At 31.9% G+C, this 72,089-nt stretch overlaps 2 protein-coding genes across 2 annotated transcripts; both read left to right on the top strand.

Moving 5' to 3' along the window:
* The first annotated feature begins 37,153 nt into the window (after positions 1-37,153).
* On the top strand, positions 37,154-43,873 carry LOC120090440 (translocase of chloroplast 159, chloroplastic). Its single transcript, XM_039048106.2, has 2 exons — positions 37,154-41,998; positions 43,634-43,873. Exon 1 carries the CDS (start codon positions 37,406-37,408, stop codon positions 41,996-41,998), a length of 4,593 nt encoding a protein of 1,530 aa, XP_038904034.2. The 5' UTR covers positions 37,154-37,405; the 3' UTR covers positions 43,634-43,873.
* A 1,381-nt stretch (positions 43,874-45,254) lies between these two features.
* LOC120091559 (2-oxoglutarate (2OG) and Fe(II)-dependent oxygenase superfamily protein) lies at positions 45,255-48,593 on the top strand. Its single transcript, XM_039049651.2, has 4 exons — positions 45,255-45,697; positions 45,935-45,966; positions 46,800-47,006; positions 47,749-48,593. Exons 1-4 carry the CDS (start codon positions 45,475-45,477, stop codon positions 48,067-48,069), a joined length of 783 nt encoding a protein of 260 aa, XP_038905579.1. The 5' UTR covers positions 45,255-45,474; the 3' UTR covers positions 48,070-48,593.
* Positions 48,594-72,089: the final 23,496 nt, after the last annotated feature.

The following is a 72,089-nucleotide window of genomic DNA, read 5'->3' as shown; positions in this document are numbered from 1 at the left end:
CGTAATTTCAATTTCTGTATTAGACTCATATGTTGCTCGAACAAGATTAGCACTTCATAGGCAAGCAACAACTTCTAATGCAAACAAACTTGAAAATGAAGATCAGATAGTCAATGAACCCCCATTTGACATAACAATTCTGCTAAAAAGAACAAGAGGCCCTACAAAGATGAAGAGAATAGCCGTTAATAAACAATCTGATAAACAATCTAGAGTGAACCTTGGTTTCAATAAATATGGACAACCCATTGGGGATGAATCAGTAGGATTAGTTTCTTTTCTTGGTCCACTAGTGAGAGAGGTTGTACCAGTGAATTTAGAGAATTGGAAGAAACTACCTACGAGGTCGAAAATTGTGTTATGGAATCTATCCAGGTATAAAGTTACTTCATTTCATTTACATAGTTTAAATTGAAGGCACATATCATTTTCTCCAATAATAACTATTTTATACTTTAGTCAAGGTACAATGTAGATGAAGATTGGCAAAAAAAAAAATTTCCAAAAGATGGGTAGATTATGGAGGGATGGAAAATCTCGCCTTGTAAAACAAATTCAAGATGCCCCAATAAATGATGTACTTTTGAAGCTAATGTCTGATAGTTTGCAACTTGTAGATGATTGGATGGACTTTGTGAGTGAAAAACTAGTACAAATTTCATGGTATGAAAATCTCTACTTCAAAACATGCACGTTAACATTTTTTATTATTACTTTAATATAAATATTGGACGACTTTTATTTGAGTAGTTTAAAAGTGAAAAGTACAAAGCTATGAAGAAGAAGCAACTTCCACATACATGTAGTAGGAAAAGGTATGCCCGTTTAGCTAAAGATATTGTAAAGATCATTATTACTATACTTCAATTTTGCTTTAATATTGTGTGTGAGTTCATTTTCTTAATCTTATTTTGTAGAAAAAAATAGTTCAGATCCAACTTTAATCACAAGGATTGCGTTATGGACAAAAGCACACATAAAGAAGGACGGACAACTAGTGAATGCACAAGTTGTTGAAACACTCGTACGTTTTTTACTTAGACTTTACTATATTATTTTTCTAAAATGGGTGTCAAATAAGAATTGACTTTGTTGGGATAATTAACTTATAGAGTTTCTGGACTTTTGTTCAAGAATGACTTGATTGAATTGTACTATGTTTTTTTTAGGGGAGGGGCTTGAAAAAGTTTGTAAGCATTGACTTTGTTGGGATATTATGCTTATAGAGTATGTGAAATTTGGTTGAAAATGATACTATTAGACATTACTATGTTCTTTTTCTTAAAAAGTTGTCAATTAAGAATTGACTTTGTTGGGATAATTAGCTTATAGAGTTTATGGATTTTTTTCCAAAAATGACTTGATTGAATTGTACTATGTTTTTTTCCTTGGTGTGAGGAGCTTGAAAAAGTTGGTAAGCATTGACTTTGTTGGGATATTATGCTTATAGAGTATGTGAAATTTGGTTGAAAATGATACCATTAGACTTTACTATGTCCTTTTTCTTAAAATGTTGTCAATTAAGAATTGACTTTGTTGGGATAATTAGCTTATAGAGTTTCTGGATTTGTTCAAGAATGACTTGATTGAATTGTACTATATTTTTTTTCTTGGGGCGAGGGGCTTGAAAAAAATTTTAAGCATTGACTTTGTTGGGATATTATGCTTATAGAGTATATGAAATTTGGTGGAAAATGATATCATTAGACTTTACTATGTTTTTTCTTAAAATGTTGTCAATTAAGAATTGACTTTGTTGGAATAATTAACTTATAGAGCTTATGGACTTTTGTTTGAGAATGACTTGATTGAATTGTACTGTGTTTTTTTTCCTTGGGGAAGAGGGGGAGGGACTTAAAAAATTTTGTAAGCATTAACTTTGTTGGGATATTATGTTTATAGAGTATACGAAATTTGATTGAAAATGGTATCATTAGACTTTACTATGTTCTTTTTCTTAAAATGTTGTCAATTAAGAATTGACTTTGTTGGGATAATTAACTTATAGAGTTTCTGGACTTTTGTTCAAGAATGACTTGATTGAATTGTACTATGTTTTTTTTCCTTTAGGGAAGGGGGAGTGGCTTGAAAAGGTTTGTAAGCATTGACTTTGTTGGGATATTATGCTTATAGAGTATGTGAAATTTGGTTGAAAATGATATCCTTAGACTTTACTATGTTCTTTTTCTATTAGGGGGAGGGGGGTTTATAACAATTGACTTTGTTGGTATAATTAGTTTATAACTGTGTTTACTTAGTTCGAATCTTGGAAGAGTTGTCCTTGTGAATTTGTTACTAAAGAATAGGCTAAAATATGGGATTTGTATTATGTAATTTTGCGCATATTTGTTGCTAGGAGCGCATTGAACAAACTGAGGCTGAGACAATAACTTCAACAAATAACATGGTTGATGATGCTTTGAGTAAAGTTATTCGTCCTGATCGTGGGCATGTAAGAGGCCTTGGATTGGTGTGATTCATTCAAAACTATCTATCTGGTCTCAACAAGATAACAAATACAAGGTTCTTGAAAAAGAATATTTGCAAATGAAGAGGGAAATGATAGAAATTAAAGCAATGAAATATGAAATGATGGAAATGGAAGCAATTATGCCATGTTTAATAAAGATACATGTAATCTTTTTTCATTAAGCAACTTCACCTTTTGTGTTTCCTATGAAATTATAATAGGTTGAACCAAGTTAGGAACTTTCAAATACTACTGCAAACATACCTAAGCCAACAAACATTCCTTCAACTTTTCCAATATCTTCTCCGTCTATGGTTCAAATTATTCTTGTAAATTTTAGTATTGAATATTCAAATTAAGTGCTATGAGTTCAATATTATTAAGTCTTGATTATCATATTATTGCAGAAGGACGATCAGAAATGGTGTGTATTAAAGAAGCTTTTCAGTAGTATGGCCATCTGATAAATGACCATTGGTATGTTATTTTCAAAACTTATATCTATATCTATCAAACATTTTCTATATTTGATTAATATTCACTATTGTTGGTTTCTACAAAATCATATATATATATATATATATACATACATACAAATATATATACATACATACATATATATATATACATACATATATATACCAAGGTACATTCACTAAATACTTTATCTATCATGCATCGTTTAGACGACAACTTTATTCAACGAAATTATTGAATACTTTATTTTGTAATGTTAATAAATTATGAACGAAAATTATTAGTATTTATTGTGCTATGTAGTATTTTATGTATGTAAATTTAACTAAAATTGAGTACTTGAACTAAAATTTATCAAAAGCTAATTAATTCAAAAATTATTTTTGAGAAAAGTTACTTCTTTATTTAGCCATGTAAATTTAACTAAAATTGAGTACTTGAACTAAAATTTATCAAAAGCTAATTAATTCAAAAATTATTTTTGAGAAAAGTTACTTCTTTTATAGCCATGAATTAAGGCTATGGAAAGATTATATAGCAAAAATGAAATGTTATGAAAATGTTATTATAACAATTAGAAAAGATTAAATAACATTACTATAGCATACAATTACAGGTATATTTAGTATATTATAGCATTGAAAAAAGGTCTGTTAAAGATAGCACATTATTTTAACCATATAAACATATTATAACTTTAATAAAAAAAAATGCTATCAAATGTTTTTATAGTAACGCATATAAGCTATATCTTCAAACTCTACAATAGCATCTATTATAGCTTTGGAAAAATGCTATAGAAAGTCCCAGACTTTTAATAACATGGGCTATCAGGACCTTCGAATAAGGCTATAAAAGCTCTGTTATAACTTTTTCTGTTATCTATAGTATCTATTATTTCTTGTAGTGGTGGATCAACCAAATGAAGTTTTGGTTGAGCCAAGGATGAATGGGTGTATGAGAGGGCATGCAAAGTTGAAGATCCACCTCAAGGGTAGCTATGCATTGACCTATGCATGGTGTGGACACCTAAGCTTTGCATGTAAGTAGGAGGTGTCAAAGGAGCTACATTAGGCTTTGCATGGTGTTGACACATAGTTTTTCGATGTACCCTAGGTGTCATATGTTGAGAGCATAAGGTGAGTGATAAGGACACTCCTGAAGGCCTATAAATACCCCGGGAAGGTTTATTTCATCTCACAACTCAAATTCCCTCAAATGAGACTCAAAAGAAAAGAGTTAGAGAGAATTAGGATTTCTCGGAGAGAGGCTATACGTTGAGGGGAAGACTTATGCATTGAGGTTGCTTTCCATGCGCCCAACTTGAATTCTATGCATTGATCAGAGAAATCCAGGTGTCTTGAAGTGCTGTCATGTGCTCAACTGCCTAAAGAAGCCCACTCTACCCCCACTGCTATCCATGAGTGTTTAAAGGCCTAGTTTCATATCAGTTGGACTTGGTAAGCTAAGTTTAGGACCAAGAAGGTACTCTAAGGTTATTCTAGCCCTAAACTTCTAAGCTGATTATTAGATTAATACAGACTTGAGATCTATGGAGAAACCAGGGGAAACCAAAGAAGAAAGGAGATCCCTACTAACGAACTGTGAGTTGTACTCTTTAAAGGTTTCTTGTGAGTTTTATAGTTATAGATGTATGTGTAGCTTGTATGGTGATGAGAATATGCAGCACGAGATGGTCAGAGGGTTAGAAGACCTAATTCTTGAGCTAGTGGCGAAATCTCACAGAATGGTCAGGGGGTCATTGGGCCTAATTCTTGAGCCTGTAAGGGGAACCTCATATGAGATGGTCAGAGGACCGACAAGTCTAGCTTCTGAGTCCATAAGAGAGGAATCTATGTGCACATAGTAATAAAAGAGATATATTCAATTATTTATCTTGTGTATAGGTAAAATGGGGAACAGACTCATTCAAGCTTGAGGTTTGAGTAATAATCTCATTATGTGAACATGCTAATTGAGTTATTTATCTCTTAGGGTTGAAAGAGACCATGTATGTTGTTTACCACTTACTGGGCTTCTAGCTCACTCTTTTCCTTTATATTTTTCCTTCGCAAGTAGTAGAAAAGTTCCGATTGCTGTGAGAAGACGAGGTCTGCCACGAGTTAAATCTGTATTATAGTAGTGGTCAAAATAGGTTTGGAAAATGTTTTGTAGAAACCTATTAAACTATATGAAACTTAATTAATGTCAAATGAAAACACGAAGTTAATTTTATTTCCGACTAAGATGAGTTAAAGTTAGTATAGTAGAGATGGACAGTAGATATCACAAAAGGGTGGTATTTATCGTCCTCACGCCTCTTGTTAGGCTTAAGATGTAAGCTTGGGAGGGGGTGTAACAACCATGATAAGAAATTGAGAGAAAATATGCTTAATTTTTTAAAACCAAAAACCAAATTGTTACCAAATGGAACCCTAATTTTTTTTTTTTAAATGTATTTGTTTCTTTTCTTTTACTCTCAAATGTGCTTCATACATTTCTTTTTAAAGAACGTTGGAATTCTTAGCCAAATTTTAAACACAAACACGTTTATGAAAAGTGCAATTTTTAGTTTTCAAAATTTTTATTTGGATTTTGGAAACATTTTCAAAAAAGTAGATAACAAGACAAAGGAACTTACAAGTGAAAATAGTTTTTATAAACTTAATTTTTTTAGGACAAAGATCAATTTATACCCCTGAACTTTGGAGATTGTATCAATTTATACTCTAAATTAATAATTATATTAATTTAAACCTTGAATTTTTTAGGTTTGTATCAATTTAAACCTCAAACTAACAATTGTATCAATTAAAATCATGAATTTTCATAAGCATATCAATTTAAACCTTAAACTTTCATGAGTGTATCAATTTAAATCGTGGCTTTCATAAGTATATCCAAATAAAACATAATGAAGGATTTAAATTGATACACTTATATAAGTTCGGGGTTTAAATTGATACACTTATGAAAGTTTAGGGTTTAAATTGATACAATTATTAGTTTAGGATTTGTATTAATACAACTGCCAAAATTCAAGGGTATAAATTAATATTTGCCCCTTTTTCTAAAACCAAGTGATTGTCAAGTGAGACGACCATCACTTTTTAGTTTTAAATATGTTCGTATATGTTCTATCATTTGATGAATAACTATTCCTAGAGTTTTTAACTAGTCATCTATCCAAATACTTAAAACAAAGCACAAACTCGATAGGGTCACTGTAGGAGTGATAACTTGTATTTATACAAGATATTGTCTCTTAAAATTAGAATATTTAAAAGTAACTGATGAGAAAAGTGTTGAAATCATAAGAGAATATGACAAAATTCATTTCCATGTGTTCAATGAATTCAAATGAAGAGCTCAATTAAAATTACATTACTAATGAATTAAATATGCAGGAATACATATGAAAACGAAGGAAAATGAGAGCTATGCATTGGACCCATCATGCGACAAAGCAGAAATCCAAAGCAAGCTATGCGGCAAGGAAACCTATACAATGAAAAAGTAAGCCAAACGTATCTGAGGGTACTATTGACAACTACAACAATGAACATGAAAAGGTTATCTAACGTGTCTGCTACAAGTGAACCAAATACATCTGACAGATGGATGTGTGCGTGTGTGCATACGCGCATGTATATGTGTGTGGTGCATGTATGCGTGAGCGTACGTGTGTGATTGGTATACATACCTAACGAAGATTACCTAAAGTCAACTGTGATTGGTATACATACCTAACCAACATGAACCTCCAAATAGCATACAACAACTAGAGGTAATAATAATATCATACTTTTTCTCTGATGAGTATAGATAAATATATGAAGACACCTTACCATATATTAAAGCTTTACCAAACTCAAAGTACAATTTGCCTCAAATATTGATGGGTGTTTGGCAAGCATCACATGAGGACCTATTTGGAGACCATGAGGGACCATCGGCCCTCCAAAATTTTAGTTTAATTATAAAATATAATTTTCAATGAATTATATATATATATATATATATGGAAAGTTGTTTTAATTAATTTCTATTTTATTTTAGGTTTTTAGTAGGACTATTCAGTCTAGTTGGATTAAAAATTATTTTTAATCTCTAAGCTTCCATAAAAGTTACAATTTAATTCATGAACTTTGTTTTGTGACGATTTAGTCTCTGTACTTTTAATTTTATAACAATTTAGTTACTAAGCTTTAGTATGTAACAATTTAGTCATTGTAATTTGAAATTTGTAACGGTTTAGTCTTTATGATAGAAATTAGTATTAAGATTTAATGAGATTTCTTACATAAATATAACTATAAACTAATTAGAAGACTCAACATTTTTACAAAATACAAAGTCTACATTATAAAATAACAAAAATTGACATCTAATTTTCATGAATTTTTTTCACATTAGGAATTAAATTGTTACAATTGACTAAATTATTACATAATAAAGTTTAGAGATTAAATTGTTATAAAATTGAAAATACGAGGACTAAATCATTACAAACAAAAATTAATGACTAAATTGTTATTTTTATGAAAGTTTAGGATCAAAAGTATTTTTTTAATCTTAATTTTAAAAATATTTATATTATTTTAATTAAGTTTATACAATATAAAAAACACTATTTCTATCCAAAAATAAGTGTGAAGAAAATTTATGGCCCCTACATTTTGTTTAATAATTTTCAATCGAAGTCAGCATCGATTAACTTATCCCTTCAAATCCTACGGTTTGTTTGCTATAGTTTTAATCAATAGTGGTTCACCTTGATCCTAGGCCCCCCAAAATTTTATTAATTTTTCTAATATATATTTAATTTCTTAATTAACTTTTTAAATAAAAATATAGAAGAATACTTTTTTCCCTTTGAATTTTGAAGAACTAGTGAATTTAGTTTCTGACTTTTTAAATTTACCTTTTTAATCTCGAATTTCTAAGAATACATTCAAAAGATCGAACTAATTTAAAATTTCATATCAATAATTAAATAATAAAATACAGTTACTACATACATTTTTAAACATATTTTTCTAAATTTGGTACTAAAAAAAGTAGATTTAGAAAATTAAAGAACAAACAACGAGATTGGAATGGTCGTTACTAAGATTGGTGCAAAAACTCGCACGGCTCTTCGACACATTCTTTTGATGCAACCTCATTTTTGGTGCTAATCTGTGTGAGATTACTCACATCGATATGATGTCAAGCAGTTACATGAAGGGATTTGAACTCAAGGGATGTGATTACTTTCTTTGATTTTTTATAACAATTAAAATACAAATTAATAAGAAAATATCGTTGTCAATACGTGATCACAGTGAAATCTCCTTTTGAAACTGGTAGCCTCCTTGGATTCTTCTTATTCCACAAGATCTTCCTTATTATGACTCTGGCATCAGGACTCTGCTTGTGGGAACCACTCACTGAAAAAATAGGGAATGGAGAAAAAGAATTTTCTTAGAATTTTTTTAAGAAAATTGGGAGAATTTATAAAGATAAAGTTTCAGTTCAAAGTAATAGTAGATTATTCCTCCAAAGTGTGTATTCTATGAAGGCTCTCAATGATTCTATCTATAGAAGAGTTACTCCTAATCAAATTGGAATAACCCAAAGATTTTAAATTATATATTTAATAATATTTAATATTAATAAATATTTACCCAAATAATTTCTTGTATTAAATGTTTTAAAATATTTAAATCATATTTAAATATTTATTGTCTGCAAAATCTTTAATTTGAATCTCATCCAAAATAAGTAATTAACTATTTGAATCCAATTCAAATAAATTGATTAATTCTTTCTCTATTTATTTAATTAAAATATTATTTAAATAAATAACATATTTATAGGGTTCTCAGCCAAATAAATAAATAATTCTCCATAGTTATTATTTGAATATTTTTCAAATAAATTTTATAATTAGATATATATTAATCGTATCCAATACAATTAATATTTTCCTTAAAAAAAATTGAACACTTCGAATTTTCTTACAATCATAAATGATGCTTGTTGGTCCGTGGTGAGCTAGCAATGGAACTTTATGAACCTACATATTATAAGCTCGAACGGTTCAAGATTAATTAGTTAAACTTTTTAATTAAATTAAACTTCATTCATTAACTACATGGCAAACCACTGTAGATCCATAGTTAAACTCATATTCACTGTAGCACAAGTTATGTCCATGGATATAATCAATATAAGCAAGTTGATCTTTCACGGGTTTTGCATAATTACAGCTAGGTCAAATATCCGTTTTGTCTCGAATCACATATTTTTTTTAAGTCCACTGATTCCTCTAATGAACAATTTGTTTATAATCCAACCATAAACTTAGTCCCTCTCAAGCTAGTGAGAGAGCGAGATCCCTTTGTTGAAGACCTAAATTCAACACTTAAGAGAGCTACTAGTCTACTTACCGTATATAGGAAGAAGTGAATTCTATTTTGTGAAGTTATATTCCTAGCTCCTCATTTAGTCAAGTCTCAAAATGGTAGGTTTATTGAGTCGGCAACTCGTACCACTCTCATCCATGCAAATCAAAAGATCAACCTCAAAGACAAGAGTTCATAATCACTCAAGATTAAGATCGAGTCACACATGATCATCCTATGAAATATTAATCTCATCAATTAATGGATTTACAAAAAGATATTAAATATTTCATAGTCCGATCTTATACAAACGCTTTGTATAGGATACTCTCATTCACATGTATCTACATGAATATTTTAGATCAAACCATTTGTAACTATTATAAAGTGGGTTGTATCCATAATATCACCGAATATGACACCTAACCTTATTCATATACTAAAGACTGTTAGGTAGGGGTATTCATGGGTTGGGTTGGGTTGAAAGACTTTTTAGACCCGACCCAATTGTTCGGATTGTAAATTTCTTCAACCCAAATAATCCTTATTAAAAAATGAACCCAATTCAACCCAACCATGAAATATTTGGGTTGGGTTGGTTCAGGTTAATCGAGTCATTTATTTAAAATTTTGTAATAAAAAGAAGCAAAACATAAATATATAAAAATCTAATTTAATTATTTTCATATATTAAATTAAAAATAACAACTCAATTTTAATTTATATAGTAGAAATTTTCTTTGTAAAGTGCAAAGAAACTACTTTTGTTGAAGAATGAATTATTCAAAAAATATTGAAATTAAATAAAATTAAAATCAATATATTTATAAATAATTGTATAAGTAACAAAAAAATATATTTTAAAGTTAATAATAAATTCGGATTGGTTTGGGTTATATTAGATGAACCCATGAACCAACCCGATCCATAAAATTTTTATTTATTTGAACCTAACTCAACCCAACCCAAATGAATTGATAACCCAACCCAAACCGCATGGGTTAGGTTGGGTTGATCGATTTTTTTGGGTCATCGGATTTTTTTAACACCCCTACTGTCAGGTTATTTCTCGAACATGATCCTCCTCATTTAGTCAAGTCTCAAAATGGTAGGTTTATTGAGTCGGCAAATCAGACTACTTTCATCCATGCAAATCAAAAGACCGACCTCACAGACAAGAGTTCATAAATCACTCAGGATTAAGATCAAGTCACACATGATCATCATTGAAATATTAATCTCATCAATTAATGGATTGACAAAGAGAAATTAAATATTTCACAGTCCGGTCTTATACAAACTCTTTGTATAGGATACTCCTACTCACATGTATCTACATGAATGGTTTGGATCAAACCATTTGTAACTATTACAAAATGAGTCGTATCCATAATATCACCAGAATAAGACACATAACCTTATCCATATACTATAGACTGTCAGGTTATTTCTCGAACATGATTTACCCATATGTCAACTACATGCATGTTTAAGACTTCAGATAATAACCGCAGATTTTTTCGGTTAATGGATAAATTAATATTGCATAATTAAGAATTAAATTAAACAACTAATAAATTACAAGGCATTAGGACATAAATCCCAACAGTACACTTTAATGTCTAAGTTAGTACAAGAAGTATTTAGCTCAATTAAACACAGAGGATTATTTAGCCCTTGAGATTGTTAGTGTGAGCTATTTCTAAGGCTCATTTTTTCACTCCCACTTAGGGATATATGCAGTATTAGCAATGTCAAAATAGATGTGTCCCTCGAGGTTGTAAAGTGTCAATGGCAAGCTTAGGTTGGTCATTTTTCCTTTGGGAGGAAACTTCAAAAGTTCAATTGGTCGACCTAGAACTCGAGTATTTGACTTTTTCTTTTAGAACACATGAACCCTTATGCAAGCTTCTATTCCTCTTTGAATTTGGGTCTTGCCTTGGCCAATCCTCAACAAATAGTTTCAAAAGATCCCTAAAGTAATTTTTTTTAATTATTTTAAATAATGGTACAACATTTCTAATTAGAAAAAGATTTTTAAGTTGAGGGACAAACACATATTCCTTAAAATTTAAAGACTAAAAAAATAATTTTTCCTTAAAATATCATAATTAATATTTGAAACATACCTTAATTAACGTAACATGTAATTTTTGAGTCGGTTTAAAATGACTAGAGAAAAAAAATATTATTCAAAATAATCATTATGTATTTAAACTCTTTTGATAAAAATTGTATAAATAAATTTTAAAAGTGTTTTAAAATTATTTTGAAGGATCGTCAACCATTACAACTTTTACAAAATGACTTATTTTCAAAACTAAACCCTCCAAAACTTAAACCCTTTCTATGGTGAAATCATTGAGATCCAATCAATCAATACCTTAATTGATGTTTAAAATTTTAAATTTTCTTTAACTAAATATTATAATAATATATACATTAGGAAACTAGTTGTCATTGATTGCAATTTATTCTTACAAGTAAATTTGGCATTCACACACTTGGATTTTTTTTTTTTTTTCTAATTTCTAAGTAGTAGTATTGTCTCTCCACTAATTCATATTATTTTATTTTCTTTTTGGCATATCATGTTATTTTTCTAATTGCATGCTATTAGTGACGTCTCTTTGAATACATATTACTTTGTGATTTTTTTTTAAAAAAAAATATATTGTATCAATATTTTTATCCATATTCGAACATAGCTAGGTAGATCAAAGTCACTTATTATCATTTTAAATTATGTTCATTGAATGGAGAAACCATTAGTGCAAGAAACATAGCTGATAACCAAAATGTTAAAATGAAATACTACTTTCAATTACTTGAGTTTGTACCTCAGATGAAAATTTTTCTAAAGCTATTAAATTTACATTCAATTATATATTATCTTTACTCTACAAAAACACAACAAACACAACTTTAATTTATATTTTTATTAATTATTTATAATTAATATTCTTTTTTGTTTAAACTTGAGTATGTTACCTTTTTCTTATTTGATATAACTTAAAGCTAAATTATGACCATATTACTGATCAAACTTAGGACCTGTTTGGAATGATTTAAGGAAAAAATTGTTTTTTGAAAATGATTTTTCATTTAAACATTTATTTTATAAAAACTCCCTAAAATAAAAATACACGTGTTTGACAACTCTTTACAGAAGTGTTTTTATGTAAAAGTTTGTTTGATTTGTTATATATTAAAAGTATTTTTATTAAACTCAAATTACTATAAACGAATTTGTCGATAGAGGCAATGGTCAGAATTGACTGGCAGTCGTCGAAAATGGTTGTCAAAGGTGGCCGGCAGCAATCATCGGAGATTATGGTCGAAGGTTGATTAGTGGCAGTTGCCAGAGGTAGTGGTCGGAGTTTTTCATACAAATTAGGGAGAGATTAACTATTAAACACTCAAAATTCATTTTTTCTAAAAGTTTGTTTCAAGTATTTATTCTAGATTAACTTATTTTATAAACTCTTTTTTCAAAATCTAATTAAGGTGGTTGTCAAATACATGATTTTTTTTAAAAATAACTTATTTTTAATTTAATCACTTAGAAAGATATTCCAAACACACTCTTAGTTTCTTTTCTCTTATTGAAGTGATTGATTAAACTTAGTTAGAAAGTCTTTAGTTTACTAACTTATTTTTATCACTAATAACTTAAACGGTGACTAATTTTTTTTAATTATTTTTGTTTTGGATGATTGACATCCAAAGAGTAATTGACATCCAAGAATGACAAAGTTAAGAGAGAAAAAAGCATGATACAGACTAAAAGTGGCAACTTAAGACCAAAATGGACCTAAAAAAATGGGTTACTTCAGTGGCTAAGGTCAACTTTACCAAATGCCTAACGAGACATGGCTCATGTATGTCTCTAGCCAAGAGATCATTTTAACCCGAAATGTGGCCTAAGGAAAGTACTCAGCCTTTGCCTAGCTAAACATGAAATTGGGCATACCCCTCCGCCCAATAGGTTATATATTTATCTTGAAGCGACTTTGAAATCTTAAGAAACAACCTAGGTCATCATTATAGCTATACGAGGGAACTAAAACTCTACTCTCAAATTGATCTATAGTTTCCTCCCTCTTTGACCCTCTGACTTAAGCATTGGAGTGTAGGTGACAAGCACCAAGACGGATGTGCAAGTTTTCTTTTTTGTAGGCCATGTTATTTTCTCTTTCAAACAAATTCACTATTGGTATCATATGAAGGTCAGGTACGTTTCCCCTATCCAGATTTTGGCATCAACAATATTTATATGACATAATTTGTTGGTCTCTTCAAATTATACTAATATGGGTTTGGCCCTAATTATAACATATACCGTCTTGCAATAATTTATCTGAATCGTGCTAGATATACCATCATCTTTAGTCATCCTTTTGGGAGAGGAAGTTGGGAGAGTGATGACCACACATTTTTAGATTAGGGTTGAAGCATAGGGGACCTTACAAAAGGATCTCTCATTAGAATGAAACAAATAAATACATAAAAAGGAAGGGACCATTGAGAAACGTTATCTCCAAAAATGCAGACAATGAAAGAAACCAACAAAACATTTCCACTAATGAGACAAAAAACCAAACACCAATCTCATCATTTTTCCTTTCCTCCAATGTCAGCCCTACGATCTTTGCCTTCTCGCTAAACTATTTTTCTTTTACTAACTTAACCTTTCCTTTTAAAATAATAATAATAATAATAATAATAATAATAGTATTATAAATATTATGATAATAGATGTCTATTAGATATTCATACTTAGTATTCATTGATCATGCGTCATACCCTCATTTCCTAAAGTGTTATCCACACGTCTCAACGTTACATATTATTAGTGTCCATGTAATCCACTTCTTAGTTGCCAAATTGTCTTTAAATAGTGGCATTTGTAGGTTTTAAATCCAAAACGATTGGAGAAAATGGAGAAATTCATCCTTTTTATTTTATTTATTTATTTATTTCATATATTTATATATTATGCTTAGTTTTTTTTATTATTATATTATATTATTTATTTAATAATATATTTTATTGGTATCTGTGTTTCTGTTGTATTCCTCAAGTTCACAACACATTATCAGCACGAGCTCATATCGTTTTCCTCGCTAAAGATAGGTCCTAAAAGTATGTCAATTTTTCTCTCTTCGTTATAATTAATAAATTAAATGTTGTTTTACATATTTGATATATCTTAAATTTATAATATAAATATAATATTTTGTAATAGTGTTACTATAAAAATATTATAAAATTAGAATTTATAGAATTTGATATTGATGGTAATAATTGTTTTTCATTAGAGCGTGATGCCAAAATACACTTGGATGCCATAAAAATGTGATCATAAAAAAATAATTTTTCCTCCTAAAGCTCGTCATAAATTGATGCACTTGAGGCTCCAAAATTTTAAATTAATATGTTAGAGAATACATTTTTCTACATTTCGGATATGCTCTTGTAGTAGCAATATCGAGAGAAATGTTTTAAATAGTATTCTAAACTAATTTCATGTTTTCTCATGACTGAACAAAATAACGAGTTATTGATGAAAAATTATGAATCTCGACCAACTGGAACAACACCATTCCCTGAAATGAATGTTAATAATCATGGTCGAGGTCGTCATCGCGGTTGAGGCCATGACCATGACAGAGAAAGAAATAATTATTATTTTCATGGTGGTCGTTCCAATCATTCAAATTTCAAAAGAACCCACAAAATAATGTTCACAAAGAAAAAGCTCCACAAGATAAGAGTTCAAAAAGTGTTGAAAATAAATGTTTCAAATGCAGAATGACTAGACATTGGTCACGTACCTATCGTACATCAAAACACTTAGTTGATTTCTATCAAGCCTCCCTAAAGGAAAAAGAAAAAAAATATATGGAAGCAAATTTTGCACATCAGGATAATGACATATTTGACCCTCCCATATGACAAATTTAGATGTGGCAGACTTCTAATTTGAATCTCCTGAAGAGAAAATCGACAGAATTGATGGAAAATCAAGTGTTTCCTTTGACTTTGAAAATATTTAGATTTAATGTTGTTTTTTTTTTTTATTCATCTCCATGTTTTTTTTCTTCTCTTATTAGATGTTAACCTTTGTATATTCCAAATGTTGTTTTTATTATTATAATTATTTTATTTTAATTAAGAAACCTGGATCATTTTCATATGTTAGGTGACTAAAAAATGAGTAAAGAAGATATATATCTAGTAGACAGTGCAAATACACATACAATACTTACAAGTAGAAAAGATTTTTCCAAACTGACAATGTTGGAAGCAAAAGTCAAAACGATATTAGGTTTTGCAAACCCGATTGAAGGCTTTGGAAAAGTAAATATTATTTTTCCTAGATGAACAAAATTTACAATTGACAATGCATTGTTCTCTAGTCAATCAAAGAGAAATCTACTTAATTTTAAAGATATACGTTGCAATGATTATCATATTGAGACTGATAGAAAGAATAATATGGAGTATCTTTATATCATATCAACTATCTCATATGAAAAGCGTATATTGGAAGAGTTGCCTGCTTTATCTTCTGGATTATATTATACTCATATACGAGTAATTGAAATATATGCAACAATGAACCTGAAGTTCATGAATATAGACACATTTATAATTTGGCATGATAGATTAGGTCATCCAGGGTCTATAATGATAAAAAGAATTATTTAGAATTCAAATGGACACCCATTGAATAGCCAGAAGATTCTCCATTCTAATGCATTATCATGTGATGTCTGCTCTCAAGGAAAATTGATAATTAAACCATCACCAATTAAAGTGAGAATTGAATCCTCTACATTTTTAGAACGAATTTATGGTGATATACGTGAACCTATTTAGATATTTTATGGTATTAATAAACACATCCAGCAAATGGTCACACATGTGCTTATTATCAAGTCGAAATCTTGCATTTGCAAGATTACTTGCTCAAATAATTAAGTTAAGAGTACAATTTTCTGGTTATACAATTAAGACCGTCATTCGTCTTGATAATGCTAGTGAATTTACATCCCAAGCTTTTGATAATTATTGTATGTCAATTGGGATAAATGTTGAACATCTTGTAGCTCATGTTCATACACAAAATGGTTTAGTAGAATCATTCATAAAACGTTTGCAATTAATTGCTAGACCATTGCTTACAAGAACTAAACTTCCTACATCTGTATTGGGACATGCTATTTTGCCTGCGGCGTCATTTGTACGCGCTAGGTCAGTAGCTTATCATAAGTACTTGCCATTACAATTAGCTTTTGACCATGAGCTAGATATTTCCTATTTGGGAATTTTTGGATGTGCAGTATATGTTCCAATTACTCCAACACAATGTACTAAGATGGGTCCTCAAAGGAGGTTAGAAATATATGTTGAATATGATTCCCCATCAATTATTAAATATCTTCAACCCCTGACGGGTGATGTATTTACTACATGATTTGTTGATTGTCATTTTAATGAGACAAATCTTTCAACATTAAGGGGAGGAATTAAAAAGTTGAAAAAAGAAATTACATGGAATGCATCGTTATTGTCTCACTTAGATCCCCATACAAATCAATGTGAACCTGAAGTTCAGAAAATAATTCATTTTCACATATAGCAAATCAGTTACCAGATGTATTTATAAATGTTAAGAAAGTGAATAAGTCACATATACAAGTTGCAAATGCTCCATTAAATGCAGTACGTTGTCACTAATGGGTCTAGGACACGCCAGAAGCGTGATAGACCATTCAGTTTGAAAGATAAAAATCCTTGAAAAAGAAATAGTCAATAAATGACTCAGTTAAGAATATGGATGTTCTAGAAGAAATCGTAAATATGAGTACTCATAAGGATATTGAAGTAAATAAGGATAATAATGAGATCTCAATAAATTATGGAACCATATAAGTTGACAACATTTTTGCATACAATATTACTTACGATATTATTTATGAAAGTGAATATGAAAAATATTAACATAGAAATGATTGGCTTATGTGGAAAGAAACAATACAATATAAATAAACTCATTTTTCAAATCGTGAGGCCTAGTAGTCCAGACATCAGAGAATGTCAAATATGTGGGATACAAATGGAGTATTTGTAAAACAAATAGAGTGAAGTCACAAGATATAAATTGAGATAGATCCCACAATAATTCTCACAATAAACTTGTGTTAATTATGAGAAAACATATTCTCTAATGGTCGATATACATTACCATGAAATATTCCTCTAAAAGGAGGATATTGGAGTAGAGTTAAACATATAGTATGTTTTATTTAAGAATTAGTTTACATTGATTTATTTTATTCTAATAAATCTAATTATGATCTAGTTGGTTGTGAAAATGCAGATTAGTTATTTAACCCATACAAGCTAGATCTTAAACATGTTACTTAATACATGGAGAAGAATTTTTATATCATGACGATCAGTGAAATAGACCATAACGATTACTTCCTCAAATCATGATGAAATTCTTGCAATTCACGAAGTTAGTCGAGAATGTATATAGCTAATATCAATGACTTGGCACATTCGTGGAACATGTGGTTTGTCTTCTAGTAAAAATTTTCCAACGAATATTATACGAAGACAACACAACATGCATATCCCAAATCAAAGGAGGATATATTAAAGGAGACAGTACAAAACACATTTCACCAAAGCTTTTCTACACTCATGATTTTAAAGAAAATGGTGATATTATTGTACAAAAAAATTGTTTGAATGATAATCTAGCAGACTTATTTACAAAATCATTATCAGGCGCATCCTTTGAGAAATTGATGCACAATATTAGAATGCAACGACTCAAATATCTCAAGTAATGTTTCCATAAGGAGGAGTAAATATACTATATTCTTTTTAAGAGTATTAGATTAAATGAAATATTTACTTTTTTTCCCTATGAGTTTTAACGAGGTATATTTCATATATAATGGCATCTAAGGGGAAGTGTTATAAATATTATGATAATAGATACTCATTACATGCTCATGCTTATTGTCCATTAACCATGTGTCATGCCCTCATTTGCCAAAGTATTGTCCATGTGTCTCAACATTACACATTATTAGAATCCATATAATCCACCTCCTAATTCCATGAAAATTGGAGAAACTAGAGAATTTAGAGATTTTTTTTTTTAATTTTCTAATTTATTTAATTTTGTTTATTTATTTATATATTATGTTTAATTTATTTTAATATTTATTTATTTTATTATTATATTATATTATATTTATTTTAATATTATATTTTATTGGTATCGTGTTCCCGTTGTGCTCCTCAAGTTCACAACAAATAAATTTTTTTTTTTTTTGTTCTTTATTTCAAAATTTTTGTTGGCAAGAGTGTTTTTCTCTTAAACAAAAGATTAGTTTTCAATTTTCATTTATTAATTTTCAAGATGTAAACTATTTCCATTTGAGTTGGACGTGGAAATGATAAAATTGGTGGTTGGTTGTCCTAAAAATACATTAACAAAAAAAAATCTTTTTTTTTTTTGAATTATTTTATTTGGTGCATGAACTTTTTTAACATATTTATATTTTAGTTTATGTACTAAAAAAATGTGTCATGATTTTTGTTACTTCGTTGTTATTATTTCTCGAATGAACAATATTGTTTTGAATGCATGTCTATTACTATTAATACGCACTAAGCATAACAACCACATAGGTTGGTTTGAGGCAAAATCATGAGTAGAAATTAGATGGTAGATTATTTAGTTTTCCCGAACTTATATTTTTATTAAAGTCGTGTAATTACAAGATAAAATTGGAAGGACTAGTATCAATATTTTACATTTTTTTTTTCAATACAAGAGAATATGAACGAGATTATTCGAATTTCTGACTTTTTGATCGAGCGCATATATCTAATCAGTGAGCTATTTTGGCAAGTATCGATCTAATTAAATAAAATATTAACTTAAAAAAACACAATAAGAATTTTAGTTTTTCCTCTTGAATGGAGTGTCGTACAGTTTCTTCTATATTTGATTCTTTAACGAGAATTCTCTTTTTATCTATTCATGAAATGAATAATAACAATATATAAAAGCGAGAGCGAAATCCATATTGCTTTGTAATAAGACAAAAGATAACCTTATTTGAAGTGAATGCTTCAATCTTTAGTTGTGTTATCTCCCTCTTTAGTTGAGTATGTACAAAAACATGTTTGTATACTTTGCAAGAAATGAGAACACTCAAAATTAAATTTTTTTTACTGAGCTTAGAAAACTTGAAATGGGGACCCTAATAAATTGATTGTATGTGTTTTATTCTTTTTTTTTTAAATAAATTAAATTATACGATATCCTTGAACTTCAAGAATGGTTCATTTATACATTTAAACGTGAAAAAATTTCATTTTCACCTTTCAATATTGATTTTTCAAACACTTTTAGAGATTTTTTTCATTAAAATAAGATGAAAATCGGTATACTACTAATGTGTAAAAATTAGAAGCTAAGACATGTGACATTATTTACAACATATAAAAATTAATTACATAGAAGATTTTAGATATAATTTATCCGATGAACTAAATGATAATAACGAGTTTAATCATCAATTTAATTCTAAATAATATCATGTACGTCTTTAATTTTTTTTATATAAGTTGGTACGTCAAAAATTAAATTTTTAGGGGCATCTGAAACTTGCGGTCCATGCTTTAATTGATCAAGTAAAAGAAAATGATTGAAATAATAATTAAAATAAAAATCAAGGTCAATCGTTTTTTGAGTTCAAGAACATGTGAAGGTAAGATCAGCCCTCTAATCTTTATTGGATGATATATTCTTTTTTATGCTCGATTGGCTAATAAAGGTCACCCTTACACAAAAAATCTATATTCACAAAAATAAATGAACTATTTTGAGTTGTACTATATATTTCATACGAAGAAGAGAGTTTTCAAAAATAAAAAAAATAATGGAAAAATATTTATACAAATAGTAAAATTTAATTATAGTTGTGATAGACATTGTTATCATAGAAGTTTATCAACTAATATAAGTTTATCGCTAATAGATGTTGATAGAAATCGATCAATGCTTATCAATGATAGAAACTGATAGAAATCTATCATTGATAGAGGTTGATAGAAGTTGATCAGTGATAGAAACTGATAGAACTCTATTATTGATACTATCAATTATAGAAAATTGATACAAGTCTATCATTGATAGATGCTGATAGAAGTTTATCAACATCTATAAATATTTTTTTCGCTATTTCTGTAAATAGTTTTACATTTTTCCTATGTGTGAAAATTTCTCTATAAAGAAATTAAACATATGACTTTTAGTAATATTACAAAGTTTCATATCTCTCGCTTTCTCTTAGAATACTTTGTATCTTAAAAAGATTAAAAAGACTAAATATTCATTATTAATAAAACATACACTTCAATTCTTTTTTATTTAAAAAAAATAGTGAATATGTTAAAAAATATAATAAAGATAGATGGATTTCACCCACATATCTCTTAGTTGCTAAAAACTATACGTCAGTTGAGTAATACTCACTTTCGTCATTAATGTCTATTTTATATATTTTAAACAATTGACATGTAAAAAAAAATTACGAAATAATTCGAAAGTAATTTTAATACATATAATCATTCTTATAAAAATATTAAATCTTGAGATTGATTATTCACTATTCAATGAGGTAGATATGTGCTTAGAATAGCTTTTGGAAAAAATATTCTTTTTTAAACAAATTAATTTTTCTATAAACACATTTAGAAAGATTGTTAATGTATAATGTTTGTTTAGTATAGGCTTTTTTTAGAGATTTTAGAATATACAAAATATTTAAGAAAATTAATAAATAAAAACTAAATATATAGGATTATCCAAAGAAAAATATATATATAATTTGTAATTAATAGAATCATTAACCCCTATGAAGCACAGATACTTAATGTGAGGCAAAGAATCAGTATCAGACATGTATCGGATATCGATACTTCTAGATACTTTCCACATACGTATCTGATGCGCGATTTGACGTATCTATATTTTCAGATACTTTCTAGATACGTATTGGATATGCGATTTGACGTATCTATTTCTATGAGTATTTTTTTAAAAAGAAAAAAGACAAATAACTCATCTAATCTTTCACAATCTAAAATTAGGTAAAATATTTAAAAAGCTCACTACTCGAGTCCAAAACTAAAAGAAAAATAAATAAATAACGGACCAAACCCGAGACTAGAATCATCTAATCTCCATCTTCACATTTGAGCCTCTACAAAGTCTACCAAAATATAAATCATTTGGTTATCTTCAACAATAAGTTTTTCGTTTATCTTCATACTTCTCTCTCTATTCTTCTTTTTCTTTGCAATATGAGTCACTTTTCTATTGCATTTTATTAACTATTGTACTTCAACATCTTAGATGTTTTTTTTTTGTATTGTATTTCAGTATTTGTATTCTATTTTGTGTTATTGTTATTAACTTGTGTGCTAAATTTATCTATATCCTATATTTTTTTCTTAAAAAAATGAATCTTCAACGGATCAGTATCCTCATTTTTTAGAAATATAGATATTAAAAAAATATATAAAAAATGACGTATCCTTAGACGTATCTGTATCTTAATTTTTTAAAAATTGATGAATCATCGTATCCGATCGTATTTATATCGTATAACCGTATTGGTGTATGTGATTAAGTCATAGTAAAAGAAGGAGATGAGTTTAGTTAAGTAATGAGACGATTGGTTGTAGACGAAGAAGCGGAAGAAGAGGACAAAGATGTCATTTAAAGAAATGACGTAAGTGACTCTGATATTATGTAGAATTATTTTAAAAGTATATGTTATTCAAAATATTCAAGATGATCATATATTTACATTTCATGCCAGAACTACGTAACGTAAGTATAAAATTAATTAGTTAACACTAAAATAGTAAACTACAACTCATACATGACACTAAACACAATCCCAAACAATAATTAAGTTTATGCTAAAACAGTAAAATACAACTAATACATAACACTAAGTAGTATTTTTGGTAATATTTTCAATGAATTGAAGCCAAAAAAATCATGAAATTAAGTATATTTTTTGTCCAATTAGGATCAAAGCAATTTGAATGGACTTTGTTTCTTTGCATTTTAAGATTATTTTAGAGTATAGAGGTTGAAATAAGGTTTTTTTTTCATTAGCAAGTCTTACGTAATAACAGTAACAAGTGTATATGGGGTCTTTTTAAATTTAAAAATATTTACATTTTAAAGCAAAAAATCAATAGTTTTAAAACTTTTTGCTATAAAATCTAAATATTTTTTAGATTTTTTTATTTATAAAAATTTTCCATATATTTATATCCTAAATAAAGGGAAAAAACCGAATCGATTCATGTTAAACTCGATTCTAGTCGGATCTGATCTATTATTGTCCATACATAATTGGCCCAGGTAGGTCGAGTCCATTTTTAAGAAAACCGACCCGACTCGACCCAGCTCAATGATACCCCTACTAAATACATCCCAAGTCTTATCTATTCTAACTTCTTAAGTATTTTTTAGGATGTTTATTTGATGAGTTTTTTTAACATCCATTTAATATCTATATTTGGTTGACAAGGTCTCACTTTATTATAACGAGAGCTTCAGATTTCATCCAATATGAGTTTTGTAATACTCTCCATATTTTTATGCGTGGAAAATCGAAAGTAAAAAATGTAAGATAATTACTTAATTAATAATTGCTAGCTCTTTTTATTTAATTATTAAATATCAATATATTGTTTAAACTTGATTATTTGGACTAATACATTTATAATTAATATTTTATAAATTAAAATATCATTTTGATAAATTTACATTGAGTTTCAATTTATTTTAGTCTATTTACTTTCGTCAAGACGTATTTGGATTAATTTTCTAAGTGCTTAAATAAGTGTTTCTAAGTAAAAAAAAAAAAATTGTTATAAACACTTACAAAGCCAATTCAAACGAATTTTTATTTTAATTTTTGTACTTTCAATAAATCATAAGTTAGTCCTTCAAAATTATTTTTTATCGAAATTGTTTAAGTAATTATAATAATTTTCAAGCAAGAAAAAGAATGTGTCAATGTAAAGTAAATGCTAATATACTAAACTATTTAATACAACACTTTATTATTATTATTAATATTGTAATTAATTCCTACTTATTAATTTTTTTTTATTAAATTAATTTTATTTAATTTTGATTAATATCATTTTGTTATGTTTAATGTAAAAATATTTATCTATATTTATATTAATTGATTGATTGATTAACATAACTATACACTAAAGAAATACAGACATGGATACAGATACGAGATACAGATCCAATAGGATATGACGATACATCAATTCTAAAAAACTAGGATACTGATATGTTGAGAATATGTTTTCTTTTTCTTAAAAAAATATAGGATATAAATAAATTTAGCATACAAGTTAATGATACAATAGTATAAAATACAATACAAAAAACAACACCTAAGATATTAAAGTACGATAGTCAAAAAAATGCAATAGAAAAATGTCTCATATTAATCAGAAAAGAAGAAGAAGATTAGAATAAGAAGTATGAAGATAAATAAAAAACTTCTTTAGTAGACTTTGTGGAGACTCAAATGTGAAGATAAAGATTAGATGATTCTAGGGTTTGATCTTTTATTTATTTATTTTTTCCTTTTAGTTTTAGTCTCGAGTAGTGAGTTTTTTAAATAGCTACCTAATTATAGATTGGGAAATATTAGATGAGTTGTTTATCTTTTTTCTTTAAAAAAAGTAATTGCAAAAATAGATAAGTCAAATCTCGTATCAGATACGTATCTAGAAAATATTTGGAAGTATTATACGTGTCTTTTATGGATTCTTTGTCTCACATGAAGTATCTGTACTTCATAGGTATACACCATTGCGTAGATAAAATGTTTAACATGTTACCTAAAGGGCCCAGTAGTGGGTCACTCTTACTGAGTATTTCATACTCACCATTTCCAATGATATGTTTTTCAAATAAGGGCAAGGATGGACTGACGAATGACAAGAAAGATCTGTAACTATGTCATTGGGGATAGATAGAAGTTTCCCCTCATGTTTTCATGTTTGAAACGAGTCTTGGTATTTGAAATTCTAGAACTTTTTATGTTAAACTTTCAAGTTCTTCAATGTTTACCAATTTTAAATTTATATTTTTAGAAGATCCCGATTAAATGCTTTATTTGTTAGTTTATCTATTGATCTAATAAATTGATTTGAAATAGTCATCCTTGTTTCTATGAACTTTTTCTATAATCGTCAAAATGTTTTGAATGTAAGTGTGCATTTAAAAGTAACGGTCCTTGTTAAAGTACTCGAAATGTCTGGTAGTTACACATTTTGACCTTTATCTTTTTTGTTAAATGTCCATTATACCCTTCCCATTAACTATGTGTGTCTTTTTCCCTTTTTATTAGATTTTTGTTTTCAACAAATTAGCCTCCTATAAAGAGAGGCATCACATGAGTGGAGGAGTGAGGAAAATAATATGAAGAGAGGATAAAGGATAGAGGAGAGAGGAGAGAGTGAAAAAGTAACTTTAAGTATAAAATATATTCACACCATTTTATAATAAAAACAAATTTATTTGTATTCTTAAGAGTTTTTGTTGATATTTTTAACTTTTCTTTCCCAATTTTATACTTTTCAGATAAATATAATAATTGAAAAAAATTGTATCACTTTATGTTGTGAATAAGTAATTTAATTTTAACTTCACATAAAAACTAAATATTTTTTTAATAAATAATAATGATTCTTTTTCATATGCCATGAAATCCTGTATCCTTTCACTTATGTATTCTTTCACATAAAAACTAAAACTCAAATATACATCTCTAATAAATAGTACACAATCCTTCACATAAATAATTAAATATTTTTAAAGAAAAATATAAGTTTTCTTGTTTCCTTTGGCTCCATCTCAATTTTAAGAATATCTTGATAGAAAGAATTGTAGAATGATAATTGAAGTTTTTGTTATTCGTAAAGAAAATATTGGATCATGCCAAAGTGAAGCCTAGATAATTCATAAGCTTATTTTCTTCGATGAAAATGTATGATTATTATTTTCATATTTAAATTTTGATTTATTATTAACCATTAATTGTCATATTTGAGGGGAAAAAATATGCATAGGATCTTGAAGTTTAAATTTTGATACAATATTGATTATTAGATGTATTTCCAACACTAACAAACATTTAGGTTATTCTCAAATTTAAATTTTGATTTCATACATAATTTAGTTTCATTTTCTTTATTTCTTTAAATTCCTTTTTTAAGGAGACGAGTGATATAAATTACAAGGACCAAAAATGAAATAAGAATTGGGTCGGTAGATAAGAAATTGGAAGTGGGTTTAAATAAAGAAAATGTGAGAAGAATGGATGTGAAAGTAAAGGCCTAAAGGCTAAGGTTTAGGAGGGAGTGTTATAAACAATGACGATTATTTTGGATTCAGAAATGTAGCAGTTGAATTCAATCAAAGAGCAACAACACTTTTTAATTTTCAATTGGTAGTAAATTATATAAAGTGTATTCCTTTTCAATCATGACAAAGATTTACATATTTGTGTTATTTTAAATTTAAATGTTGAGCATGTAGTTTTTGTTAGTACTTGAAATTTTATATTATAATTTTGGTTAGATCTTTGGTTAGATTTTTATAGTTTCAACTTTATCGAAATCTTAGATATCTTTGATTAGATTTCTATAGTTTCAACTTTATCGGAATCTTAGATATCTTATTTATTTGTTTGAACAAAAAATTTTACCTGTTTTTCATGTGTTTGAATTTAACATGTTTATTCATTGTGTTAGGAGAACTACCCATGAAAATTATCACAATGAGCAACAAGATCAAATTTGATAGATTCAAAAGATCTAAAACAAAGGTATTAGTATCATATATATCTCTAACCTTGAATTATACAAGCATGTATTTATCAAAGATATTATTCTTGAGTTAGTTGATAATTTATATTGTTATTTCACCACCTTTTAATTTCACGTAAGAAAACTGTTTATACTACTCCCATCAAAAGTATATTGGTTCAAAATTTATGTCATCATAAAAATTTATGTTCCAAGTGTTTTGAAGATCCTCAAACACGTGCAACTCTTTTTTATATTTGTTGTGAATCAACAAAAAATAATATATATATATATACATATATATAGATAGTTTTGGCTATTAACTATTTTGTTGTTTTTAATTTTTATGTTAGATATTTATTATTTAAACTCAATACAATTTATATTAATTTATTATTGAAATTTCACCGACAAAATTCATATTCCAAGTATCTTTAGCCACGTGCATTGCACGCGTTTTATAGCTAATATATATAAATAATAGATATGTTGACTTATTTGAAAATCATAAAATGTTTATTTATTAATTTAAATTTATTTTTTGAATTTTTTGTTTTTATAATATTTCTAGAAATATACATCGTAATCGAAATTTTATCGATATTTCCATCAAATTTTTCGTAAAATTGAGATCTCGATATTTCCATCGACATCAACATTTTAAACCTTAGTTATAACAAGATAAATAACAATGTATAAAACAAACAGTAAACACAACAATTTAAAAAAACAAAAACAAAAATTGATAATCTAGTTTGGTGCAATATCACCTACGTATATGGGTAGTGTGTCCAAAGAAAAGAGATTCGACTAATATAAAGTTTTTTTTAGACACACTAATATAGCTTATTGATAATTAAATGTCATAAAAGTCTATGTTTTTACCTTCCTTTTTATTACTTTTTTTTTAAGTAAAACAGTCACTTATCATGATATTTGACCCATAATATCTCAAAGCAAATAAAATTAGTTAACATGTGTCATTATTAGTATTAAGCTAGTTTAGAGTGACTTGGACCAATTTTATGAGCATTTACAGTATATTTTGGTATTTCCATAGAATCAGTGTCTGATTTGCTCGCATTGCTTGCTTGATGCGACTGCATCGTGCCTTAAGACCAAGTTAACATTTGTTTCAGTCGTTCAACATTTACTGGTTTTGTAGTCTTCAATCGTTTTTCAACCTCGATTTCGACCAGGGTTGTTAGATGTATGGATTTCGGCCTTCACCCAACCATCTTGACCCTATAAATTGTTAAGGAGTCATCAAGAATTAACCATCTTCACCCCTTCAAAGAAAACCCACAAAAATCATCCAAAAACTCTTCAAGAAGAAAAGTTCCTCTGAAGAGTTAAATTATTTAGGTCATTCCTACCCATGAGATGTGTGTAGAGTGAGGATTCACCTTGAAAAGGGTTGAATCCATATCTGGGAAAACCCCTTGGTGTGTTAGGTTTATTCAAGTAGTCTATTATTGTTTTTTTCTTTTCAATATTCTATTTATATCGTTTTTTTGTTTTCTTTTCTTTATTTCTACATTCGTTGCATTGACACTTTGTAACCTATGACATTTGAATTAATGAAGTGTGTTCATTTTCAGTCATTTATGGGCTGACTTTTTTAAGGAATTTGGTCATGTGGATACCCTAAGGATAATATAGCTTAAGTGCCTAGTGCAACCTCACCGTATTGCGTCTACCCTTTCTATTTCTTTAGTTGAATTAATGATATCTTGTTAAGTTAAACTAACAATTTGAGTTAACATGTTAGTGGAGTCTTAATGTTGTGAAGAGTTAGGACATAAGTAGAACTCACAAACGAATATGAGACAAAAAGCCTAGACATAAGTTGTAAAGTGACCTTAAACGTAAGGCATACATAGGACTTAAAGTGCTTCAGTTAGCTATAGAGATATATGACTAGCCTCTTAGTCTCCAAAAGAACTTGCGAAATAAGATAGAATAGGAGCTATTCTCCGTACATAATTTGTTGATGAGATTGTGATGTAGTCGCATAGCATAAGGCAACTTATCTTTGGGTTGAAATTTGACCTCTAATCTTTGTGTGTCATTTATGATTTATTTTTATTATAGCAAACAAATTCCCAATTCACCTATCTTTATCGGTTACCCTTGGTTTGCATTGAAAGTCCTATTTTATAAAGAATTGAATTGCTTATTAGCCTCATAGGAAAAGATACTTAGAATACTCCTAGATTACTACTTATGATTGACCTTCCAAATCTATTACCATATCACTTATACACATTTCAGCCATCATTTATTTGTTGACAAAAACTTTTGTGGAAATTAATAAGTAACTTAACTTTAGTGAACAATAACTTAGGCTCCCTCTAAGCATAAGAATCCTTTCACAGAAAACTTTGCTTCACATCAAGATAATTTAGAGAATGCCTCAAGACTAATGAACAATGGCTCTCAAAACTCATATGCTTCTGCAGGATATTCATATTACAGCTTAGTCTAAATGACCATAGAAAAATCTCATACAATGAGATATACATACTCTTCTATCAGTTCATTAACAAGTTTCTTTCCACCCTTCTTTTCGAGGAACAACGTCACTATATACCAAAATGTGCATATGAAAGCGACAACCCTAACTGATGAAGAACACACCATTACGTGTAGCAACTTCTTTATGAAAGAACCATACAAGGATTGAGATCTTTTCAACTACCAAAAAAGAAGGAAAGATCCAAACAATAGCAATGCAGACTAAAAAAAGAAAATATTTCCAGACAGGATAAAACATCATGCTTGACAAAACATATGACAAGGTGTACAACATAACCACTAACAACGTTGCCCTGTACGAAAAAATATATAGCCAATATCAGCGCACAAACAATATCCATAAGATAATATATGTGATTCAAATAGATTAAAGATATTACCTCACAAATAAAAGATATAATTGGAACTTTTAAGACTTTTAATGAAATAACTATTGCCTTGACTAATTAATTAGGTTGAGATTGGTAATTAGTTATCATTATACTATGTTTAAAAAAAAGATAGATATTTTTTTATAACAATATACGGAATAGGAAATTTGAACATTTGTTCTCTCAATTGTGGATACAATAATATGTTCTTATTATACTATATAAGGCCTCATATAATAATATTTCAATACTATTTATTTTGTCAGAGTCTGTATAGCTCAACTGTCACACTGATATGTTTCTCATACTCCCTCTTGTACTAAAAAAATAAAATTATTATTTATTTTGAAAATATAAATTAGGCATTTATTTAAATAATTTATGAAAATAATATGGAAGTACCTATCACACGTCAAATGTTGTTACGAACAATGTTAATATTGCATAGAACATTCAACAAGCATAAATAAGAGATAAAAACAACACCAATAATTAGTAACCCAACTCGATCGAACACCTACGTCTAAAGGACAGAATACCCAGAAAAGATAACTTCACTAATATATTTGATAAGTAATTACAACCTAGTACTTATTTGTAACAACACCATTACAGTGACCTCAGTAGAGTTTAGCACCTCAACCATTCACCTAGCCTCCCCTTAAATGAGAGATTCCCCCTCTCAAACATTTAGGCTCCTCTTAAACAATGAAATCAGTGAAGAACGTCTTATGCTCCCCCTAAGGTCGAGACTCCCTCTCGGCTTGACTTAAGTTTCCCTTAAGTCTTGAAACTCCCTCTCACTTGATCTTTATCTTTCCCTTTAGAGCAAAGACCACTTCATTTGTTTTGCTTAGGCTCCCCCTAAGCTTTAGAATCTTTTCTCAATTAATCTACTGATGAAGTGCACAAATGGCTTGAAGTATTTCTCCAACCTTACAGTTTTGACATAATCACACACTTGCGACATAATGTCTTCACAGTACAACGACACTTTAGAATTCTTTCATGAAAACAGCCAACCCTAATCCAAAGACTAAGGGTCTTTAAATAAACACAACGAATACATAGAAAGAGTAGTTTTAACTTCTAAAAATACTTATACACTGCAAGGAAAAGATCTGCAACAATATTGCAGACAAGATTTTTTACATAAGGAAAGTATTTTACAAAAACAACATTTCTAGAAAACATCATTTACTCAGATAGATCGAATGCAGAGACAACCTAAACAACATCTACCCGACTTAAAACAAATATTACCAACACACCATTTGTATCAATTTAATTTTCAAACTTTCATATTTGTGTCTAATAGGTTTTTTAGCTTTAAAAAGTATCAATTCTCCAAAGTTTCAATTTTTTATCTAACAAGTCTCTAATATATTCATCATTTTTTTAAAAAATTAACGAATCTCGATTGGAAATAAAATTAAAATTTTTTATATAATAAGACACTAATCTTTCACTATTCTATCTAATGGGTTTGAAATTTCAAAAATTATTGAATAGGTCAAGAATCTATTAAACTAAAAATTGGAGGTTCAAGGATTTATGAGATACAAAATTAAAAAATTTATGAACTTAAAAGATATATTTATCAAAAAAAATTTGAGAATTTATTAGATATAAAATTGAAAATTGAAGGATGAAAAAAAAAAACTTATTAAAATTTAATGACATGTGAGAGGTTAAGTGGGATTAAACTTAAGATTTAATCTATATTACTATATTTTCTGGAAAGTTCTTTTCTTTAAAAAAAAATGTATATTTTATAGAGGTTTGGTCGTCCCTCATGAACGATTTATTTAATATGAATTAAAAAAAGAACATTTTAGAGAGTTAACCTAGTTTACTAACGAAATTTAACAAGTATCCTAAAATTGTAATATATTTTATATCTAGATTTTGTCCTAATATTTGGACAAATATAACTTTAATGCTCATTCTCTCTCTTATTAAAGTTTTATAACTCTCACAATTTAATATTAATTAAAATTCAATGAAATATTAAAAAATTCGTATTATCAATTAATACGCGAGTTATTATTTAATGAATATTATTTTATTCTTTTCATTTATATGGTATTTATCCCTTCAATTTAGGAATATTTTTTGTTAGGTTTTTTTTTTAGATTATTGTTTAATGAATATTATTTTATTCTTTCACTTATATGGTATTTATGTATATATACAATGTTATTTCAAATGTGCATGAGGTTTATTCCAAATGTATTTAGAATAGATGTAAATTTAAAATTTTATATAATATACACCACATATTTTAATGTTAGTCTTATTTCTATTGAGATATATATTTCACATACTTTATCATATATATACATGTATATTATATTAAGATAGATGACATATTCCGATTATTTAAAATATACTTATATATATTTGAAATTGAGAACAAAATGCACAAATAAATCTCATATATATTATGTACTATAACCTATGAGTCACTAGTGATTGTCAGACATATGAATATGGTATTTTTTTTTCTATCTATCTTTTCTTATTTCTATTTTTTTGTTATTATTATTTTTCAAAAGGTTTGAAATTCTATTTTTTTTTCATATGAATATGGAAAAAATCATTTAAGAAGTGTGAATATGGTATTTTTTTTCCCATGTGTCTTTTCTTATTTCTATTTTTTCTTATTATTATTTTTCAAAATGTTTGGAATTTGTAGAGGGTGATATAGACGTTTGGGCTAGATTTTTGTGCAATATTTCATCCCATTAGGCTATTCATGAAAAAATTAGGGAGTCAATTTTGTAATTGGACATATATAATTAGATTATATGTGTAGAAAGCCCTTAAAAAAATAAAGGTTGATGTGACATATTAAAAGTAATGTTATGTACGCCACCTTCCAATTTTTAACACTTAGCCACGGTAAAATCATTTTTAATAGTAAAATTTCACAAATGTAAGCTTTATTTGGTAATCATTTGGTTTTGTATTTGTTCTTGAAAATTAAGTTTATTTCATCCACGTTTTGTACTACGATTTGCATCTTTCCTATGTATAATGATTGAATTCTTAACCAAATTCAAAAACAACAACAACTTTTTTAAAGTACTTTTTAGTTATCAAAATTTGACTTGGTTTTTTAAAGCATTGATGAAAAGTAGATAAAAAAAAGAAGAAATTTGAAAGTGGAAATAGTATCCATAGGCTTAACTTTCAAAAACAAAATAATTACTAATCGGGACCATAACTTTTGAAATTATACAAAGTACCAATAAACTTGGGGTAAATCTTATTTTATGCTATGAACTTTTTTAAAAAACTTTCAATTTAATCTTTCAGCTTTAAAATGATTAAAAATAAATCATTTGAGAAATTTTATGTTGAAATGAAAGTCGAAAATCTATGTGGTAGTTGACTTATAAAAATTGAAAGAAATAGTTTAATAATTTACAACTAAATTTCTACTATGTAGAAGGTTTTGTCATTATTACTAATCATTTCAATTTAAAAGATACCGTTAACACCTTTTATGAAAATCATTCACATAATCACTTTTTACACATTAAGACATAATCACCAATTTATAGGAATGAATTTTGTTAATGATATCAAATATGCTTTTAACTTTTGTATACTAGTTATCTTATTAATTATTCATTAATTTAAAAGCAAAAAAAAAAAAAAAATTAAACAATTTCAAAATCCTAGGATTAAATGGGTCTTAAAAAATTTTAGAACATAATCGAAACATACTTCAAATTTTAGAGATATTTATATAATTCAACCTATCATTTAAATACAAAAAGTTTACAAGAAATTGTTTTATAATGATTTTGTTCTTAATTTTACATTTTTAAAAATTGCATCTCTTTCTACTAAAATTTTAGAAACTACCCTCAATTCAATTATGCAATGTCAGTTTAAATCTATCCATCATCGTAAATGTATGGTAGTGTTGATTAGATGTTGACTTTTTGAACTGTCATCACTAATACATCTTATGGTTACGATGACATTAAATTTGAAATTGTTTTTAAATTGTTATCTTTATTAATCATTGTACTCATTTGATGACAGTTCTTTTATTGTCATTTTTAAACTTCAGCATTGGACAACTACTCATGCCTTACGATGACACTTGAAAAGACGGTGATATTGAACTGTCATCATATGTTTTCTATGACAGAAAATTGACATTGAAAGTTAAATTTGTTGGTGTTAGTCAAATTCAAAAAAAAAAAAAAAAAAAAACCTAGAAAATTGTCTAATTTGATTACCATTTTAATTTTTTGTTTTTGGATTTTGAATTATGAGTTTTTATTTTCTTTTTTGCAAAATCTTAATCTTTATTTGCCAAAGTTTAAAAAAGAAAATCCCATTTCTTTGAACTAGTTTATTATAGTTCTTTAAATTTGGGTTGATATTTGAAAGCATTAAAAAAAAAGTAGGCAGTAAGGCAAAACAAACCAAAAACAAAAAGATGGTTATGAATGGGACCTACTTTTTATTTTATTTTATTTTTTAATTTGTAATTTTGTTTAAATTTTGAAGATCTATACTATATATAGAATGGACCACAAGGGAAGAAATTTTACATTCATAATTTGTCATTACATATTTTAATAATTTTTATTTTTTCTTTCATTACAACTATTTAGGTCGAGGTAGTTACATGCAAAGTGGTGTATTTTTTCATGTATGAGTGTGTTATAGACCATAGATGTAAAACATCACGATCTAACAACGAATATATGCTTGAATAAATAGTCATATCTGGTGCCTCGTTACAACTACTCAGGTTGAGTGGTTACACGATAAAGTAGTACAACTTTTCATATATTGGTGTGTGATGTAGACCATACATATGAAACATTACAATCTAACTATGGATATATGCTTGAAAAAACAATCACATCCTTTGTTCCATTATAACTAACTATTCAAGTCAAAGTGGTGTATCATTTTCATATATAGGTGTGATTTAGACCATAAATATGAAACTGCACAATATAACATGAATATATATTTAAATAGAACATCATCTCATCTGCCCTTAAAATTTCATCAATTCATGTTTTATTTATAAATTGAATTTTAGCTTTTTAAACATTTTTATGTATTGAAGCTCTCTACAAATGATCGATACCTTGCACAAAATAGGTGCCTTAAACTATCTTTGTGCAACCAGCCAATTTCTCTCCTTTGTCATCCCCCTCCTATCATATTGCATTGTAAGATAAAACCAAGCAAATTTGCATTAGGAAGAACTCAATGACATCAACAAGGCCACACCAAATGCTCTTTGCCTTGCCGTATCACCTCACACATTGAGGAAAAGAAATAGTGGGATGAATTCTAACGTGTACTCTATCAGAACTAAGCACAATGGTTTGAAGGTTTTGAGAAAGTTAGAATTTAGTTTTATCATTTAAAAGCTAGAATTTGTTGCTATAGTTGGATAAAACCCTCTAAATAGTGTAATGAAAATTAAAACACTAATAACTTATTTGTCAAAGTTTTATCTAACAATAAAGACTATTCATGAGGTTTATCAAATAAGAAGGATGAAATTATAACTTTTAAAACTACATAGCCAAAATTCTAAGTTTTTTTAAACAATAAAGATCAAATTTATAATTTAACATATTAGAAATTATACACTAGTAAGAACAATTTTCTTTTTATTTTAATGAAAAAGCATACTAATGGTATTTTGTAGGGAAATTGTAAATCCAACCATGATTTTTTTAATTCGCAAATATAGCAAAAGTTTTAAATCTAATTTATGTTTTTGGTATGTTATTTCAATCTTATTCTCATTTGTATATCAATTGATATACGTTATAAATTATTAGTCAACTGATATGCTTTATTTTTTTGTATATCAATAAGTTGCTATACTTTATATAAAGTACATCATTTATGCAACTGAAATATAATGATTTTTAATTATGTCAAGGTAGAATTTTTTTTTCCTTTTGATATGGAAGTTGTTTTCATTCGATTAGTTCAATTTAGGTTTCCGTGTAAGTTTTCTTATGTTTTCAAAAAAAAAAAAAACTTAATTTGTTGATATATCTTAATTGCATTAATTGTGTCGACTAATACGTAAAATACAAAGTACATCAATTAATTTGTTTTATTTTCAAAGTTTTGATATGATTTTAGTGGCATGTAAGTTACATTTAGTTTTTTATATCAATTGCATGTCACATTTATTTTTTATATCAATTGTATAATGTATGTATTTCATATTTCGTGTGTTAGTTGATTGATAAACTAGATATACAGAGAAAAGAAGCATATCAATAATACCAAATATTAAGTATATCATTCGAAATGATATACTTAAAGTATAACATTTGTATTTCAATTTTATATAAGTATTACTTTAAACTACATTTTAAGTAAATCATTAATGTATTAATAGTATATCATCATTCACTAAAAATGCAATATTAAGTATTATATTTGTGTATCAATAGTTTACCGACACCCATTTGAAATTCAGTTTATAGTGGTGTATCAATAATATATAAATAGGCTTCTTACAAATTCATTTTAAATCTAGCATTGGTCTATCAATAATATATCAATTTATTCATTCTAAATTAAAATTCTAGTATAATATTGATATATTAGTAGTATATCATGTCAATTAAAAATCCATATAAAGTATATCATTGATGCCTCATTAATATAGCAATACTTCTTATAAATACATTTATTCTAATATGTCAGTAGTAGAAAACCAACCACTCAAAATTCAATTTCAAATGTAACATTGGTGTATCAATAGTTTATTAACATAAATTTAGAATAGTTACCATCAAAATGAATTAAACCATTATAAGTTAACGATAATGTGCTAGAAAATTAATATTCTATAACAAATGTATAAAAATTCAAATTTAAACATGTTATTAAAAATTTGAAAACTTGAAAAGTAATAATTTGGAACTTGAAATTCCATGTTTATGTTTATTTGGTTCCTAAACTTTCAAAAGTATCTTATAGGACTTTGAACTTTCAATTTTCTTTTTAATAGACTCATAAATTTTTAATTTTATGTTTAATAAATTAAGTCTACAAATAACAAGTGTATTAACACTTATTAACTAATTGATAAATTTGGTATAGTGAAAGATATATTTGGTATATGATTTGTATAACTGATTTATCTATTAAATATAAAATATATCGATTGACTTATATACTAAATATAAATATATTAAAAGCTATAAAGTAGATCATTTAATAATAAGTCAATATAATTTAACCTAAAAAAAGGGAAAGTTAGATGAAACTCAAAATTAGTACTTAATAATAAAAAAAAGAGGTTTGAATCTTATTCTATTTTGGTCCTTACACTTTCAAAAACCTACCTTCTAAAACCTACATTCTAGTCCTTGAATTTTTTTTAAAGTGCTTACTTTGGTCCCTGCTATCATAGTTTCATTAACTCTTAAATATAATGGTGAAATTGCTTTTATTTTTGGATGGCTAGACTGCCATGCTAAAAATTCTAGGGTTTTTAGATCTCAAAAGCCATTTTGCATCCAATATTTTAATCGTTTATTATTTTGATACATAGAGTGTTGATATTTTACTTTAGATTCATCTTACTCAATCCATGTTAGATATAATTTCATCTTTAAACATATTTTATCTATAAAAAATATCAATATAATTTTAATAGTAGAGACCAAAATATACTTTTTAAAAGTTTAGAGACTAAAACAGATATTTTTGAAAGTTTACTATTAAAATATAACAAGATTTAAAGTTCGAGGACTAAAATAGGATTTAAACCTAAAAAAAGAAAATTATTTGAATGACAATACTACTAAAAATATTTACAAATAATAATAAATATGATAGTAAAAATTTTATTATATTTATAATTTTTTTTGGGTTATTTTTCTATATTTAAAAGGAGGTCCTAAGAAAAATAAGAAGGAAAAAAAAAAAAAATCCTGTTCGTCGACTCAAAAACCCCTGTGTAGCGTTGTGAGAGAAAGAGAGTTCGTTCCATCACAATAAAACCTTATCTTTCTCCATTGTTCTCTCTCTCTTTCGGAGCTCTCTCCAACTCTCAGCCGCTCCCCACAATTCCTGCGAAACTCACAGGACCTTGTGGATAAAATTTCCCTCACCGGAACTCGATTGAATTCCTTCATTCTCCATTTTTATTTTCTCCACACCTCGCGTCCATGGAGTCGAAGGAGTTCGCTCAAGAACCGTCGCTACACAATTCAGTCTCTTCAGGTTCTTCTTCGACTTCCTCCTCGTCTTTTTCCTCTTCTTCCGTTGATTCCCATGCCGATACTCCCTCTGTCGATGACCGACAGATGGGGGTTGCTGAAATTAAAACTAGTGTAGCTGGCGATGGGGGAGGTAGTGATGCTGGTGGTTCGGAAACTGAAGGGTTTCTGAGTGGGGAGGAGGAATTTGAATCTGCTTTTGATAGACCGATTGTGGGTTATCCAGAGGAAGAAGCCCTCGGGAAATCCGTCCAAGGGGGTGATGGTGGTAGTCCTTTTATGAGTTATTCCGAATTTTCTGCTCCGGTTAGTGTTAGGCCAATTGCGAAGGTTTCTGTTGATAGTGACATTGAGGAGGAGGAGGAGGATGGTTTTCAGGTGGATGAAGACTTGGGGAGGAAGGGGGAAACAGATTATTTTGTTGAGAGTAAGAAGGGAAGGGAAGTTGAGGTTCCAGTGGAAAAGGAGGAGATTCTTGTATCTGGTGGAAATGAGAATTTGGGTGATGTGGTGAATGAAGGGGATCATGATGCTACTCATGTGGTCGAAAGAACAATTGAGTTGTCGGGGAACTCGAAAGAAGGCAATGTGCCTGAAAGTTCAGTAGCCGAGGATGTTGGCTCTGTGCCCGAGGAAACTGTTGATGGTGGGAAGCAGGTGCCAGAGGGGGATGAGTTGAATAATGTGACAGCCAAACAGCAACAAAATGAGGCTTCAGATGGAGAAAAAGAAGCAGAGTTGAATAAAGAAAGTATGACGGCTGGGAAGCAGGTTGATGAAGGGATTGACTTGAATGAGAAGGTGGTTGCTGAAGATGTAGAGCGATTAAAAGAACAGGAAACGCCTGGTTCTTCTTCTGATGACAAGGCTGATTTGGGAGACCAAGCAAGCTCTAAGCCTGTAGAACTAGCAGATGGAAAACAAGAAGCGGAGATGGAAAAAGGAAGTTTTGTGGCTGAGAAGCAGGTGGATGGGGAGGTTGAACTGAATGAAAAGGTGGCTGCTGAAGATGGAAAGCAGTTAAAAGAATTGGAAACTGGTTCTCCCATCGAAGACAAAGCTGTTCTGGGTGTCAAGGTTTTAGAACCAGCAGATGGAGGTCAGGAAGCAGAAATTGATGAAGGAAGTCCCGTGGCTGATATTCAAGCAGTTGGGGAGGTTAGCTTGAATGACAAGGTGGATGCTGAAGATGGAAAACTGTTAACCAAATTGGAACCTGTTTCTTCTGTTGACAACAAAGCCGATCATGACGATCAAGTAAACCCCGAGGTTGCAGAACTAGCGGATGAATTTACTGGTTCAGTTTTAGATGACAAAACCTTGCATGAAAGTTCACAGGTGTCAGCAACAGATGCCGTTGGTAATCCGGATGAAATAAAGGACGTGGAAAATAGGGAGACTGCAGATTTGGTACATGGAGCTGCCAAATTGGATAATGGGTTTGATAATGTTGGTCATGAGGTGGATGAGCCTGTTGACCATAATTCTGTGGTTTCAAACTCTGAGATTAATAACAACGTGCCGGATGTCAGTACCGCAGTTGCAACACAAGAAGTAGCGCCTCATGGAGACAGAGCAATTGCTGCTTCTGATATTGCAAAAAGTGAAAATCTTGCGGATATGGATGTAGAAGATCAGCAGCCTGATGGAGATGGGGCTTCAACAGTTAATGAAGAAAGAGAAACTGTGAATCTTGTTGATTCTCCAACTGAGGCAGGGAATGAAAAAGATTCTAAATTTGATTCTAAAATAAGAGAGGATGTGCCTGGTGATGTTGAATCTGAACCGTCTCAGGAGGATAGGTCTTTGGTTAAAGAAAGCATCCCAGATAATGCTTCAGTGGAAGATAGCGGAATTTCTGTTGCTCCTAAGTTACTTGAACCAGTTTTGAATGAAGTAGATGGGGAAAAGCAACCTTTAGATGAAGAAGGTGGTATTGAGGGTTCTGGTACAGATGGAGAGACTGAAGGTGAGATATTTGGTAGTTCTGAAGCTGCCAGAGAATTCTTGCAGGAATTGGAGAGAGCCTCAGGAGCTGGTTCCCATTCTGGTGCAGATAGTTCTATTGATCATTCACAGAGAATAGATGGCCAGATTATCACAGACTCAGATGAAGCAGACACGGATGATGAAGGTGATGGAAAGGAGTTGTTTGATTCTGCTGCTTTGGCAGCACTTCTTAAAGCAGCTAGAGATGCTGGCTCAGATGGTGGCCCTATCACTGTGACATCTCAGGATGGCTCCCGGCTTTTTTCCATTGAACGTCCTGCTGGTCTTGGGTCTTCACTTATATCTGGAAAAAATGCTTCCCGCCCAAGCCGTCCTCTCACTTTTGCCCCATCAAATCCTAGAATGGGGGATGATTCTGAAAATAAATTGAGCGAAGAGGAGAAAACTAAACTACAGAAGTTACAGCAGATAAGGGTGAACTTTTTAAGGCTTGTTCAGAGACTAGGTGTTTCTCCTGATGATTCATTAGTAGCACAGGTTCTATATCGTTTTGGGCTTGTAGCCGGTAGGTCTACTGGTCAGCTATTTAGCTTCGACAATGCGAAAAATACAGCTATTCAGCTTGAAGCAGAAGGAAAGGAAGATTTAGACTTCTCATTGAACATACTTGTTCTTGGGAAATCAGGTGTGGGAAAGAGTGCAACTATAAATTCAATTTTTGGGGAGGATAAAACTCCAATCAATGCATTTGGGCCTGGCACAACTACGGTGAAAGAAATTGTTGGGACAGTGGAAGGTGTTAAGATCAGGGTTTTTGATTCACCTGGTCTTAGATCCTCTTCATCTGAACGTAGTATCAACCACAGAATTTTATCCTCAATTAAGAATGTAATGAAGAAGTTCCCTCCTGATATTGTTCTTTATGTGGACCGGCTGGATAACCAAACCAGAGATCTTAATGATCTGCTGCTGTTAAGATCAGTATCCAGCTCCCTTGGTTCTTCCATCTGGAAAAATGCGATCATCACTCTCACTCATGCTGCCTCTGCTCCACCTGATGGTCCATCTGGTTCCCCTTTGGGTTATGAGGTGTTTGTTGCTCAACGATCTCATGTTCTTCAGCAAACTGTTGCTCAAGCTGTTGGTGATCTGCGCATCCTAAATCCAACTTTAATGAATCCGGTTTCACTTGTTGAAAATCATCCCTCTTGTAGGAAGAATCGAGATGGCCAGAAGGTGCTTCCTAATGGTCAAAGTTGGAGGCCCCAGCTATTACTTTTATGTTTCTCTATTAAAATCCTCGCTGAAGTAGGAAATCTTTCAAAAGCTCCAGAGACATTTGACCACAGGAAGATTTTTGGTCTCCGTGGCCGTTCACCTCCTCTTCCATATTTATTGTCTGGTTTGTTGCAATCCCGCACACACCCGAAGCTTGCATCAGATCAAAATGGTGATAATGGCGATTCCGATATTGATTTGGCCGACTTGTCTGATTCTGATCAAGAAGAGGAGGAAGATGAGTATGATCAGCTCCCTCCATTCAAGCCCCTCAGAAAATCTCAGATTTCTAAGCTTAGCAAAGAGCAAAGAAAGGCATACTTTGAGGAATATGATTATCGGGTAAAGCTGCTCCAGAAAAAGCAGTGGAAAGAGGAATTAAAAAGGATGAGAGATATCAAGAAGAAGGGTCAACCTAATGTGGATGATTATGGCTACATGGGGGAGGATGACCAGGAAAATGGTAGTCCAGCTGCTGTACAGGTTCCTCTACCTGACATGGCCCTTCCTCCTTCTTTTGATGGTGATAATCCAGCTTACAGATTTCGATTCTTGGAGCCAACATCTCAGTTCCTGGCAAGGCCAGTCTTGGACACCCATGGTTGGGACCATGACTGTGGATATGATGGTGTGAATCTTGAACAGAGTATGGCCATTGTTAATCGGTTTCCTGCTGCTGTTACTGTTCAAATTACGAAGGACAAAAAAGAATTCAATATCCACTTAGATTCCTCAGTTTCTGCCAAGCATGGAGAAAATGGTTCTACTATGGCAGGTTTTGACATTCAAAATATTGGTAGGCAGCTTGCCTACATCCTTAGAGGAGAGACAAAATTCAAAAATTTCAGAAAGAACAAGACAGCTGCTGGGGTATCAGTGACATTCTTGGGAGAGAATGTGTGCCCTGGATTTAAAGTTGAGGATCAGATTACACTAGGGAAGCGTGTTGTACTGGTTGGTAGCACTGGCATTGTTCGATCTCAGGGCGATTCTGCATTTGGTGCCAATTTGGAAATGCGGCTAAGGGAGGCCGACTTCCCAATTGGACAAGATCAATCATCACTTGGTTTATCTCTTGTAAAATGGAGAGGAGACACGGCGTTGGGGGCAAATTTTCAGTCACAGTTTTCAGTTGGACGAAGTTACAAAATGGCAGTACGTGCAGGAATCAACAACAAACTAAGTGGGCAGATCTCTGTCAGAACAAGCAGTTCTGACCAACTTCAGATTGCTCTTATTGCTCTCCTTCCAGTTGCCAGGGCTATTTACAACAGCCTACGTCCCGGAGTTGCTGAAAATTACTCAACCTATTAGGTTATGTTTCATTTTTATATTTCTTTCTGTTCATTCTGTCGGCATTGCACACCGTAGGTTATAAATTGAGCACTTTCTGTTTTAATATCTTTCCAGAATAAGTAAGATTCTATTGAACTATGAATTTGAATCTTGGCTTCCATGTTGTTCTATTCGAAAGCAAGGTGTATTATCTCATCCTGAATTTAGATTTTTTACATAATTGAGATTGATAATTGCTTGCTTGTCAATGGCATGTAGGTTATTAACCCTTTGAGATATCTTTGTAATTGTAGTATTTGACTGTGAAATGTATGGGGAATTTAACATGTTTTGGTTGTCCTGGAATATTGGAAACTGAAAAAGCTTCTACTGGGGCCCAGTTTTAATGACTCTCGAAGTTTAGAAGAAGCTTGACTGATTGAAGTCAAAACTCTATGAATTGTAAATTTAAGCTTTGGGTCCAGTCTAGTCATTTGCACACAACTCTATGAACTGTTATTTGTGAATAGTTACTTGTGTATACTAACATGCTTTGCCCTCCTCGTGAGTGATAAGCAAACCCCTTATCCTGCAACATCTTGCACTTCTATTTCTTCCAAGAATGTATTCTTTTTTACTTCTATTTCTTCCGAGACTGTTTACTTTTACTCTTGGTTGTTCCTTTGTTTTTTATGATTGATATTAGGTGAACTGCTCTTTGCATTATGCTCATGAGTCGTGGCTTATCCCACATTCCCACTAATAACTAGAGAGTCTTCACCTACCTCCAAGTTATAGTTCTTGAAGACAAAAAAAGTTTCGAAAATCTCAAGCCCTTTTCACCAAGTAAGAGTGAAACAAAAGAATTCTAAAACGAACCAAATGAACCAAAACCCACCGAACTGATGTTGATCGGTCAGAGCTTGTCTCTCTTTTACATGTTAGAAGACCTATTTATTCTCTCTTTCTTGCCTGGAAAGACGCCTGTTTTCTTTCCTCCTCTCCTCTTCTCCTCTTGCATGTTGTTCTAAATTGAGCGAGCTCTCTGATGGTCTCCGATAGATCAGCTGATTGGCTAGTTCTTCGGTTTCTTTACTTTCTCTCTCTCTCTCTATATATATCTTCGAGGAGTTGATTAACCTGTAGTCCAAACAATCCTACCAACTTTCACCCCTACCACCAAGACCTTGGAGGTCTTTGGGAATGTACTTAGACTTCCTCAGGGGATAAGAAGAAATGAAAAATAAGAACATGAAGAATTCAGCCTAATAAAGCATGATAATGAGAAACAACCTTATTTGAACAAGATTTGTTCTATTGGTTGAACCAACTACGTCTTGATCGTATGATAGAGAGCTCTTAGAACAATGCTGATTTTGGACTACAGACTATGGAAGTGTTGGGCGAATCAGAATGTATATTTACATGCTAGGTTGCATTACACGGATTATCAGTATGAACAAGGAAGTGTCTTTTATGTTTGGCTAAGAAAGGGTAAAAATATGCCTACACTTTCCATATTCTCTTACTGATGGGCACTTCCATTAGCATAGTCATTAATGGGTCATTTGTATTTGTGTTTGTTTGCTTTTATAATTTTTGTTTTCAAGTATATATTGGTAAGAATCTAAATGTCCATTATTCTAATATGAATTATTGTGTTTGTTTTTGCAGGAATGGTAGAACAATAGAGGGTATTCAATGAGATTTTATTCCTTCATCAAATCATGAGTTTTTAAGTTTTCTACAATGAGGCCTCTTATTCTGAATGACATTTTTGTCCTTGATTTACTTTCATTAATGTATTCTCTTTCTCTCAAGTTTAATTCTATATTGAATGATGATTAGCATGAAATTAGTGTATTAATTAAATTAGCTAATAAAGAACTTTATACTTATTTATCTGAAATAAAATCAATTTCTTTCCATATTTAGTTTTGGACTGTTTTTAAATATAGAAAAATAAGCAAAAATATTTACAAAATATAGTAAAATTTTAGAACTATTAATGATAGATGTTGATAGACATCGATAAACTTCAAGTGTCGTTCTAAAATTTTGCTATATCTTGATGAAATAATTTCTCTTTACTGTTTTGGTGGACTATCTTATTAAATTAGAGTAGAATCAGAGACAAAGATTCTACTTATTTCATCCGTTTTCAAGATTTTAGAAGTTTTTTTAAAAAGAAGAAATATCACAAAATTGGTAAAATTTTGGTTTAACTAAATTAATGAATGATTTATTTAGCTCTCCAACGTTTTAAAAAGTAAATTGTTTTTTATTTTCTTATTTTTTTAGTCTATGTTGCCAATAGCTATAGTGAAACTGTGAGATTATTTGTAGCACAAGTACTAGTTTTGTTTTGTGCGTTTTTTTTTTCCTTTTCTAAGTAGAGATGAATAAAATCAGAAATTACTAGAGACCAAACATCAAAGATATCGATTCCTCTTAAGAATAATCGATTCCTCTTAAGAATAAAGGACAAATCAGTAGGAGGAAAGACTTATTTTCAAGATTAAGACGACACATAAAAAGATGTCAAAGCTACTAGATTATGCAACAGTAGTATTAGTCTGTTATCTAGGAAAAATGATTCAACTGGCCAAAATTAATTGAACCTCTCGACGAATCGATTGATTGACCTAATTGGCCTATAGTTTCATTCATCTATAATCATTTTTTTAAGTTTATGAGATCAAGTTGGAATTTTTTATTTTGTGAGAAAGAATTGAAACCTTTAAATAGGTTTTTTTTTAATTTTTAATTTTTTTAATTTAAGTATAATAGGTGTGGGAGAATTTTAGAAAATTTCTAATAGTTTTCTTAGTTGAGGGATTCTAGATGTGAGTTGAGTTATGAAATAGTTGAAAATTATAGGATAATTTTTAAAATTATAAAGATCAAATTTACTATTTTATCGCTTCATTTTCTTACCGAAGTAAATTAACCAAATTGAGAAAATCGCTAATAGAAGAGGTAAAGACAAGGGGTCCGTCGGATGGATGATCAAAAATTAGGTAAAATATGTGAAATGATTCAATTTTTCAAAAAATGCTGAAGGACTCTTTGCTGACGTCCAATTTGGGTGAAATTACTAAAATATACTTGCGGTATCACTTTTTCTTTTTTCACTCACAAACCACTATGTCTTGCTCTCGCTCTCTCTTCATTTCTTCATTCACAAAAATATTCCTCTCTCTCGTCCCTTGTTCACTGGAGTTGGTCATGTCAGAGCTATTCACGTGGATTCGTCGTGTCGGAGAAGAAGATGACTTACAGAGGAGAAGAAGCCATCGAAGAAGACGACGACGTACAGAGAAAAATTTCTCGAACTGATGAAGAAGAGAAAAAAGAAAAAAAGGACAATACCATAACTCATTGTGGTCATGACATCATAGCATTTGACGTTTTTTTTTTTTCCCCAAAAATTTTACTATTTTGGACCTTTAAAATTTGTGTTTTGGACAATTATCTCCAGACAAGCAAGGGCGGAGGACTGAAACTGAAAGGAAATGGGGGAAAAACTGGACGATGAAGACGAAATCTTGAAGCAAGTATTTGGCGATTCTTCGGATGACGAAGATTTCGAAGATCAAACCTTAATGAATGATGGATCATATGAAGTGGGTCACATTCATCAATGGGAGCAGGTCAAGGAAATCAAAGGCTTGTGGCTCTGCAAAATCTTCCTCTCTCCCCAACAACAATCATCGCTTCTCTCCGCAATCCGAAATGGTTTGCAATTTCTTATCTCAAGTTCTTCAATAACATGAAACTCATCTTCGTTCTGTTCTCGAATTCGATCCCTGAACTTAAGATTTCATTGAATGACGAATGAACCATAGGCTCACGGGTTAAAATTTCAATATGTTTAGCTTACCCTTTTTATGAGATTGTAGATGCTTGAATTATGTTTGGAAATGTTCATGAAACTGTGCCCATAAAGTCGTGCTAATCTTGATATGTTTTCAGAAGGGTGGTTCATGGAAGCCTCTCAAAATCAGGTACCTTCAGTTTTAATCTTGATGAGCTTATTAGAGATCTATTATATCTATTGTTATGCCTTGAAATCAATTATTCACTGTCAGGGAGCATGAACTGAGGATTTTAAATGCTGTATTGTTGTTGGATTTTGTTCTTGAAGTTTAGACTTGAATAATATTCTTAAGGGTAAATGTCAATTTATACCCTAAACTTTGGGGTTGTATCAATTAAAACCATGAATTAATAATTGTATCGGTATAAACCCTGCACTTTCATAAGTGTATCAATTTACCCCTCCTCTAGAGTTCGTTTGACCAATATCATGGGAAACGTATAATTTGAGTAAATGAAACTCTAAAATTTTCATAAGCCGATCAATTTAAACTCTTCTTTCTGATTACCTTGGAGAATTATCCATGCATTAATTTTTAAACATGTGTAGACTTCTTCAAATGTTGGTTATACAAAATGGACGATTAGAGTAAATGCATGAATGATTCTCAAAGAGAATAATTCTTAAACATGTGTAGACTTCTTCAAATGTTGGTTATACAAAATGGACGATTAGAGTAAATGCATGGATGATTCTCAAAAAGAATTCTGATTAATAGTCTAAATTGGTTCCTTTATGAATGTTTAGGGGTTTAATTGCTATAATTATAAGTTTCAAATTTTTCCAAACGAAATGTAATGCAAGGTGTAAATTGATACAGTTGCAAAAGTTTAGAGTATAAATTGATACACTTATCAGTTTAAGGTTTAAATTGGTACAACTACGGATTTAAATTGATACAACTATGGGTATAAATTGATATTTTCCCTATTCTTAACTATTGGTACTTTTTCTCTTCAGGCCATGAGGTTTGGAAACCTTCCAACATGGGCTGTTGAACTTTCAGATTTTGTTTATGAGGCAGTGCTTTCAAGTAACCACATGACAGATACTTTGACTGTGGATCGCTATAATGGAGATAAGATTGATTGTCCTCTTCCATCACATATTTTGTGGAGAGAACCACTCTTTGATCAAATGATAGCTAATGTGTATCAACCAGGTGAGGTGCGACGATGACCCATTTCTCTTCTATTGATTAGACATCTGTTTGAACCGAATGTCTAGGATGATAGCTTCGCAGGCACTAGGGGCTGTTTGGAAACAGTTATTTTGATGTAGAACTAGAAAACTACTTTTCCAAGAACAACTTTTGTTACAGTAGAATGCAGGTTAAGAGTCTTGCAAAGCAGTTTCTGTCTTTCTAAACAGAATTTAGAGAATAACCAAGATTGCGATGTTTGTTATGTCAAAGATGAAGGGTTACAAGAAATAGAAACAGTTATATATATATATATATATATATATATATATTTTGAGAGTTCAACAATATGTGGGAGTGAGTGTACCTATAAGTTGAGGGCATGTCTTAGTTAGTTGAGTTGTGCTGTGGTTGACAAAAAAAGAAAGAGTTTCTTGTGGTGTAGTACTTTGATCCATTCATTTCATATCTATTTTATGAATTATGTTTATAATATTTAATTTGAATTATTTGACCAAGTTGTGAACACTTCAACTGCAATCATGATTAGATAAGAAGCCTTGATATTCTGCTAATCTGATAAAAATGATTTGTGAATGGCATGTTTAAAGCACTCTGCGCCATATTGTTTGAGAAAATTTATATCTGAAATTGCTTGACTTTTGTTTATCTTCATTAGCACTGCATTATATTTCATCTTTTAGTTTTCCTCATTAGTTATTGATTCACTGACATTGTTATAACGTCCCTCTAATATTCTTTATAAAGGGAATCTGTGCACATGTCGACCTTATGCGTTTCGAAGATGGAATTGCCATTGTCTCCCTCGAGTCACCATGCGTGATGCATTTTACCCGAGTTGATGAAACTTCGTGTGATCCTTCAATCAAGGGAGAAGTCGATTTATCAGCAACAAAGGTGCCCGTGTATCTAAACCCAGGTTCTCTTGTTATATTGTGGGGTGAAGCCCGCTACCTCTGGAAGCATGAAATAAATCGTAAGCCTGGGTTTCAAATATGGGAAGGCCAGGAACTTACTCAGGGGAGGCGAACTTCTATTACACTGAGAAAGCTCTGTCATGTTGAATAGGAAGTTCACAGATTGGAGATGCATTTTGTTCCATGTTCATGCTTTGTCGTGTTCAACTGAATGAACCATTCGCTATTATTTGGCTAGAATATCTTCAAGTCACTGTTCTTGATCTTGAAAAGGAGAAATTAGACAAGGATGCAGATATTTCTATACATGGAATAGTTCCATGATTGATAAAAGAATATGAAGGTCCAACCTGTTGAATAAGAATCTGACTTCAATATAAGCAACTTGGTTCCATCTCCCCAGAGAGGAGGGGAAAAATTCAAGGAGATAAGGGAGTGGAGGGTAAAGAGAGCTGAAGAAAAAAGAGAAGGATGGTAAAGAGAATCAAGAACATCTATTAACTGTTGGGTTTAGGTAATGTTGAATTATAGTTTTAGTTTCTAGACTTCTATATAGTTTTGTGTTTTTAAAAAGTTTTACCAATGCTCATAAGTTTGTAATTTCAGTTTTATTAAGTTCTTACTTTCTTATTATCAATATCATTATTAAATGTTGAGGGAGTGTTTCATTTGAAAGTAGACTTGTTACAAAAATTGAATATCGTTTTTGACCCTCGGATTTAGAGAAGTATGCTATATAAACTCTCTAACATTAGAGGTGCTACTATTCTATGTTCTATAAAATTCTCTGTGATTAAATCCTCTGTTCCGTGGATATAACTAGTACATTATTGATGAACCATGTGATATGTATGTCGATTCTTTACTATATTACGTTTTTTGTATTCTTTATTTGTCGATTCCATAACATATTTGATATTTATAATGTATTTTTAACTAAATGAGCAACGATGAATATTATAAGTTTTACATTTTACTATACACTAAAATATGGATTTTGATTGTGTGTTTTCTTTCTATTTTGGGACACTTAGGGTTTGGAGTTTAGGGTGTATATTGACACTTCTAAAGGTTTGGAGGTTTAATTGATAAAATTATAAATCCGACATGTTATTTTTTTTCAATAGAATGTTATGAAGGATGTAAATTAATACATTTACAAAAATGATATAAATTGATACAATTATTAGGTTAAATTTTAATTGTTTTTCATTAATAAAATGATTAGATGTGAGTTCATCTTTCACAATTGGTCTATAAATGTGATTGAAAATGCATTTATCTACATTGTATTTTATTAATTCCACTCTCATTTCACTTAAAAAAAAATCGTGTTACTTAAGGCTTTTTTAATGTCGAATTTTAATATAGTCGATATTTTTAAAAACATAAGAGAGTCGGTGTCAAGAGTAAGAGTTGAAATTGTAGTAAAAGAAAAGTGTTAAGATATACTTTCCTTGAAATCATAAAAATATTAGGGAGTTGTTTGGTTAAAGGATTTTCTGCATGAGAATTGACACAAGTATCTAAATCTCATGTTTTTTTCGAAGTTTTCAACCCTTTGCAAGCTATTTTCAGGCATCCTCATTTTCTACATATAAGAGTTTTCTATCATCTTCCAAAACTATGAGTTTTCTCCTTTTTCCCCTCCATCTGTTTTTCATTTTATATAATAATTTCTTTTGAAGTATGATTAATTAATTAATATTAATTTAATAAATAAAAAATAATCTATTAAAATATTTACTTAACTTATTTTTACAGCAAAAATTTATTAAATAAATGTAATTACTTTTTTTTACATAAATGATTAATTAATTAGTTAATAATATTTTAAATATATTTAATTAGTAAATTAAGATTAGTTAAATTTAGCTAGTACAAAAATTCATTTTTCACTCAAAATAATTGGTTACTTTATTTTATTTTAATAATCAAACAATTATTTATTGAGATTAATTTTAATTTGATCATTCATTATGAATATATAATCAATTATTGATTATTTATTCTGTTAATTATTTCATTGTGATTAATTTATATTATTTCATTCTTTATTAACATATCATATTTATAAAACTTTTTTAGTATTCTTTATTAATATATCATATTTTTAATCTCATTTTTCACTTTTTACATAATATATTACTTATTAAAATATATTTTCTTATATTATTTAATTAAAATTGAAATTACTAATTTTGAACTTAATTAATTATAAAAATGATTAAATATTAGATTATAATTAATATGACGTTCCTTAAATATAATAATTAGTTAATTTTAATTATGAATTACTCAATTTTTAAATATTTATAATTAAAATTATTATTGACTCTTAGTTAATTAATTTTTATCAATATATTGAATAACATGCTTAATTTCATAAATTAAATAAAAACATAATTTTTGTTTATAAAATTTTGATATCATTTTCCATGCATAACAAAACACAGTCATCATTGATTCCCAAACATCTTATTCCTAGGTATCCTATTCCCAGATATCCTTTATTCCACATATACAAAACCTTAAACTAAACGACTCCTAGGAATATTAAATTCATTTACATGGTAAAAATGGCAAGTGTAAAAATTCATGACACATTATATATCATGTTTGTTACAACTTGATAGTTTATAGGGGTGTTCAAGAAACCCGATGACCCGAAAAAATCGATCAGCTCAACCCTAAAGGAACTCTTATCAAAGAGAACCTATGAGCGGAAGCACGATCAATCTAAATTCATTGTGACAGAATTACAAGCATTCGCAAACATACAAACTAATACATTTCAGAACAAATTACGACATGCTTTCATAAATAAATACAAAGGGAACGAGAGACATACCTTTGAAGAAATTTTCTTCTGACTTTCTCTCGCTCTCGTAAAGAACTTGGAATAGCTACCTCTCACTGTCGCTTAAAACGCCAACCCAATCGTCTTGTCAATTTCTCGTTGTCGCTTAGACCACGAATAAACTTCTCCACAAACAAGTAACCTCTCAGACACTACCACTCAGTAATCTTGGTATTCTCGAAGTGAGAATCTAGGAGGTGTGGGCTCTGTTATGAATTTGGTAGAGGGTTAGAGGAAACTACGATCACACTATACGACCAAGCAAGTGGGAGAAGGATACTGTCTATCGTATAGACTGTGGTGCTTGATTGTTTAGCAAAACTCAGCAGGTGCACGATCGTTTAGGAAAACAGGCGTGATGGTTTACACGATCGTTTAGTGAATCTTGCTAGTCACATGATCGTTTAGTAAAAAGCTACACGATCGTTTAGAGAATGACGCGTGTACATGATTGTTTAGACAAACATTTAAAGGCTGTCGTGTAATCTCTCGTGAGCTAAATGATTAGCTGCGTACTTAATGAAGCGATGCCTTTCAAAATGAAAACATTTTTCATTTTTTCCTTAAGTTATGGAAATTGAATATAGCCTCCCACTTCACGTACGGTTAAAGGAGAAACCACCCTTAATTATCTCATAATTGTTTTAATTATAAATAAATATAATAACTAACTTATCATATTATATTTATAACCTATAGTTTGAATATCACATCATATGTAACATTTAAACCATAGTCCTTTTCTTCTTTACTTGATATAAATCATATTTATATCAAATTCCTCCAATTAATGTATTTCATACACCATATCAATTATATCACATATAACTGAACCAGTTTAATCATATCATATATAATCAAACTCTCTTTTGTTAATTTGAACACTTCAAACTAATCTAAAAACTGATTTTCAACTTGAATCCATTGAGCTACTAAGGAGACCTTATGGATCTGTGGCTTGAAGCTCCAACGATACGTGAATAGCTGACTAAACTCTTTAGTCACGAGATCCACCATCCATTAAGTACCGGGTACTCCATTAAAGACCGACAGCTGGACTCTTCTCACTACAGATATATTTTTGTGTCCATCGGATATAACCAGTCAACAGTATGATAACCCTTCACAGATCGCTCGTAAGTACAGTTGGGTCAATTTACCATTTTGTCCCTGTAATTACATCTAACTCCTTAAGTACCACTGATCCCTCTAATGAACAATACATCATAGTCCTATTATGAGTGGATACCTTTCGGGCCATAAAAATATGTGTGATGCCACATCGTTTAATCTTTGGAATCAGTCCTTAAGGGAGCAATCTATCTACTTACCCCTACTTCGGGGAAGGAGTGAATTCCATCTTGTGTAGCTGAGTTCCCAGCTCCTCAATCAGATGAATCCCCAAAGTGGTAGGTTTGAGTTGACAATCTGACCATTTGTACCCATGCAAATCAAAGAATCGCCCTCATAAGCAGGAGTTCCCAACTCACTTAGGATTAAGGTCATGTTACCTATGATCATCCTAGTGAAATGAAGTCTCTGTCATGAACGATGTTATGTAACGAGACTAAACATTTCATGGTCCGGTCTTATACAAACTTCTTTGTATAAGACACCTCCGCTCGCATGTCTCCATATGAATGATCAGAATCAGACCATCTGTAGCACATCACAACACTTGTAATTATCTACAAAGCGGGTTGCATCCATAGTGTCACTAGGATAAGGTTTCCCTCCTATATCCATATACTACAGACCATTTAGGTTATCACTTAAGGCATGATCCACTTGTACGTCTCCACATACATGCTTAAGTTACAAAAATAACTAGGGGTCTTAGTTTATTGGTTTGTGGTAAATGCAAATAAAATATCTCATATTTCATAGACAACAGTGAAGAAAATATCTCATATTATTACACCACAATCGTTTGTTCATACAGGTGTTTACAAACTACAGGACCCTATGAGAGTTTAGAGCATCAACCCTAACAAACCCAACATGTGTGATTTGGATTGGGTTATCAATTCATTTAGGTTGAGTTGAGTTCAAATAAATGAAAATTTTATGGGTTGGGTTGGTTCATGGGTTCACTAATATAACCCAAACCAACCCGAACCAACCCAAATTTATTATTAACTTTAAAATATATATTTTTTGTTACTTATAACACAATTATTTATACATATATTGATTTTAATTTTATTTAATTCTAATATATATATTTTTTAATAATTTATTCTTCAACAACTCTTAAAAGTAGTTTCTTTGCACTTTAGAAAGAGAATTTTCACTATATAAATTGAAATTGAGTAGTTAATCTTAGTTCAATATATGGAAATAATTAAATTAGATTTTTACGTTTTGCTTCTTTTTAGAACAAAATTTTAAATAAATGACCCGATTAACCCGAACCAACCCAACCAAAATATTTCATGGTTGGGTTGGGTTGGGTTCATTTTTTTAATAGGGGTTATTTGGGTTGAAAAAATTTACAACTCGAACAATTGGGTTGGGTCTAAAAAGTCGTTCAACCTAACCCAACCCAACCCATGGATACCCTTAATAGTTTATACGTGTTAAATCTTAAACGAAATTTATGTCTTTAGCGTTGCTTGACTTACTACCTCATGAAGAATCAAAATATAGAAAAATGACCAATCCCATGTGATTAAAAAAAAAAAAAAAAAAAAAAAAAAAAAAAAAAAAAAAAAAAAAAAAAAGAAGAAAAAAGAAGAAACACCAACCCCAAATCAAAAAAAAATCTAAAAAGGAATATTTAAAATTATAACTCTAAACCACATATAACAATTTCAAAATTATAACTATCAATCCCATGTAAACAATTCCTAACTGTTGTGAACTTGAGAATCACAACGGAAACACGGATACCAATAAAATATAATATTAAAATAAATATAATATAATATAATATAATAATAAAATAAAATAACAAAATATGAAATACAAAATTTCTCTAAAATCTCTACTTTATGGATTTTATACAATGTATGTGTCTTCCAAAACTACCAAATGCCACTATTTGTAGGCAATTTGGCAAGTAGAATGTGGACTATATGGACACTAATAATATGTAATGTTGAGAAACATAGACAACACTTTGGAAAATGGGGGTATGATGTTGGGATTGGTGTCCTAATTCTCCTGGTGGTCACATAGTTTGTAAACATTTTGTACACACATTGTTATTAATAAATTAAATGTTATTTTATTTGCGTTTACTCATATCCAATAAACTAAGATATGTGGTGATTTCATGTAACTTAAGCATGTATGTGAGACATACAAGTGGATCATACCTTAAGTAATAACCTAAATGATCTGTAGTATAAGGATAAAGGAGGGATACCTTATCCTGGTGACACTACAGATACGACCTGTTTTGTAGATATTTACAAGTGTTATAAAGTGCTACAAATGGTCTGATCCTGACCATTCATGTGGAGACATGCGAGCAGGGATGTCCTATACAAAGAGTTTGTATAAGACCAGACTACGAAATAATTAGTCTCTTTATATAACGGCGTTGATAATTGAGACTTACATTTCACTAAAACGACCATAGGTGACGTGACCTTAATCCTGAATGAGTTGGGAACTCCTGTCTATAAGGGCAGTCCTTTGATTAGTATAGGTGAGAGTGGCCAGATTGTCAACTCAACAAGCCTACCTTTTTGGGGATTCGTCTGATTGGGGAGCTAGGAACTCAGCTATACAAGACAGAATTCACTCATTCCTTGAAGGAGGGGTAAGTAGATAAATTGCTTCCTTAAGGGCTGATTCCAGGTCTTGAACATAGTGGCCACACCCTCTCTTTGGAAGAGAGGACTCAGTCATAGTAGGACTATGATTTATTATTCATTAGAGGAATCAGTGGTACTTAAAGAGTTAGATGTAACTACAGAGGAAAAACGGTAAATTGGCCCAACTGTACTTACGAGTGATTTGTGAAGGATCATCGCACTGTTGATTGGTCTTATGGACACAGAAATTGTTGGGATTGGTATCCTAATTCTCTCGGAGTCTCATAATTTGTAAACATTGTACACATTGTTATGAATAAAATAAGAGTTATTTTATTTACATTTACTCATATCCAATAAACAAATATCAGTGATTATTGTGTGTAAAGTTAAGCATGTATATGAGATATACAAGTGGATCATACCTTAAGTAATAACATAAAAGGTCTGTAGGATAAGGATAAAGGAGGGATACCTTATCCTAGTGACACTTCGGATACGACCCACTTTATAGAGGTTTACAAGTGTTGTGAACTACTACAGATGGTCTGATTCTGACCATTCATGTGAAGATATGCGAGCGGGGGTGTCTTATACAAAGAGTTTGTATAATATCGGACTACGAAATGATTCGTCTCTTTATATAACGTCGTTGATAATTGAGATTTACATCTCACTTAAACGACCATAGGTGACATGACCTTAATCTTGAGTGTTTTGGGAACTCTTGCCTTTGAGAGCGATCCTTTGATTAGTATAGGTGAGAGTGGCCAGATTGCCAACTCAACAAGCCTACCTTTTTGGGGATTTGTCTGATTAGAGAGCTGGGAACTCAGTTACACAAGATAGAATTCACTCCTTCCCCGAAGTAGGGGTAAGTAAATAGATTGCTCCCTTAAGAACTAATTCCGGGTCTTGAACATAGTGGCCACATCCTCTCTTTGGAAGGGAGGACCTAGTCATAGTAGGACTATGACTTATTGTTCATTAGAGGAATCAATGGTACTTAAAGAAGTTAGATGTAACTATAAGGGTAAAACGATAAATTGGCCCAACTGTACTTACGAGCAATCTGTGAAGGGTTATTGTACTGTTGATTGGTCAATATGGACACAGAAATATATATGTAGTGAGAATAGTGCAGCTGCCGGTCTTTAGTGGAGTACCCGAAAGTCAACGGATGGTGGATCCCGTGACTAAAGAGTTTAGTAAGTTATTCACGTACCGTTGGAGCTTCAAACTACAAGTCCATAAGGTCCCATTGGTAGCTCAATGGATTCAAGTTGAGAATCAGTTCTTGGGGTTAGTTTGAAGTGTTCAAATTAACAAGAGAAAATTCAATTATATATGATATAATTGGTGTGATGTATTAGATACATCAAGTGGAGGAATTAATGTAAATATGATTTACATTAAGTACCATAAAATAGAAAAAGAACTATGGTTTGTATGTTTCATGAGATGAAATATTAAAACTATAGATTATAAATATAATATGGTAAGTTATGGTAAGCTGGTTATCATATTTATTTATAATATATTAATTATATGATAATTAATTTCTTTTTCTCTAATAACTGATTGATTGGGAGGTTATTGGTGGTTTTATGGTAACCATGAGATAAAAAGGAAAATGGTTTTCCTAAAATTAGAGAGTTGCCTCATTCAGAAATAACTCATGGATTAAACTATCAAGTGAAAGAGTTCCACTAAGCGATAGCTGTGCAAAGAATAAAGGATCGTGGAGCTTTGACTATATGATAGTCGTTCTGCTGATCGTAGCTAAACGATCGAGTGACAATCTATATGATAGGCTGCCATTTACTACACGATCAAGCACATTGTTTATATGATAGACCAGTTGATTATCTCCCACTTGCTTAATCATCCACTCGATCGTAGACCTTCAGTTCTCTTCCTCAAGCCAAGATCATACAGAGCCCACAACTCCTAGATTCTCACACCGAGAATACCAAGGTAACCATTGTGGTGGTGTCCTCACTCAGTTCGTGGATCGATTGGGTTCGTGATCATTGTGTTCATTGTGTTCGTGCTATGTACCAGTCGTCGCGTTCGTGTTACTATTCTTGGACGCATTGGATTGATCGAGGGATTCGTGAAGAATGTTTCTTTAAAGGTGTGCATCCTTTTATCCCTTGTATCATCTTAAAGCATGTTGTAATTTCTTGTTGTGCATGACCTGTTAGTTTTCGTTCTTAGATTGTAATTGATTTTGTTCACTCGAATGGATTTGAAACGATCCTTCCGCTGCTCATGGAAATCCTCATGTTTGATTTCTTTCAATTGGTATTAGAGCTAAGTTTTTCTGATATTCCAAATCCCATTTTTGTTTTGAACTTCTTTTACAGTCGTGGTGGGTTTTAAGGTTTTAAGTGTTAAATGCATTTGTGGATGTATTGATGAATATTTACGGGTTAACTGCCTTTATTTAAAGCTTTCTTTACGATTACAAAGTGTTAATTTGTATGGGCCCCTGTGTTTTTGGGCATAATTAACAAACAATCGAGTCTGTAACCAAAGTGTTTGAGTTTGTTGAGTCATTTTTTATGAAGTTTCGAAGCATGGAGTTGCGGTTCTCATTGAGGAAGAAGACCAAGGGTTGATCGTATCATGTAGCCTAAGGTAAACGATCATGTAGAAAAGTTCTACACGATCCTATAGTATTTACTAAACAATCGTTTAACTAATGCTAAACAATAGGGTAAAGTGTTTACTTTATTGCGTAGTGTTGGTTGCTCGATCGCACGGATGTTGGAGGTAAACGATCGTGTAGAGCATTTGATGCTCATCATTTAATAAAAGGCATGTGCACTAAACGATTGTGTAGTTAGCATGCTTCATCGCATAGTTACTAAATACATGATCACCCGGTATACGATACCTTGGCGCTTGCTCAACGATCTTTTAGACGATTGTGCTTAACTGCATCGTTGTCATTTAGTCGATCGCTTAAGGCTTGCATTGTAAGATGCGCGCTACATGATCGTGTGCGTTCATGCTTCATCGCATAGTCAAAGGTACACGAGCATTGCTAAATATTCGTTTAAGCTCAGGAAGCATTGGTAAACGATTGAGTAAAACATTTACTCTCTCGTGTAGGCGAAGGATTTGGTATACGATCAAGGAGATGCGTTTCTTCACCCAGGCGGTTCAAGACCCGATTCGCCTGTTTGAACCAGAGACTCATTGTGCTTTGTAATAATTAGCTTTGGTTTTTTGAGGATTTGAGGCTAATTATCCCGGTTCATCAATTTTTATTTAATATACATGAGATGTATGTTGTTTATATGCCATAGTGTATGACATATAGATTTAAAACCCACCTTAGGTTATGCAATTATTCATGCATCATATATTATAAGTGTTATAATATATCTATTAGCATGATGAAATTACAAGAAAGCATGCGCATGCATTATGAAATATAAGAATTATATTTATGCATGCAGTAAGCATATTCATGCATCATCTTTATATTATAAGCGTTATAGTATAAGGATGTATGGAAGCATGTATGCTTAGTTCATTGCTTAGTTATATAAGTGTTATATAAAAGTAGCAATTAATGAACAATTCATGGAGCATGACACTTAAACTTGTTTATAAGAGTTATAAATGCCTTGTATGTGTAGCTTTGCATTGTGTTGGTTTTAGTTGTTTCCTGTTATAAGCATTATAATGGAAATTAGAACAAAAATCAATAAGAAAGAGTTGCATGCGAACTTAGGTGAACTCATGTTTTAAAAGGGTTTTAAAATTGGATTGAGATAGACCTAAGTTCAAGGTTATAATGAGATTAGATACCTAGATTTAATCTTTTTAAATCGATTTAATAGGATTAAATTGATTGGCATAAAATATTAAGTTTGTATTAAATCTATCTATAAGGGACCTTTTGTCTAAGGTGGGTTCTGTCTAGGCTGGGGTACTTAAACTGACGGAAACGGAACACCCCTACCTGAGAACCTACTTGGAAAAGGTGAATTAGATAGATTTTCCACAAGCATGTGACAGTTGATCAAAGACTTTGTTAAAGAGTTTAATGAATGATAATCAAAAGTTGTTCAACTTTCCAAGATAAAAGTTACTCTTGGGCAAACATAAAAAGTCACTTAGTTAAAATTCTTAGCCGTGTTTTTTCTAAGTAAACTAAACCCTAGGTTATTAAATACTCAGTGGGAGGAAGAGATATATGATATGTTAATGATTCTACTCACGTTTCTCCCTGAATGTTCACGCCGTGAGATTCATGCTTGGCTTGGTGGTGCCCTGGGAGAATCCCCCTTCGGATGGTGTTTGCATGAGTCAATATCAAGGTGGACGGAGAGAGTATTTATAGTAAGTGGGTGAAGGGTGTATGTCAACACGTCATGCAGTCTCTTTTATTGGTTCGTACCGTGAGATCTTCTTGCACTTCCTCATGGCGCCATGGGAGCGTCCCCCTTCAGATGGGTTTTATGCAGTTGGTCAATATCAAGGTGAACTCTAGAAATGAATAGGATCACTTTAGTTTTTGCCCCTTTTGGATTGGCTGCTTGGGGCGGAACACTAGAGCCTAAAATGATGGGTCACACTTACGGGAAATTTTTAAGCAAGTTAATGATTTCTTGATCAAGAGTTGTTATATGATGGCTAGTTGTTATAGGATCAAGAGTTGTTCTGGTATTAATGATTGGTTGAGAATGTCTCAATTCAGAGAGGGGATAAATTGACCACCTTTTAGTGGTTTTTGTCCTAAACCTTTGAAGCGTCATTGCAAAACTAGATGTCACATGAGGTTCATTTGAGTTTTGCTAAACCGTATTGGATGTTATTTTTTCAACGAGTATTTGCTAAAACCTAACGTAGGTCAATGTGTTTGTTTTTTTAGCAATATGAATGTTTTTTCGTTAAATGCCTCTAATGTGACCGATTACATACAGTGAAAAGAGTCTGTTAAAACATATTTCGTGGTAAACGACCTCGAGTTAGTCATGGTTGAGGAGTGTTCTCAAGTCCTGACCCTTGATGCACCACGAAATATTCGTAATGCATATGAGGTGTGGATGAAGGCTAACTTGTTGGGCTGACTTCACATATTGGCTAGCATACCTGATGCTTTGGCCAAAAGGGTTGAAACCATGGTCATTGCATATGAGATCATGGACTCATTGTAAGAATTGTTTGAACGCTAGTTTTCACTTTTTGAGCACAAAGGGATGGATGACAAAGAAACTAGTAGTGTCAGTTCCCAAGTTAACCTCCAGTTAGAGAAAGCAATTGTTGCTGACTTAGATGAAGTTCATCGACGAGAATTGTTCTCTGATATGGAACTTGGAGCTTATATGGGTTCTGATACTGATCCCACTACTCTCCAAAAGAGGAAGAGGTCAAAAGACAGTAAATGTGATTTATTTGTCTTGGAGACGTGTTTGGTAGAGAATGATGATTCTACTTGGATACTTGATTTAGGTGCTACTAATCACATAAGTTCTTCCTACCAAAGATTTAGTTCCTGGAAACCATTGGAAGAAGAAGAGTTGACTCTTCGAGTCGGTACTGGTGGCTGAAGTTATTTTTAGACAAGAAACGTTATCTGTTACTGGATAATGTTTATGTAGTTCCTTGTATCAAGAGAAACTTAATCTCAGTTTCTTGTCTGATTGAACAAGGTTATACCATCTCATTTTCTAAGAATAAGTTTATTTTCAAGAATGGTATGGAGATTGGTTTTGGTTCAATGGAAAATAACTTATATGTACTAAGGTCATTAGTCATAAAAGTCTTACTTAATACTGAAATGTTCAAAGCAACGACAACTGTAAAAAGACCAAAGTTTTCTCCTAAGGAAAATGCTCATCTTTGGCATCTAAGGTTAGGTCATATCAACCTCAATAAGATTGAGAAGTTGGTGAAATGTGGACTTCTAAAAGGTTTAGAATAAAACTCTTTGTCGGTATGTGAATCATGCCTTGAAGGCAAAATGACCAAACGACCTTTTACTGGAAAATGTTATAGAGCCAAGGAAACCTTAGAGCTTATCCATTCAGACCTCTGTGGTCCGATGAATGTTAGAGCTCGAGGTGGGTATGAATATTTCATCTCTTTCATAGATAATTATTCAAGATATGGGTATCTATACATAATGCAATGTAAGTCTGACGCTCTTGAAAAGTTCAAGAAGTATAAGGTTGAAGTTGAAAACTTGTTAGGTAAGAAGATAAAGCACTACGATCTGATCATGGTGGAGAGTATATGGACTTAGAATTCCAAAACTATATGATAGAACATGGAATCACGTCCCAACTCTTGATCCCAGGTACATCTCAACAAAATGGTGTATCAGAAAGGAGAAATAGAACCCTATTGAACATGGTTCGGTCTATGATGAGTTATGCTAATCTTCCAGACTCGTTTTGGGGATTTGCAGTGGAGATTGCATGTTATATTTTAAACAACATTCCCTCGAAAAGTGTTTCTGAAATACCTTTTGAGCTGTGGAGAGGCCTAAAGGTAGTTTACTCCACTTCAGGATTTGGGGATGTTCAACCCACGTTCTAGTGGCTAACCCAAAAAAGTTGAAACCGCGTTCGAAAGTTTGCTTCTTTGTAGGCTACCCCAAGGAAATGGGGGGTGGATACTTCTATAATTCAAGTGGGAATAAGGTGTTTGTATCGAAAAATGCTATCTTCTTGGAAGAAGACCACATCAGAGATCATAAACCACGAAGCAAGCATGAGATTTCTAGTGAGACTACTGAGAATTCAACAAGAGTTGTTGAACAGACTGATAGATCAACAAGAGTTGTTGATATTGGTTCATCTAGTCAACCATCTCAAGTGTTGAGACTGCCTTGACATAGTAGAAGGGTTGTGAACCCACTAAAATGCTACATGGGTTTGACTGAAGCTCAAAACATCATGTCTAATGATGGAGTTAAGGATCCATTGTCTTATAAGCAAGCAAGGGTTATATCCAGGCCGAGGGAGTAGATTATGAGAAAACTTTCTCACCTATTGTCATGTTGAAGTCTATCAAGATTCTCCTATCCATAGCCACATTATATGATTATGAGATATGAAAAATGGATGTCAAGACTACCTTTCTGAATGGTAATCTTGAGACCATCTACATGGCTCAACCAGAGGGGTTCATTGTTCCAAATCAAGAGCAAAAGGTTTGCAAGCTTAATAGGTCCATTTATGGGCTGAAACAAATATCTAGATCGTGAAACATTAGATTTGATAGTGTGATCAAATCGGTTGGCTTTGATCAAAACGTTGATGAGCCTTGTGTTTACAAGAAAATCATCAACAACCTAGTAGCTTTCCTGGTACTGTATGTGGATGATATCCTACTCATTGGGATTGATGCAGGTTTTCTGACTGACATTAATTTGCTAGTCACCCAATTTTAAATGAAAGATTTGGGAAAGACATAATATTTTCTAGGGATCCAGATCATTCAGGATCGTAAGAACAAGAGGTTGGCCTTGTCTCAGGCATCATACATTGACAAGATGTTGACCAGGTACTAGATGCAAAATTCCAAGAGGGGTTTATTACCCTTCAGGCATGGAATTGTTTTGTCTAAGGAGAAATGTCCTAAGACACCTCAAGAGGTTGAGGAAATGAGACGGATTCCCTATGCTTTCGTTGTTGGAAGCCTTATGTATGCAATGTTATGTACTAGACCTGACATTTGCTATGTAGTAGGGATTGTCAGTCGATATAAATCCAATCCACGATTAGATCACTGGACGATGGTCAAAATGTTTCTCAAGTATCTTTGGAGAATGAGAGACTATATACTCGTGTATGGAGATAAAAAGTGATCCTTACAGGATACACAGACTTTGACTTTCAGACTGATAGAGATTCTCGAAAATTGACATCAGGGTCTGTTTTTTGAATTCGTGATGCGAGCTTAGAAGTGTATTGTATGAGGTAATTGGAAAAATGTGCAAATGTGAGTGATGTGTTGATGCGTTAGTGATGCATTGGTGATGTGTGAAGGGACGCGTGACACTCCTCTTTATGCATTCAAGTTTTCCTAAATCAGATCCAAGTATAAATCAAACTCAGGTTCCTGGTAAGTCTAGGGTCGAACTCAGGGATTCAGATTAAAGCTAACGCAGAGCTTGCGTTGTAGCTGATGTAAAAGTATCCTAAGTGAATGCGGAATGAGTTATTTACACTAAGTTTGTTGTGTGCATGCAAGAAGATACAAAAAAGTCAAATAGAAAACAGGGGGTCGTGTGAAAATGGAGTCTAGTGCAGGGGATATGCATCGATCTAAGTGAAATGTACATGTACAAGAATGTGATACAGATGAAATGACTTGTTTATCTCCGTTTATGCGTTAGATTTCTGCTTACTTTCTATTCAGCACTTCTCAATGTGAATGTCATACAATTCCCTATCTCTAGGATGTATGCATTAGTCACAGAATGCAATAAAACACTAGTGCGTCTATCTCTAGATGTACCAAGTGTTTCTAACTTAATGCTTGCTTGCTTATTCTTTCGAATAATTCAAGCTAAAGTAGCTTTTACCAAGTGATTCAGTTGGCTTAGGTGTTTAGAAATGGATTTTGCATGAAGTTATAGATGCATCTAACGTAAAGCAAGAAATAAACAGTGGCGAAGTGTAGTAGATCAAATATGTGAATTCATAAAGAAACCGATTATCTTTACAAGATCAATACTCAATCAAATAAGATGAAGAAAATTAAAATTCAGATGAAAAGAAAGGAGTCAAGCCACAGAGTACAATCTTTTGTCCTCTTTGGCTCAATTCAAATTCATGTACAACCAACTTGTAGAAGAAATGGAAGAAAATTCTCTCTCGAGCTAAGCTTTCTCCACTCCTTGATTGATGGTGGGGGTGGTTCTCTTCATTTTTGTGTTCTTTTTGTCATAGCAGACAACTCTAAGTCTCTAAATTTCATAATTATACAAATTGAGCTATGATCTCTCATCTGGTGGGATTTCTTTTATTTATAGGTGTTGTTCTTCATCAACTTAATGATGGGGCAGCATTAAATTCCATACCTTGGTCAGCCGCCTGACACTCAGATACTTTTCAGATGCCGCCAATTGTTGATGCCCATGCTTGCAAGTGGTGATTTGACACAAACAGCCTGAATCAATGAATCTTTCTTGCGTTGAAACCCCTCCAACGCATGCCTATGCGTTGATGTTGCCTGCGACACTTGGAATCTTTATTGAAATCCTGTAATATTATGCATGAGCGCCGCAGTATTTCGGTAATAAACACTCTTTTGCATGAGTTTGATAGTGTTTGAGTAATTCCATGCGTTTTCCTAAGAATGGTGAGATTTTTGTTGGGATTGATGCCCTAAAGTCTTGTGTCCTGTAGTTTGTACGAATACTTGTGTTGGTAATATATGATATTTACTTCACATCTTGTATTTGCTCAGTTGCTTGTTTTATTTACATTTACCACAAACCAATAAACATAAAATCCATGGTTATCTTTATGGGACTCAAGCATGTATGTGGTGACATACAAGTGGATCATGTCTTGAGAGATAACCAAAATGGTCTATAGTATATAGATATAGGAGGGAAACCTTATCCTGGTAACGCTACGGATGCGGCCTGCTTTGTGAAATGGTCACAAGTGTTGTGACTTGTCACAGATGGTCTGATCCTGATCATTCGTGTTAGGGACATGCGAGCGGAGGTGTCCTATAAAAAGAGTTTGTATAAGACCTGACCACGAAGTATTAACGTCTCGTTATATAACACCGTTCATGACAGAGACTTCACTTCACTAGGATGACTGATGCGTTATTTTATGCGATGAAATAATAGTGTAGGATACAATGGTGGAATATGCATTGTGCAAGCAAGTTTTCTCAGCAAGACCCAAGTATAAATCCTACTGAGTTGCCTGGTAAGCCCATGGTCGAACACAGGGACTAAGGAAGACAATATGGATGGTAATTTTAGATCACTTTGCAGTAACAAATAAATAAATGGTTTGGTTTGTTTGTTGTTTAAGGTATAAAATGTATACGACGGATTTGAGAAAAGAGTAATTATGCGATAGATACACTGAGTATGCGGAAGAACGGGTTGAGAAGGTCTTTAGCTAGAATTTCCCCAGAATGCGTTCAAGCTATGCGATCATGCTACACTCATGCGACAACAAATCATTTTCCAATGCAAATGCGATAGCTCCTAAATTTTAAGACGCATGTGATGAATGCGATAATTATAGAACTTATTCCTAAGTCTCTACTTCTTGCTTATGCGATGACAATGCGGACAAGGCGACCGTATACAATCATATCATATCTATAGGGTGCATGCGATGAGTTAATAGCAAACAGAAATTATTCCTAAGCTTTTATTTCTTGATTATGCAGTTCTATTCTAACTCTCCGAGCCTAGATTCTAATCTGACTTTTTCAAGCCTAAATTCTATCCTTAGTCTACCCTCCCGAGTATTTCTAATGGACGAATGACGCATACATAATACAAGATAATCACATATAATGAAGATCTCAGGTTATGCTAGCTAAGTGTTTCTCAACCCATTCAACAGATTTAGCTACTCATGCGTAATGTACAGAAAGTGGACAGATATAAAGATGCAATTTCCATTTTTTTAAATAAGTTCAAAGTACAAAATGATAATGAAAATAAGGGTAGAGAGCCTGGTAGCAATATTTTGCTTCCCAAGGCTTTTACACTGTATTATCTCTATCCTGTCCCAAAAGATGTTCTTGCTTCCGCAAGAGTTGGCCCTCTCTCTGATTTTGACGCTCCCAGCACTCTTCTGAGTTCACCGGGACGATCTCTCGGTGTAACCTCCCTTTACTCGCTTCCGCCTTCTAAGTAAAAGAAAAACTATGAATAAGGCTAACTTCTATCTTTATGGTGAATTCTGTAAAACTCAACGAACTCCTTCAGTGAAGGTGGCCTTCGGTATTTATAGAGCTTTAGGGTGAAAAGCTTCTTCTCTTTTATGATTACACTGATGGGATGACATTAATTCCTTGGCTGATGCGTCGAATAATTGTCACCGAAAAGTTGAGTGTACTTGCTACAGTATGTTGTTAACAGCTTGTCAACTTAATTCAGAATCGACCGTCATCAGCTTTCTGTCCCATCGTGATTTATTAAGCTTTCACCCAAATGCGCCCACCTTGATGTGCCACTCTATACGGCCACCTTCTTAAGTAGAATTTCACAAACGCAAACGATCGCATAGCCTTGCGGTCGCAATCTCTTATGCGTTCGGACGTTAATTTCTTCGTATCGCATTTCTGCCTGGCATCAACGCATTTTTCTGCATAAAATACATAAGTTAGTTATTTTAATGTGATGGACGCATGTGATCGTGATGTTGTAAATTTAATGCTTTTGGACACAATATTGTATATTTTTATCATTGCAATCTTGTATTGTTTTATGACTTTGCGCTATAATAACATGCATTTCTGCCTGTTATCAATGACCATAGGTAACATGACCTCAATCCTGTGTGAGTTAGGAACTCCTGCCATTGAGGGCGATCCTTTGATTTGTATGGGTGTGAGTGGCCAGGTCACCGATTCAAACCTACCATTTTGGGGATTCGTCTGATTTGGGAGTTGGGAACTTAGCAACACAAGATGTAATTCACTCCTTCCCCAAGGCAGGGGTAAGTAGATAGATAGTTCCCTTAAGGGTTGATTTCAGGACTTGAACGATGTGGCGCCACACACCTTCTCTTGGCCCGAGAGGTGTTCACACATAGTTGGACTATGCTATATTGTTCATTAGAGGAATTAGTGGTACTTAAGGAGTGAGATGTAACTATAGGGGCATAATGGTAATTTGGCCTAGCTTTACTTATGAGCATCTACGAAGGGTCATCGTACTCATGATTGGTTATATTCGATGGACACAAAAATATATCTGTGGTAAGAAGAGTTTAGCTGTTGGTCTTTAGTGGAATGCCTGACAGTTAACGAATAGTAGATCTCGTGGCTATAGAGTTTAGTCAGCTATTCACGTACCGTTGGAGCTTCGAGCCACAGGTCCATTAGGTCCCCTGGATAGCTTGGATAAAGTCGAGAACCAGTATTTGGGTTAATTTGAAATGTTCAAATTGACAAGAGGAAGTTCGATTATATATGATATAATTGGACTGGTTAATTATATATGATATAATTGGCTAAATATATGAGATACATTATTTTGGATTATATATGATATAATTGGCTAAATGTATGAGATACATTATTTTGGAGGAAATTAGATATAAATGTGATTTATATCAAGTAGAGGAGGAAAATACTATATTAGATATGTGATATCAAACTATAGGATATAAATATAATATTATTATATTTATTAATTAATTAATTGATTAATGATATGATAATTAACCAAATTTTCCATGTTTGGACGTGGGTAGTGGGTAGCGTTGGTTATGGTAACCGATGGATTAAAAGTCCAAAAGAATTCGTGAGAGCGCGTGTTGGTAGAAAGAAAAACGTTCGCTTTAAGTGTTTCGAGAGCCTATACGATAGCACTCTCCGCCTAAATGAACGTCTACCTCGCACCTAAACGATCGCACGCTGTTTTCTACATGATCGGATAATTTCTCTAAATTATCATATAGTGTGCCAATTTTACTAAATGATCGTGTACCTTTTCCTAAACGACCGTTCAGTAAATCCTACACGATCGTGTAGCTTCTCCTAAACGATAAGCAGTGTGCTATACGATAGCGCATTTTCCCCTCCCACTTGCTTATCGCCTACACGATTCGTGTTTCCTCCCTCCTCTACCAAATTCAACAAAGACCACCGTTTGGGTTTTCACTCCGTGAATAATCGGGGCTCTTTAGTGGTGGTGTTGTCCCCATGACGTTCGTGTTCGTACGGTTATTCGTGTTGCTGTCATTGACACTACTGCTGGCCTTTGGTAGATCGTTTGGAGGGTTCCGCTGTGTTGGAGTTCTGAAGTGTGATGAACATCTTCAACTGGTATGGAACTCTTTCCCTTCTTATTATCTTGTTCCTAGCATGCCGAAAATTTGTGTTGTTTGCATAACTGTATGATTTGAATGTATAATATGTATTTCGGTCACTGTGAGATCGGAGCGATCCGAACGCGCTCATGAAACTCTTAGATATGAGATCCTTCAATTGGTATCAGAGCTAGGTTCTGATACTCCGATTTTATTTGTTGCAATAAAATGAGATTTACATTCATAGTGGGTGCATTTCTACGCTGTTTAATGGTTAAACTTGTTGAGGATGTGCGGGATTAATGGATGTTTTCAGGATGATTAGCCTTGATTTGATTTAGATCCTTTTACATTTGCGATTTTTTGTAGAGGCCCCTGCGTTTTTTGGGCAGTAATAATCGTTATTGAGTATGTATTCAAAGTTTGTTTGAAGTTGAGTCGTTCGAAGAAGCAGATCTGTGCAAGCATTGGATAAGAGTGGTACGCGATCTGGGCAAGCATTGCAGCTCTTCGAGGAAGGAGGCGATCTAGGGTTGATCGCATCGTAAAGATGAAGAAGTACGCGATCGTTGTTGAACGCATCGTTTAAACGATGGGGTATGCGATCAAGAGTTGATCGTATCGTGTTGACGATCGGGTACGTGATCACTGAGTATTGTTTAATGCGCGCGCGGTAGACAATCGTTTAGATCAATAAGCTTCATCGCTTAGTAACTGACTAAACGATTGCTTAGTATCGCAAGGTAAATCATTTACCTGGTTACACGCATCATGTAGACGATGAGATGCTCACATATCGTTTAAAGTGCACGCACTAGACGATTGTTTAGGTCAACAAGCTTCATCGCTTAGTAACTGACTAAACGATCGCTTAATAACGCACGGTAAATCGTTTACCTATCGTTGAGCTACATAATTGCATAGACGATCAGGCTTTGTAGCCTCGTCATTATCTACACGATTGTTTAATTATGCTCCTACCGTCTAGTGCATGTTGAACGATCGTCTACCTACTAAAGTAGTCTACACGATGAAGACCTCCTGACGGTTCAAGACCCAGTTCACTTGTGAACCGATTTGCTCGATGAAAAATGTAATAGATAGGGTTTTTTCATTCCGATTTTTATAAAGGCTCATCCTGGTCTATTAATCCTTTATTTATTACATGCGATGTATGTTTTTTATATGTAATATGGTATGCACATATAGTAAATCCCAGCTTAGGTTATGCAATGTTCATGCATCATCTCTTTATTGTAATTGTTATAATTTAGAGAAGCATGAGTTAATTATGTAAAAGCATGCTCATGCATCATATAATATAAGAGTTATATTTATGCATACATAAAAAGCATTGACATGCATCATCTCTATATTTTAATTGTTATAGTATAAGGGTGAATGATAGCATGTTTGCTTGGTTGTTACGCATATATAGTAATGATCGGACATTGCATGAAGCATGACACATAGGATACTTTATAAAATGTTATAAATGCCTCGTTGTGCGCAATGGTTTTAGTTGTTTCTTTTTAAAAGTTACAGAGAAATTAGAACTAAAAGAAATAAGAAAGACATGCATGCTCACTTAGGTTTAATTCATGGTTTTAAAGTGTTTAAAACTTGGATCACATAGACCTAAGATCACGGTTTTAATACGATTAGCAACCCTAAGGATTTAATCTTTTAATCAGTTTAATAGAACTAAATTGGCTAATAAAAGGTTAAAGTGTATCAAATCTATCTATAAGGGACCTTTTGTCTAAGGCGGGTTCTGTCTAGGCTGGGGTATTTAAGTTGACGGAAACGTAACACCTCTACCTGGGAAATTACCTGAAAAGGTGAATTAGATAGATTTGATGCATGCATGCAAGTAAAGGATAGTCCATTAAAGCGTTTAAATGTGACTACTTGAACTTGTTCATATTTCATAGACAACCGTTGTTTATGAGCAGAGTTTAAAAAGACGACTTAGAATAAAATCAGTAGTTGGATTGTCTAGGTTAATGAACCTTAGGTAGAACATTCAGTGGGAGGTACTTGGGGCATAAGATGCTTCACTTAAACCTTTCACATTTCTCCTAAATAGTCCATACTGTGAGATCTACCTTCGGCCTCGCGGCACCATTGACGTGTTCCCCTAACAGATGATGTTTAGGTAGGTCAATATCAAGGTGGATGGAGAGAGTGTTCATAGTAAGTGGGAGTGGGAAGTACGACAACATATCTCTCGGTCTCTCTCGTTAGGTTGAATAAAGTTACTGTGCATCGCCTTGAGGCACCCTGGGAGTGTCCCCCTAAAGGATGGCAGTTTTGCGTGTTTCCTTATTTGATCTCCTGTAAGAGGATAAGATAACTTAGTCTCTTGTCCTAATCTGCTTCTTTCCTACAGTGGGCTCATTAGGGCGGGACTCTGGCATCGAAAGCAAGGAGTTACACTTATGTGTAATAGTTAACGATTAATGATTTTGGACCGAAAAATTGTGGCTGTTAAGTTCAGTTCCAAAAGTTGGTTCTGCCTAATGGTTGAGAATGTCTCATCCCAACGAAGAGGCAACTGATCACCCCAACGGTGACATTTGTCCTGCCTCACTAGGGTACTTGAAACTATTTTGTAAAACTGATTGGTTTGAAAGTGGTTTAGCAAAATTCTAATAAAGTTTTATTCGTATTTTCAGCAAATTTTTCAAAATGGCAACAACCACGTTAGCATTGCTAAGCACTGAAAAACTTACTTGCGATAATTTTGCAACATGGAAACACATGATCACGACAATCCTGATCATCGAGGATCTCATGTTCGCTCTCACGGAGGCTTGTTCTCCTATTCCAGCTCCGAATGCCGCTCAAAATGTTCGGGAGGCATACGAGCGATGGACAAGGGCAAATGAAAAGGCACGAGCCTACATCTTGGCAAGTCTTTCTGAAGTCTTGGCCAAGAAACATGAGCCTATAGTCTCAGCGTGTGAGATCATGGAGTCTCTGCGGGGGATGTTTGAACAACCGTCTGAACAGCTTATGGATGAGGCTTTTAAATACATATTCAACTCCAAAATGGAAGAAGGGACTGTTCATGAACATGTGCTAAACATGATGGTCCACTTTAATGTGGCGGAGTTGAATAGGTCTACCATTGATGAGGGCAACTAGGTTAGCATAATCCTGCATTTTTTGGTGGAGAGTTTCCTACACTTTGTTAGCAATGTGATTCTTAAAAAAGTGAAATATAACCTTACAACTCTCCTCAACGAGTTGCAGACATACCAATCTTTACTGAAAAGTAAGGAGAGGTAAAAGGGTGAGAAAAATGTTGCTTCATCCTCCAGGACGTTCCATAAAGGTTCGACCTCTGGAACGAAGTCTGCACCTTCTACTTCTAACTCTGCAAAGGGGAAGAAGAAGAAGGGTGGTAAGGGAAAAGGGAAGGCATCTGCTAACCCACCACCTGTCACCTCAAGTAGGCGTCCACAAGTTGCTAAGGGAAAGTGTTTCCATTGCAACCAAGATGAACACTGGAAGAGGAACTACCCTCGATATCTGAAAGAGAAGAAAGCAGCCAAGGGTAAGGCCAAAGCCGATAAAGGTAAATGTGATTTACTTGTGCTTGAAACTTGTTTAGTGGAGAATGATGATTCTGCCTAGATAATTGATTCAGGCGCCACTAACCATGTTTGTTCTTCTTTTCAGGGGATTTGATCTTGGCGACAGCTGGAGGCTAGTGAGATGACGATACGAGTAGGCACCGGGCACGTCATCTTAGTTATGGCAATGGGAGGACTCCAGTTAACTTTACAGAATAGGTTTCTTATTTTACATGATGTATATATTGTTCCCGAACTAAAGAGGAACCTTATTTCTGTAAAGTGTTTGATGCAATGTAAATATACTATCTCATTTAATGTGGATAAAGCATTTATTCATAAAAATGATGTTTTTATTTGCACAACAAATCTGGAATTGAATTTATATGTGCTAAGGCCCTTAACCATTAATTCCCTCCATAATACTGAATTGTTCAGAACTGTCGTATCTCAATCAAAACATCAACGAATTTCTCCAAAAAAATGCCCAACTTTGGCATCTATGTTTAGGGCACATCAATCTCAATAGGATTGAGAGATCAGTGAAGAATGGACTTCTAAGTGAGTTAGAAGAAAATTCTTTACTAGTGTGCGAATCTTGCCTCAAGGGTAAGATGACTAAACGACTTTTTACTGGAAAAGGTTATAGAGCCAAGGAGCCTCTTGAGTTAGTACATTCTGACCTTTGTAGTCCTCTGAATGTGCGAGCCCGAGGTGGTTATGAGTATTTTATCAGTTTTACTGATGATTACTCCAAGTACAGGTATGTTTATCTTATGCAACAGAAGTATGAATCCTTTGAAAAGTTCAAAGAGTTCAAGGCTGAAGTTGAAAACGCATTGGATAGACGAATTAAAACACTTCAATCAGATCAAAGTGGAGAGTTTTTGGACTCGGCATTCCCGGACTATTTGATAGAACATGGAATCATTTTCCAACTCTTAGCACCGGGTACACCTCAGCAGAATGGTGTA

This window comes from Benincasa hispida, chromosome 11 (assembly GCF_027475165.1).
Source record: "Benincasa hispida cultivar pf3 chromosome 11, pf3_genome.v1.1, whole genome shotgun sequence".
NCBI classification, from domain to species: domain Eukaryota; kingdom Viridiplantae; phylum Streptophyta; class Magnoliopsida; order Cucurbitales; family Cucurbitaceae; genus Benincasa; species Benincasa hispida.
Note: the sequence above shows the minus strand (reverse complement) of the source record. Positions and strands in the feature narration are given on the sequence as shown.

Bases quoted from the DNA above. Each gene is read 5' to 3' on its own strand.
- LOC120090440 (XM_039048106.2), top strand. From the start codon at position 37,406: ATGGAGTCGAAGGAGTTCGCTCAAGAACCGTCGCTACACAATTCAGTC.
- LOC120091559 (XM_039049651.2), top strand. From the start codon at position 45,475: ATGGGGGAAAAACTGGACGATGAAGACGAAATCTTGAAGCAAGTATTT. The intron at 45,698-45,934 runs GTTTGCAATTTC...ATATGTTTTCAG, and splicing joins TCTCTCCGCAATCCGAAATG to AAGGGTGGTTCATGGAAGCC. The intron at 47,007-47,748 runs GTGCGACGATGA...TTCTTTATAAAG, and splicing joins ATGTGTATCAACCAGGTGAG to GGAATCTGTGCACATGTCGA.